The sequence below is a fragment of the Pseudopipra pipra genome, chromosome 14 (assembly GCF_036250125.1).
Source record: "Pseudopipra pipra isolate bDixPip1 chromosome 14, bDixPip1.hap1, whole genome shotgun sequence".
Taxonomy (NCBI): domain Eukaryota; kingdom Metazoa; phylum Chordata; class Aves; order Passeriformes; family Pipridae; genus Pseudopipra; species Pseudopipra pipra.
This window is the reverse complement of record NC_087562.1, coordinates 18290508-18362596: the sequence shown is the minus strand read 5'-3', so window position 1 is coordinate 18362596 and position 72089 is coordinate 18290508. Positions and strand designations below refer to the sequence as shown.

The window sequence follows — 72089 nt, the reverse complement described above, 5'->3', positions numbered from 1 at the left end:
GTGACTACTCACAATGTGGAAAGCAAAGCACATGCAGGGTGAGGATCAGACAAAAGCAAGCAAGAGAGAGGAGATGGAGAATATTAACACCCCTGAAGACTTTATCTGCCTTTGCCTCTATGGAATGTGAAGCTTTATTTACTGCTGAGCCTTTCCACACTCAGAAAACACTGGTGAAGACCCAGAGCAAGCTTAGATTGTCTTAAAACTTCAGTTATTTAAAAATGGCAGCACGGTTTGGCTTCTTCTTTGACATCTGGTTTCTGAGCCTGGCAATGCATTTGGACCACATTTTCAGGCTTTTCCCTGCAACTGGAAGAATTAGAAATTTATTGTATTAAAAAAAAAAAAAAAAAAAAAAAAGTGGGAAAGTCATGTGATTGTGTGCTTCCAGGAGCTGAGACTTGAAGAAAAAGCCCACCCCAGACTCACAATAAAATCATGAGAATTGAAAACACCAGACTTAAGAAGCTCATCCAAGCTTTCTGCTGTGCATATGCAAAACGAGGGTGTTGTCAGGACTAGTTAGCTAATGTCATAAAGCACTCAGAAGAACAACGTTAGTTATTATTTAGGAGGAAACCAGAGTGTAAAGTGTTTTACATATAAATCTGCCCTTTAGAAGAGCAACATTAAAAGCACAAGATTGAGCTCTGGATTACTGAGGGGTAATAAAGAGGTTTTAAACACAGCCATAACTCATTCTGCATGAAAATGACTCAGCAGTGTCTTGACCAAGCTGGAAACAGGACCTCTGGAAGTGATTAGGGGTGGACTGTCTCCCAACATGCCTTTGCCCACTAATCTGTTCGGGACGGTGGATGTGCAGAGCAGCCCAGTGAGAGGAGCCAACCCCCGAGCTGGGCAGGGAGAGGGTGGCTCTGCACCTCCACAACCTCTGTCTCAGGAGCAGAGTGAAGAATGGTGGCAGTGGCTCTGCTGGCATGACAGGCAATGCCTTGCAAAGAAGCAGATTGTGCTGCAAAATACATGGTGTGGCCGTCCTTGTGTTTGCACTGCAGTGACTTTGGTGGTTTCAGACGATCTGGAGCTTGGCTATGTGGACTGAACACCCCCACTGGCAGTTGCAGCCCATTTGGTGCCCTCCTGAAGTGCCTCTGCCCGTTTGCTTTTAGGCAGAGCAATCCAGTTTGCACCACTGAGACCAGGCTGCCGTGCAAGCAGAATTGGGTGAGTGGGGACAACAGGGAGATTTCCTTCAAAAGCCACTCCTCAGCTGAACCAATCCACTGCCACCCATAGCTCAGCATGGCTGGTGTAAGGGACGTCATCTCTGAGGGCAGAACTGAGCCTTCTGCAAAAAGTGTTTTGGGCCAAGTATTTTTCTCCTTTGTCCACTTGTCAGTTCATAAAAATATTGCCAACGGGGGCGAGGACTTGGTGACAGCAAATGCAAGCCTGCTGACAAAAGGTTTGCTTTTCCTTTGCACCTTTTGCAGGCTCCTCAGAAGTCCCTCCTTCCCCAGACACCCCCAGCTAAGAATCATTAGTTTCAGTCCTTGGGACCAGGTCTGTGAGCAGCAGAGCTCTGTTCACTTGGATGGCAGTAGAATAATGCACACATGTTGAAATGTTCATTTCCTGGCTTTAGGAGCTGCCCTAGAGCTGGACATGCTACACAACTGCTTGGAACCCGCTGGTCTGCTCCCCTCTCAGATGCAAGGAGAAGGGAGTGCTGTTACTTTGTTAGGAGAGAGCTCAAAACAAACAAGCCGCCACCAACTGCAGTTCATGTATATGGTTATGATTTTAAATTGCAAACAGGAGGCTACTTGGCTTTGCATAGTAAGCATTGTCTGGCAGTGGATGGGCTCCTCTGATCTCCCTGAGCCTTGGATTGCTGCTGTGAGATTGTGTCACAACTAGTCATTAATTATTTCATCAAAAGCTTATTTTTCTCATTTCCTCATCATTATTTCCACCTAGTTTCTTATAAATTGAATCCAGTTATTGGCAAGGATTGTTTCTCCCCTAAGTGGGGTCTGGGCTTTGCAGAGAAAAACATAGACCTTAGCAAAAAAAAAGGAATGTTAACATATGTGAGTTCATGTGTGTATGTGTGCATACACTGAGCAAGAAATTACTGTGTATGTGTATAAACATTGCCCTGACCCTCTTCTCATTTACTCTGGAAGCAAATTCCCCTTCTTTCAACCTACAGATTCCTCCTGTCTTCCTACCTGAGAGTGACAAAATATTGTGAAAAAAAATATTGTGCCAAGAAAAAAAAAAAAGGTATTGTCGTTCTTACCATGGGAATGAATAAACACAGAAAAGCAGAAAGGAAAAAGGTGAGTGCAGATATCAGGAGATTCTAACTGGACCTTCATGTCCTTGGGAGATACTTATCTTTTTAAAGGGCCATAGTATTCTTGGAAAAATGGAGACCCCTCCTGGTATTGCCAGCCCTGATAGGCAAGACAGGATAGCACTACTCATGGATTATTGCATTACAACCACAAGAGATTGGGACTACCAAGCCAAAAAAGTGGGGGAGGAACAAGGCAGCCAAAACATCCAGAAAAGAGGCTCAGAAAGCTCTCCTGTGCCCAGCTGCTGAGATGACAGCAAAGAGAGAAACAAGGACATCCACCAACACCTTCCCCCCCTCGGGGAACAAAAGCAGCCTCACAAACACATTGCAGGCAACAGCCTGAAGCAGAGGCTGCCAGGCTCAAGTGGGACAGAGGTGAGAGGAATGCCCTGGAGAGGCTCTCCAGGCACTCCCAGGAACCCAACAGCCTGGATGCTAAACCAAGACATGTTCTGTTAGACAGAAAGCTGCTGCTGCCACCTTTCCATAGCCTGAAGCTGGAGCAGCTGGGCTGCAGGGGACAGGAATCAGCAGCAATTCGCTGTACCTACGTACGAGTCGTCTTGGTGAAGAGCCTGGCTGGTTTTGGGAAACACAGAGCCTTTTGGGAAACACAGAGCCTTCTCCTCCCAATCTGTTCAGCATGTTGTGTGCAGAGCAATGAGGATTGTCAGCAAGATCCCTCTGTGTCTGACTCAGCCATGGCGCCGTGATAAGCACGGTTTGTCCTGCAGCGTGTGCTTAAGAACGCAAGACTTACCACAAGGGCTCCAGCTCTTTCACAACACCAGAAGAGCAGCCACACTGAGCCAGGCCAAAGGTCCATCTATCTCCTGTCTCCAACAGTGGGCAAAAGCAAAATGCCTGGGGAAAAGTATGGACACAGGGTAAGCACATACAATATTTCCCCTGAGTGCTCTCCCAGCCACCAGCCATCTCCAGATTAGAAAATTTGGAGCCAAGTATGTTTTTGTGTACTTGGAGCCCTGTAAACTGCCCTGGGTTGCATCCTTCAACAGTCCTTTGTGCTTTCCCTAATTCTTAGGCTCTCTCAAGACTTACTCTTTCTGATCTCTTCTTTATGTGCCCTCCAGATGCTCTTCACTGTCTTCATGCTGGATGTATGCCCCTCTATATAATTCATCCGGGTTTTCCACCCTTAGTCATACATGCTCCTCCTTTCTTCCCCTGTCCTTCAAACTTCACCACAACTCATGAAGAAGATGCCTAAAGCTTGAAAGCACCTCCTGGGACTGTTCCTCACTTGAAAGTTGACTCTTCCATGCTACAAACTCTCAAAAGTTTTTGATTTCGGGGTACACATATTGTCCTGTGTTTCCTCATCCACACTGTTTCTTTCTGACCCTTCATTTTTGCAGTTCTCTGTCCAGGGTTGGTGACCCTCTTTGAAGTTTGTCTGTGTTCCCCCCCCCCCCCCCCCCAAAATCTCTGTGGATTATGAGAATTTAAAAAAAAATGTTTGGCTTATTTGTAGCAGAACTGTTGTTTAGAAGTGATGGACCAATTTTCTGGTGCTGTCACCTTGTTGCAACCAAGGTTGGGCCATGGAGTGTGTGACACTCCTGGATTAGGAGGATGAAACACTCATCAGATTTCTGCAAAGTGGGAAAAAGACAAAAGCCTTAGGTCTTTCCAGAAATCCCTGTGCAATCTTTTCTTGGCTCCTGAGAAAGACCCATTAAACTGTCTGCAAGCCTTATCAACTGAGACCCCATTCTGAGGGGACACTACATGTAGTGGCTTGGCCTTAGTAATTCAGAACTGACAGTGAGGAGACAAGTCCCTGAAATCTGTGGCTCATTCCCAGAAGCAGCAAAGTAATTTTGAGTGCTACTGACAGTCAGGGGAGGAGTCAGGGTAAGAGATCACAGTTGTCCCTTTTGGGAAGGTAGTGTCCATACTTCATCCTGGACTTCCCAGTGATGAATCACCTCTCCAAGAAAGCCATTCCCATGAGTTCAGTGGGTTCAAAGAACTGCTCTTGCAGTTCTTTGCTCATGGTGATGAGTCAAGCTGCTGCTCTCTTTGCTGTCTGTTGGATTGTCATCAACACTGACGTGAAGAGCCCACTGTTGCTCTGCATGGGGAAAAATTTACAGGAGCTTCCTCACTAGGGCTACAAGTTTTGAAATGGCACTTTCTTCCGTCTGGGGAAGATGAACTAATCTGGTGAAACAAAGGAAGGCTGTTATTCCTCTCACCCCTCCTTCCTTGGTGAAGGGAAGGAGGTCATGTAAGGTCATATGATTTCTCTTTCTCTTTCCTCATCAGAGTGAAGGATTGAGCATTATGGGCTCTGGGCAATGTTTTCCCCATCCACATGTTTCACAGATACTCCTTATAAAGAGTTAATTTCTCATCTGGCCTCTAATTTTGAAGGTTAAAGTCCCTTGCTCACAGAAATGGTACACTGTGGGCAGGATTCTTGTAAACATCTCCACATTCCCCTGTGCTGACAGGAAGGTGCAGAGACCATGTCTACATATCTGCAGGGAGCATGTTTGGAAGCCCACCAGCCTCAGGCTTCTCCCAGCCAGGAAGAGTGCATCATTTCAGGCAGTGTTCTTGTGAGCTCCTGAGTGGTGCCCTGCCAAAGGAAAAGCAAATAGCAAGGCAAGCTTCATCTTGCTGCACACACAAAGGAAGGAGAGGATGTGGAAAAGTGTGTAGCTTAACCCTTGGATGCTCATCACAAAGACTTGGCACAGGAGCCATGGAAACACTTCTGGAGTGTCAAACCTCTGCCAAGTATTGCTCACCTCTGCAAATGGCTCGGGGAGAGTCTGTACATACTCTAACCCTACAACACACCACCACTCCAAAAGCTATCTGAGCAGATGATCGGCTGCAAACTGGTCCAAAACTGGAATTAGCTCCTGCCCTAGAAGGAGCACACAAAGCACAGAGAAAAGCTATTATCAACATAAACAGAGTCTTATTTGGCTTTGCCTTTGTTGCCCGTTTGTGTCTGGTGTGAAGTCATTGTCCTGTAACAAACAGCAGGCACATGCATTCATGACACTATCAAAGCAGAAGGAGATGTTGTCATTCTCCACTGGAATTAGAAATCTTGCCAGGAGGAGGAAAGAATATTTTTAAATATGGTGTTGCTACATTCTCATGACTCCACAGAGTAGGAAAATATTTTAAGAATTCTTACTTAACATCTTTATCAGTGTATAGGCAAAATAAGATGCTTTTATAACTAAGATTTATCTGTGTAAAAATATGGGGATAATAAAGGATAAAAACCCCCAGCTACTGTAAATATGTAAATCACCCTTTGGTTGGAAATGTTTCACTCAGTTCAGGGGAAGAATGTTATGTATTACCTCCACCCACATTTTTATTCTACCTATTCTTTTAAATCATTCGTGCATTTAAAATTGTATTAAATATTTTTAATAGTTGCTATATAGAGACTGAATTCTTAGGAGCAGGATTTTTTTCCCTAACATCTAACACACCCACGTTGTGCCCTGGATAGCAGCCAAGACAATCTGCTCCCAAATAAATATTAATGCTACACCTCAGCATGCACCCTCTGATAGTTGTCGGGACTGCCATTCACAACGCACATCTCACCAAGAGATTTTCCTGCACAGCACTCCAAAGCTCTAACAAGCTTTGAGCAGACGACAAAACAGTCTGGCAAGCTGGCAGTGACAGCAAAAATGGACATTTTTGCAGCAAACCCAGAGATTTATACGATGTCTTCCAGGGCAGCAATACATTATGGAAACACCACACATCTGCATAATTGCACTCTACATGATGCCATCTAATCCACACAGCCCACTGCGCTGGAATATGTGCACTGATCCCCTAAGGTACGCTGGGCTCCATTTAAAACATATTAGCACTAATCATAGCATCTTCTCACATTTCCTATGCAAGAATAAACAGCAGAAGGAATTAATTGCTCTCCCCTCCCCCCTACGCACTCTGCAGCACATCGTGTCCCACTCACAGCAGACCTGAGACTCAGCACGACACAGGTTATCTCCTTATGGAGGTAACATCACTATACACAGCCAATGGATTTAATTTTCCACAATCTGGCTGGTTTAATGGTAATTAGTCTCTTTAAGAGCTTTATACTGAAACATGGACACCCCTAGACCAGCCTAGCTCAGGCAAGCTGTTGTTATAGGGCCAATGCCAACAGCCTGTCTCAGAAGCCCCTTTGGTCACAGACCCTTTTTTCTGGTTGCTCACCCTCCTTCTGTTCCATCAAATGTACGTAGGACGCTTCTGGGCTCCAGCTCACAGCTCTCAGCTGCCACCAAAGGACAAATGTAACAGCAGTGGCAGAGCCTCTGCCACGTTTCAGTTCCAAATCTCAACTAGAGCAGGTGTACGAGCTGCAGGAGCCCACGGGTGCCTCCCACCCACAGCACACACCGACCCATGAGGCTGAGCTGGAGCTGCAGCTCTGCAGCTTCTCTCAGTGTTGGCACCAACTCACCAAACTGAGCTCTGAGTTTTTCATACTAAAGAGCAACTGGGTCTCTCCTTCCCTCTTGCCTCCGTGTCTTGTGGACTCCAGCAGCATCTGCACATGGGATGGTGGGGAATGTAAGGGAGATATAAATTAGCAAAAAGTTAGAGCTGAGTTGGGAAAGGCACACAGAAAACAGAAAGCTGAAGGGACCTCATGGTGCCAGTGCTGTTTCTGAGATAACTCATTTGAAAGCAAAAGGGGAATAATATATTTGAACTGAGGCAGAATTACACAATGGGGAGGGGCTGGGACACTACCCAGTTGACAGAGTCAGCAATAGAAGAGAGCCTTAGTCATGCATCAAGAGAGGAACTGGATATATTTTTGGAAGCGGAGCAAACTGAGGCATAGATTCACTGGCCAAGGTTAAACGAGTTGGAAAAGAAAGTGATTTATATGTCCTGGGCTGATAAGGGCAGGTCTTGCTGGGCTTTCAGGGCAGACTTTCCCCATTTCTTTGTGTTCCTACGTTGCTTGGATGCTCCGTTCATACTGATGAGATTAAATATAATGACTTTGGAACTGTGAAGGCATGATTGCCTTGAAACTCTAAGTCAGTGGGATGAATCCAGATCGCCTTCCCCTGAATTCAGTAGGGAAAGGCTGGGCTGAAACCAGTTTGGCAAAATCAGTACTCAGCTTTTAGCATAACATGACATAACACAACATAACATAACATAACATAACACAACACAACATAACATAACATAACATAACATAACATAACATAACATAACGTGTAGCAAAAATAACACAAACACAACATTGTTTAGCTTAAGTGAAGGTAGCAGGTTTGAGCTCTTGAAGCTTTGAGCTTATGTCAGAGAAGGGATATTCTTTCTTTCTCTACCGTGAAATATTTTTGTGATGCAATATTCAGTGGCAATCAAAGCACATTTGGGCTGAAATGCAAGCTGAGGTTTTATGGCTCCCATTGGTTCAGCATCTCTGAAAAGTCAGTGCTGTGCATATGCACAATCTCAATGGGGAAATAAGGATGAAGCATCCTGGAGGGGAGACCAGTTCTTCCCTGGCTCACATTTAAACCTGTCCATTCGAGCACGTGTATCACGTCCAGCACCACCTACTAAGTGGAAATTGAAATCCTTGAACCAAGGGGAGGGAGGAGGCGTATGGGGGTGTCTTCCCTCTAGATTTGGTAAATGAGAACTAAAAGTTACGTCAGGTTTTCTCAGAAGTTAATCTGTGGCCCCCAGGCCAACATGGGTTGTTGCCAATGACAATCTGATTTCTGCATCAACAGGTCACAGAGATCAGGTGGGGGCAAAGGGAGTGCATATATCAGCCCAATGACACAAGGCTGGGCTCTCTGTCCACTGTCTCCTTCCCCTTTGGCTGGTGTCTCCCTGTCCTGAGACTGGGGGTGTGGGATAGAAGTAAACCCTTGAAAAACATAACCCAGCTGGACTCAGAGGCAGCTGCTGGCCACCCCTGGCAGGCAGCTGTGGTGCTTCCTGGACAGTCAGGGGATTCTGTAAAGCCAGGAGGTGAAGTGCTGTGTAACATGCACTATGTTTACTGAAGGCTAGGCAGGTGAGGCAGTGGCTGTGATACCCGTGCTCACCACATCACACTGATCTCCTCGCTGCCTCTGCAGGGCCCAGTAGCTTGGGCATTGCTCTCTTGCCTCCTCTTGCATCCTCGTTATTGTCCTGATGCACAGACAATACACTACAGGTCTGTGTCTCAGGTCTGCCTGTCAGACTCTACAAGAGGTCTAAGCACAGAAGCCACAGTGGTAAAGGCCACTCAGCAGCCTGATGGGGAGGTGGGTGCCACTGCTCTGGAGGGGCCAACCTTGCTTCAGGTGAGTGGTGTGGCCTCACCACACACACTGGCCTGGCTGACAGTCTTCCCTGCTGGGTAGGCTGCTCTGCAAAACCAGGTGAAATGGATGCAGGAGCTATTTTCTGAGAAGACAGCATCAGACAAGAGGCACCTACTGATGCAAAGTGTGATGTAGGGTGTGAAATCTGCATCCTGGTGCTTGGAGTCAAAAAAGAGGAGAGAGGTGAGAGTTGTACAGGATGAATCTCATAGCCTGGGAGTCTGGCTATGCTGTGAACACACTGGGGCAGGAGGTCCAGTTACAGCTGCCAATTAGTTCTGGGCAATCTGAGGACGTTTTGGCCGCCAGATTTAGACAGTTTATCCCAGCCTCTCCCCAAAAGCCTGAGAGAGTTTGGCCCGATTTGTCCTGATGGGATTTTGGATCAAGCCCAGAAGGTATGAGGGTTCCAACAGAAGATAGCTGGGACCAAAGCTACTCAAAGAACTCTAATGACAAGCTGATAAAAAAACTTTTATGACATAGTGCCCATTTTATAAATGAAGCAAGAGATAAGAGGAGATAACAGATTAGAGAAGATAAACCCTCTACCGGTCCTCTACCAGTCTATGATACTGATCATACCAACCTCCAGCTGGCTTTGCCCAAGGCCCTCAGATCCTGTGGGGCTGAGGCCTAAGGTAAAACATCAAAACATCAGGAACTAAATATAGATCTCCTGGTTGTGGCCATGATTCCCGAGTAATAAACACAACTTCGCTCACAATGAAACACTGAGTGGATACAAACAGCCTTAAATAAAACTATTACAATAAAACATTTAAGTTTTATACTGAAACATAGACATCTGGGATTGTGACTGGGCTGAGGAAAGCAAAAACTTGCAGCATCTTGAAGGCACATCGATAGGTCATGGTTGAAGAAATCTCAGAAGCAAAACTTGCTACCACCACCCCAGGTTTAGGCTCTGATGCTAAAGGTGTGGAATTATAACTGCATCAGCCATGACTGTATCATAAAAATAAGTTCAAAAAGCAGTTTGAAATGAATAGTGCATGCTAACAGCAAACTAGTGAATTCCTCTCATCCTCATGATCTTGACTTGTGGACGCCCAGCACTGCAAGTTGTACATTGGCTGCACTCTCAGCTAGGGAGGTCTGTAGCACCTGACTGAAGAAATTCTGCATTTCCTGACTTGTTCTTACTTTTCAAACATCTTGGAAGAAACATCTATACATAATAAGGTACATTTCCTTCTCAATCTTTGAACAAAACCAACCAGAAACAGAGAAAAAGTGGCTTATAGCCAAGGCTTTCTTCAAAACATCTGCTCTTCAGGCTCTGTGCCCTGTGAAACCAGATTTTAATGAAGAGGGAAGGGAAGAGGAAGCAAAATAACCTGTGGCTTTGCGTCTGCAAAACTGGATGGTTACATTAGGCTTGCTTTAGCCTGGCTTTGAGCACAGGTGTTAACTAAAGAAAATGTGTTGCTTTCCTGAACTGCGGTCTGCAGTGATAGGGCAAGGAATGCATGGTCTGATAGGAAAGAGCCTGTTTCAATCAAACCGAGTAAGTTAGTGGAGTACAAAATTCTCTTTCAGTTGCTACATTTTGAATTTATACACTATGTAGCATAAATGGGTTACTGGCTATCACTGCTTCCACAAGTACAGCCGAGCCAGGTTGGATGCACTGTGAATTTGAAAATGTCAAGAATTAGCACATTTATGACATTAACTGCCAAACATTTCAGAAATTACTCTTTCGCTAAATCTTAGCACTAAATCCTCTTATATAACCTAAAGAACAGATCTCTTTTTGTTTTTAAAATGTACTCGGTGTTGTCTGCTTGGCTACCAGCTGCTGCTATCTGCCCGCTGTGGTCGGTAACTGTAAATGTGGGGGGCCATTTTGAAACCAAAACACATCAAGGACAAGAAGAGGAAGTCCAACAACTTGAAGATGCTATCATCAATCCACAGCTGGCCAGGAACAGGAAGCAAGCGAGGTTGGCATACATAACATACAACCTCTACGGCAGATGGACAAACAAAAATTAAAGGCTGTAGAAATCGTAGAGATTATTTCTCTGTGGGCACTGTTATTGCTTCAGGCTGGTCATCTGTGAATGAAGAACAGGCATTAAGAGCATGGACTGTCTCAGTGTGCAGGCGAGGGACAGTTTGTCTTACAGCACAAATGGTTTTATAGCTGGCTTAGAAAGGGAGCAGGGCAAAGCACAGAGTGAAAAATAACGATCTGCAAGGGAACATGAGGACCAGACTTGGTTCTCATGAATGTCAGAACTTTGTATTGACCACAGTGCAAGGGTATTCAGGTCCTGAGTAGTTTCATCACCAGTTTAATTATAGGAGATGAAATGCAAAATAAAACACAGCTTCTCATACACAGCTTTCAGGGGAACATAATGTTATCGTCACCTCGGGAGCCTGTGTGCAATGGAAAATCTGCCATTGGGAGAAAGGCCATTTCAGGCCAAACATGAAAGAACCAGATGTGGTAAGGCACAGCAGTGGCTGAGAACAGGCCTGGAAAGGCAGGAGTGCTGGATAAGCTGAGCCACAAGAGAATCACTTTCCGCTCCCTCCCAGCGCCAGGCCCAAGGTGAGGCCTCTGCTCAGGGCTCTCAGGAGCCCGTTTGCTGGTGTGCTGTGTCCTCTGGGGGTGGCAGATGCTTGTGCTCTGGCTGTGGCCTCCCTTGCAGCTGGATGATGCCACAGGGGCTGTCAGCAGCACACTACAGCGTCCCTGCTGCAGCTGCGTGGAGAAAGGGGACCCCCAAAGGGTCTACAATAGTTTTCAACTCCTTATGATCCCTGAAGGCCAGTGCAAATGAGAAGAACTCTCAAGCCTGAAAGGACCAAAGCATTAAGGCTAGTGCCAGGCACAAGACAGGGAAAGGAAAGCATTACACCCTGACTTGCAGCCAGAGGAGCTCAGCCAGCTCGAAGGAGCTGACCCACAGCTCATTAAACACTTCACAGTGCAGTCCGAATCTCGTCTTACGCTTTGTTAATGCCATGAAGTAAATTGTACCTGTAATACATTTGCATCTGTAGCTTGCATCAGGTTGGATTAAGGTATGAAAAGCTTCTTAAGCACAAAAGTGCCCATTGTAAGAGCACTGTCATTAATGACACTGTGCTCATTTAGAGCAGAGTTCAGGCACAGCCTACCTAGCGTCACTGTAGGGAAATCAAAGTGGGCACATTCAGACCAAGCTCTAATACTCAATATCTGCACCAGTGAGGTAATTACAATAATCCCTTAATTACTGGCACCAGGAGAGTTTGAGGAAAACCTGCCTGGCAAACAAGCTCACCCTATAAAAACAAAAGTTCACAGGCTTGAGAAAAGCTGAAAATAGTCGAGTGGTTATATCAGTACAAATAAAAGATAACCAGAGGTGGAGACACATAAGAAGAAAAAGTAGAATCCACATTATACACATGGCTTTCTTGTCTTTGCTGCTTGTTTCCCTTATTCTGTTCTGGCAGAAACACAGGATCCATTTCATAGACTTCACAGAGGTCCCTCAGTGCCCCAGTTCTTCATCCTTGGCACTGCACCTCCCGGAAGAACAAGAACATGGAAAAGCACAGGCAGGAAGCACCAAAACACTTGCTAGCTGAATCACAGTGCTGTAACCACTAGCTCCTACTGGTTTCTGCTCAGCAAACACACAGTGCAGGCCCTGTGCTGTCCCAAATGGCGTTAGGTGCTAACAGGAAGCCCAGAAAGACTAGATAAAAACTGAAAGGAAATGAACAGCACCAGATGCAATGAATTTCACCAAGGACTAGCCTGTGCTGAGCAGCCTGCCCTGAGTGAGGGGCTGTGCATGGCTCTGCTGCCTCAAAAGCGAAGAATGTGGACTGTTAGTCACCACTTGTTTCCTGTTCTCTGCCCGCTCTGTGATGGAGCAACTCGTGCTGGCAGTGCCAGCAGCTCTTGCTGGGGCACTCGGCGTCTCAGCCTGGCACCCCCACTCTGGGCTGCAGAGGAGAGGGGAGCTCGTGGCACCACCCTGTCACACTGCAGGGAGCTGCTCTGTGAGACTCTCGTCACCCCTGACGGGCTTGGGGAAGTCAAGGGTACCCCGGGTGTCACGTACAGCAAGTGGTGACGCTGGCCTGGGAGCACAGGGGTCACAGCCCAGGCAAATTTCCAGGAACTGGCTTGGTCAGGGGAGAGGAAGAGTCTCGGACCCATCCCCAAGACTGGAATCTCCCTGGAAAGATTCAAAAAGCACGATTCTTCAACAATTTGGCATCTCAGGACACCAAGTTCCTGGTTTACATGGAAGTTTCCCTCTTTGATTCACAGCACAGGTGGCCACAGACTTTAGCTCCAAGAGGACTCGGTTCTGTATTCTCTTCATCAGAGCTCCAAACGTGATGATGGGGAACACACCATGCTGACCTGCATGGAAGGCAAATTCTCAACTTAGGCTCTGCCAATAATGCATTCAGGACTATTTACTACTAGCAAATCACAAATATTGCATAGCACACACTGTGCTTGAACTGCAAACCACTGTAAAATTATTAAAGCAGATTTGTTAAAATAGAATTAAAATAGGTCAGTCAAAGCACTGAACAAACTCTGCCACACCAGTCTTCCCTTTAGGATGGCTCTCATTCTTCATTTTCACAATCTTTGGCTCTAGCATGCACAACTGCTTAATATCAACTCACAAAAATTCACAGGCAGTTTTGCCTTTTTTTTTAATTGCTAGAGGCATAGGCAAGACTGCTTTGGGGTCCAGGCATGTGCTTAATTGATTAGCTGAGAATTACACTACACTACTGCACTGTGTGCAGCAGTACCAGTGGATAAAGCTTTAGGGGAATATGAGTTTTACAAAGCAGATCTAAGTATATACCCCCAATACCGTGGGGTACCTTCACTACAGATTTCCAGCTTCAAATAACCAGACCAGTTACAGTATCCAGAGATCCTATTTCTCAGAGAGAAGGTACTGGGGTAGACAGAATTGAGCACAAGCTTGGTGGAAACTTCTAGTATTGATAAAACCAAAACCCGATTCTGGCGTTCTTTGTGACTTATGCTCTGAGAGCAGTTGAATGCAACACTTTGCTGCAAATTGCCTTGTTCCATGATTCTAAAAAGGAAAATAAAAACTTGAAGCATTGTTCTTATATATTCACTCTTCAACAGCAAATATCAGGCCAAGTTTATCAGCTCCACTGACTTCGGCATAGACACCCCCAGACTAAATCTGGCTTGTTGAACTTTGCGCCTCTTTAAATTTGGAGTAAATGTTATTAGTTGTGAAGACGATGGACTGAGCCAGACAGGGCAGGCACGTGCTGTGCAAACTTCCCCACAAAAGTTCTGCTGATACAACACAATCCTGACCTGGTCAGGATTATTGGTTTTACAGTCTGCCTTTCTTAAAGAGAAACTGTTACTAATGTGACACTAGATACAATTGTTCTGTGACAATGAGCACATCTCTCCTAGGAATTAGACCAAACATACTTCATGGGTGACCCAAAGCAGCCTTGAACTCTGCTGTGGGTCTAAGAGAAAATAAAACCGAATTAAATCAGTGGAGTAAAAAACCTCCCTGTCATTCACACCAGAAGTCTGATGTTCAGGTTTCACCAAAGACCTCTCCAAATCTAGGCAAACCTACCAAAAACAGAGCAAGCCACACCTGGCTAGCAGTTTTCTGGAATGCTCCAGTAAGCTAGTAAAGGAGATAAGATAAAAGTGAAATATTTTTGCAAAGGCTCATTTAAAGTGTGTATATCACAAAGGATGTGTGTACCTTGCAGCACAAAAAGATACTGGCAAAGTTGTTGGAGCAGATTATGCCATTTTTTGTACCCTTGCTGTATTCTTGGTCTCTGACTTGCCCTCAAGCTAAATAAAGAAGTGATTCCATGTAATGGGTGGACTAGAGAGCTGTATGTATGTGCTTTGCTTAATTGCCCATTGCATGCTGTGGTTGATCGTGCAATAACAATGAATCCACTATAATTAAATCTGGGAATTATTAATTGATTCCATTTAAACACACTGTCATCTTCCATAGGAGCTGCAGGAATCTGTTGTCTTTAATGAAATTGTACTAAAAATCTTGGAGTCTGTTTGAAGTCATGTAAGACAGAGATTTACCTGTGGTAGTTATTCCTAGTGAAAACTGGGTAATTAATTTTGTGTATAAATAAAGGCTCGAATGCACATTGTAATCATTAGGTTTGTTTGGCTTTTTAATGTCAAAAATTAAGGGCTTAACTTGTTTACTGCCTAACTATAGATCGGTTTGTGTGGAGATGTTTATAATGAAATTCAGCAGCAAGGGAGTAATATAAAAACCAAGAAACTGGAACCGATCTCAGGAATAGAAGTTCAGTATTGTCCTAATAATTATGCTGGCAGCTGCATTTGCATGAAACCATGCTTTTTCTGTAGTACTCAATTAAGGTTATTCAGCCGCCTTGATGTGTTTAGAAACAAAACCACTGGCATCCAAATAAGGCTAATAACAAAAATGCAATATGATGTTTCCCATTTCCAGCAAAGGGTAAGAGAACAGATGTTCCTTATGTTGCCATGTTTCACCAGCACAGGGGGGAGCTGAGAAAGTTTGCAATTCATAGTGACAGTGCCATTAAACTAATGTAGTGCAGAATGTGCGTGATGGAAGCATGCAGCTCCCAACAATCTGCTTGGGCACAGAGGAAACGATGGGGAGAACTAGAGTTGACCTTTCAGGTTAAAGAAGAAAAACCAAAAACTCCTCCTTCCCGTATTGCATAGAGCCATCAGCTATTAGATGGGAGTGCTGATGGTATTCCATGGTCCTTTCGTTGTCTGGACATCCAACCTGTGCTATGCCCTGTTGCCCTTGGCTCACGCAAAGGAGTGTCGTGCCCGCTGCTGCACAGGCAGGCTCTGCTCCTGCTGCTGTCGTGACAGAGATGCCGCTGGAGGGGACAACCAACAGTGTCCCTCAGTACCGCAGGCCATGGGACGATCTCCTGATCTCTCGTAGGCAGCACGCTGCTGGTCCCCGGCAGGACGTGGCACTCCCGGAGTGCGGGATGGACTGACACAAGGTGGCAGTGCTCTCGGGAAATTGCCGCAGCTTCTCCTCTGGGATCTTCCAGAGCCGGGGTGGCTGCTTGACACCTTGGCACGGGCAGGCCACCGTGTTCGCCTTGGTGCACTGATGTGCCACAAGTTCTGCTGGCAGGGCTGGTGGCTGGCACAACAAAACGCCAAATCTTTCCTGGGATGCGATATTCCCTGGGACTATAGCGGCAGGGAGGCCTGCGGGGACCTGCCCGGTGGGACAGGGGCTGCGCAGGGTGGGGAAGCAGCCTTTGCTTTTCTGAACTGTTCATTCCTCTCCGGAGGCCTCCTGGTGGTGGATATTTGCCCTTCTGTCACACCCGAGGACACAAACAAAAGCTGCAGAGGAAAGCACCCCTGATTTGTATGCAAGGCTGGCCAGGAGGCTCCGGGTGGGCTCCACTGGCATCATCGTGAACAAGACAGGGTGACAGCTAGTGGGACACCTAACCCCGAGCCCCAGGACTGCCTGTGTTCCCCAGGGAACACCTAAGTCCTTTTGGAGCCCAGCCCTCCTTGGGCAGCCCCCTGGTGACAGCTGAGCAGGGGGAGCCTTTCGTGCCGGAAAGCCCCATACGAGATGAACAAACCATTGAGCAAACATATTCACCCCGGGAGATCTCCCCTCCTGAACCCGAGTCATCCTAACATCCCAGAGACATAAACCCATGAGCAAAACACTGTGTGACACGTTGGCACATTTTGGGGAGAGGGGGACAGGGAAGCACAGACTGCATCCGCTGCCTTCAAAGTCTGGTTAATAGTTCAGGCGTCGCCACTGGGGCACTTGGGTGCCGGGGTGGGAAGGCTGCTGGAAAACATGCAGTATGAAGCAAAGGGTAGATCTCCAGTGAGGCAGATGAGATCAGGGCCACCAGCAGAGCAAGAGACACACAGAAACCGGTGGCTGCCAAACCAAAGTCAAACTGACCCAATATTGATTTTAGTTTCCGTGCAAATTCCTGAGGCAGGCTGAGTGCCCACGCTGCTGGAGCAGGCAGGTTGTGCTCCAGCTGCTCCTGGGAGAGCACCACTGCTCTGAGGGGTGCTGAGCACCTCCTCAATGGCAGCAGCTTTGCAGGATCAGACCCTTAGATAGTGCTGGAGTGTTTTCACTGACCTTCCTCCAAATGTGTCTTGCCTTGGCTCACAAAGCCAAAGTAAATAAATAAATAGACTAACAAGCAGAAATGCCTTTACCGGACATTATTCTGGGTTGATTGGTTGTGAAACTTGACTCAAAACCCCAAAACCACAAAAACTGCCAGTTTTCCAAGCCCTGTGTTTTTCATAGCTCTCATAGCATTCTGAATAGTTTGCATTATTTCAAATATAGAATAAATATACATTTAAACTGGTTGGATTATTGACATAGAATAAAAGAAAAAAAGAAAAAAGAAAAAAAGGCACTTAACTTCTTGCCCTGTTTCTTTTTCCCATGAAGTGAAATAAGAATTCACACCACTGAATTATGCCTTGAACATTTACATTTACAGACGTAAATGCTGACAACAGCCAGAGTGTCTGCAATGCATTTGTGCAAAATTCATCGAATAGGTGTACTTTAAATTAAAGCCAAATCAAAATTCACCACTTATGTCTTTGTGTCATTTAATCAGAGAAAGTCTATGGTAATGACTCCAGGCACTTGCACTGTTTTCTTTCTTGCATTATACACCATGTTGTGCTTCATGTGGTCATAATGCCATAAACTCAACACACAGCTGGACAATCACAAAGGGAACTGAAGGACAGGAGGACAGACATCTGGGAAGGGAAACCAGTCAGTTATGTTTGGAGATCCTACCCTAATGAGTTAACCTTACACAGTTATTCAAATACAAACGTCTGGGCAGCTAAATTGTCATCTATGATTAAATCTCTGCAACAAATTATGTTAATATTGTTACTTCAAGAACACAAATTAATTTAAAAGTTACAAAAGGTAGGCGTGGAAATTATGTTGTCTAGAACCTGTATAGACAGTTTCCCTTTTCCTACGATAGCTGGATTAATTACTGAAGTTGCAAGAAAATGAGAACCCTCATCAAGGAAGGTACTAGAGACCTCAAGAGCCTTCACTGAAGTCTCCACTTTTCTAGAGCCTTCACTATCAGTATTCTTTATGCACACAAGTGTGATATGAAGAGATACTAAAAAACGAACAGGAACAGTATTGTGTCCCTGCATTTTATACTACTCATAATACCTCTGAGATTATTTAAATTCAGCAGTTTTGCTGGGGAAAAAATAAGTCAGGTAAAGTTTGAGAACTTGATCTCTTCCTCAGCATTTGTGCTGTTCTTTGGTTGTAGGTAATGTATATTGATTGGGTTGTGTTTTTTTTTTTAATTTCATATTTCTTTCTGATCTGTTTCATTCACTTGCCTAAACAACTCTCTCAGGAGATGGAGAGTCAGCAGCATTTGGGCAGTTGCTTAAAATCAGGAATTTACTTTAGTGCTATCTAGATAAGGAAATGCTTTCCTGAAATGGGCTCTTGGTCGGAGTTTCACTTCTATTGAAAAAATGCTTTCTTTAAAGCAGTAATAATTGACCTGTGGAAAGAAAGTAAATGCCACCAACTTCAGGTAAGTCTGAGTTGCAGCTTTTTAAACAACCATATAAAAAAAAATCCCTTTCAAGTTCAGTTAAACCCCTGCTCTAGAACAGTCCAAGTGTTCACACAAACACTAGTCTTTCTCTGAACAAGAAGAGTGGATGCAAAGTGTTAGACACCACCTTGGTACACTGGCACTTCTGTGGGGAACAGGACCCAGAGATCCCAGGCAGACTCACTGGAACTAACTGCATTCTGTGCAGGTGCCTAACTGGGCAGGACAAGGGCCTGAAATAGTCTCCTAAATCAAGTGAAACTGCAGCAGACGGAGGAGCCTCGGCTGCTTTCCACTGAAGAGCCAAATGCCTTCAGGACTGCCTGGGTTTAATACAGAGCATGCAACCAAAAGTCTTTTATTTATTTCTTTGTTCTTCTGCGCTGAGGGAGGGATGCCATTTTTCTTTTCATGCTGCTGCAACATAGTCACCTATTAAAGTTATGGTTGCGCTCATTCCTGGAATTTGTAATGGACAGTAATTGTGCCTGTAATAGTAAAATTGCTCTCAGCTAGGCTTTAGCTTTGCTGTGATGCATTCTCTACTGTCACCCAAATCCTGGGATAATAATGAGGCTGAGCTGCTTTTATCACAGACAATAAAAACTGAATACACAGTATTGCCGAGAAACAAAGCCGAACACTTCCCGTCCGACTATCAAAGTGTGGTGCACAAAGCACTTGGTGATTAATTCAGCATTAATTAAACCCTGTATTAAGATATGCCTATATAGTGCTGGAAATTAATGTTAGGTCCGGCATCTCTCCGATTTAATTGAGAAATTACAGCAGTTCAACAGCTCTGGAAAACATCACATGCCTTAGAAGAGATCTGCATTGCATTAGTAAGTGTCATGCTTTAAGTAAATCAACTGTTCCAGAACCACCCCTGATTAACAGTCTGGTAGCCCAGTGTTCACCAAATATGTAGAAGGCATACAGAGGCATTGTTCCTAAATATGTTTCAGTCCTTATTTCTAGAGAGGAGATTATTCACTTCTGCATCTTTACAGCAACTTTACTGACACTAATCTCCATCTTAGGTGCAAAGCTTTTGGACCCAGGATTTGGGGTGACCACAAAATGGAAGTCAGGCTAAGTCTAGGCTGCAAATTTGAGCTTTCATATCTTTCCTGGGCTAATGGCTAATGGTATTTTAATTGGTCTCTTGAATGAAGTGCAATAAAAGTGAGGTGAGCTAGAAGTTAACTGTATTTTTTGAAACAGTTTGATATTTTCATGAAAGGTTGGTGGCAACCATCAACACATGATACTACAGCCCACAAACAGTAGGACATAGTAATTCCTGAGTTCTAATACATGCAAGCAGAATGTGCTGCTCAAAAGGTGAAATGTTGCCTACCTCAGTGGTATACTAACTTTAGCAATTATCCTCCCAGAAAAAAAAAAGTCTAAAAATGAGATTTGACACTGCTTCTACCAGTGTTGGGCTTAGGGATTGCAAGAGGAATCCACGCTGCCCTCCAACTCACCTAGAGTTCATAGCACTCTTTATATTCTCACTTTAATGTGTCAGTGCTCTTCTTTCCCCAGGTCATTTTAAGAATGAATATGCCATGCATAATTCTCCTCTAAACCCATTTCAATGGGCTATAATAGAAACAATGGTGAAATGGCTTTGAAATAATGATGAATTGGGCATGTGGCACACGAATGTGCGCTTCGTCTGCGAGTGCCTTGTGGACACACTGTGTGTCTCTGAACCAAGTCTTACTCATATTCCATTATTATCCTTTTCAGCAAGGAAAATCTCTTCTGCTGAGCCGTGGTCCCTCTCACCCTGGGCCCTTGTTCTTCTGCATCTCATGGCAATTCTGTTTCCCAGTTCTGTTCCCAGCCATTTTTACCCCACGTTCAAAACGGGGCAGGACCCTGGTACGGGTGTGCTGCTGTTACTTGGTGGCTATGTCAGAGCTTCCTACCATGGCATGTCCCAACAGCAGAAAATGCACATTGCAACAGAACAGAGCTGTGGCTTAGGGCCAATCAACTGTTACGATTACACTACTGCACTGAGCTGCTTTGGGGTTCCATGGTGAGGAAACCTTTCAGAGGCCCTAAACTACATTTCATAACCTTTTCTGGTTTTACATGTCAGACTCATCTTACTCACTTGCATTTTCCCCTGCACAAATTCTCCTTGGGAGTCTCTGGGAGATTCTGGGCCCTTCACTGATATGTACTGTTCATTGAGGGCATGTTAAGGGGGCACTGTAAGTTGTTTTTAACAGGGAATCAGTTCAAAGCCCCGTGTGAATGCCTACCCAGCCTCCCAGATTTCTTTATAGGCATTGTACAGCCAGAACACAAAACCATTCTGGGTTGCATCAGCCGGAGTCTCCTTTCAAAAGCTAGTGGATGAGTGACAAAGTCCTGCTCCTCAGGAATCCTAAAATAGGATAATCTGCGTAAAGTACTAACTAATAAATTTTAAAAGTGTGTGTGAAATTGTTCATAAGAAATTGAATCCTAATAGAATTATCTTTAAATACACTAGTACTCTATCAGCAGAAAGCCATTAGTAGCATACCTGTAAAAGGGAAAAAGGTGAGAAAAGGAGTCAGCCTTGCTAAATTGGAAGAAATTGAAAAGCCATCTTTCACACAGGCCATGTCTATTCCCATCTGGATATATTAAAAATCCCTCATCTTCTTTATTCACTCTTGCTATTATCAGTGGGAAATTTGGTGACAGGATCTGAAGGACGATGTCACATAATGGATAGCACATTACTAAGGTACATAGTGATGTAATGCGAGCAGGTCTGGTTTATAGCTGAAAAAACTGGGAGACAAACGTGGCACTCACTTCTTCCTGAGCTCAGCACAGTGCTCGTCCTCACCAGCCCCACCAACCAGGCACTGGGCAGGTATTCAAAAGTCCTCATTGCAGTGCATGCTGCAGTCTATAATCATAGTAATCCTGTAAGGCAGTGCTCCATGGCTGCCAAAGACCGATTAAAAAACTGGAAATATTACCTTTTTTTCCCTTCCTAAATCAAGCCCAAGGCAAAATGTGTTTCTTTGCCAAATACTTTCAGCTCTCTGTGAATTAGCTTCCCAGACAGGGGTAACCAGACGCACGTTTCTGAACTGGCATTAAAGGTGTGGCCTCTGGTTTTCAGTTTTTCAACCTGTCAAATATCTTCCAAATTTTGGAGACTACGCACTGTTGACCATGGCTGAGCAGCAAAGGAAGAGTCTGTCAAATACTCTCCAGGTCTCTCTTAATTTGGGTCACTTGTAGCTCTGCTTGACTTGTAGCACAGCTTGACACACAGCACCAGGGCAAGGACTGGGCCATGCTTGGGTGCTCCTGCCACAGTGCTGGTGAAAACAGCCCTTGAGCTGAACTGATCTGATTTCTGAAACACAGACAAATCCAACACCTCAGTGCAAAGGCTGTTGTCACAGTCATCTTCAAACAGTGCCACACTACTCTGAAACGCAATTCACAACAAAACAGCAGGGAAATTCAGTGCCCTGTAAATGCTTCCTCTCTGCATCATACCACAACAATTAAATGTTGGAAATACGTAGGAGCCACTGAGCATATGGAAAGGAATGCCCTCAGCAACACTGGGAGTTTCCTGCAATCCGGGGACAAGGTGGAAAATGGAAGAAGTTCAAGTGTTATGAAAGAAAGCTCAAGGAGATAAAATCTCTTCATTATGGGTAGGAAGTGGGGGCACAAGGTGTGGTGGGGCAGCTGGCTCTGAGCCGTGGTCTGATCCTGATTTGAGCCCCTGTTGCTGAGCAGGGCCCTCACAGCAGCTTCACTGTGCCCCACTGTGCCCCACGACAGTCCTGCAGACACGTCTGGCCTTTTGGACTGGCAGCCAGGGCTCTGCTGCTCCACTGGGACTTTACCACTCACTCCATTAGGATCTGGAAGGAATCCATCCTACAGCTTTAGACTCCAGTTGCTTATTTGTTATTTATTATTGTTTTTATTATGGTAGCCTTAAATGGCCCAAACATACAAGGGTACCACAGGGTTCAGCCTTGATGAAAAGCAGATGAGGAGCCAGACCCTGCCTACAGTAATAAAATGCAGAAAGCTGATGTAGCAATGCAACAAGGCTTTTGTGTGGTTTCCTTCTCACTACCCCTGTCTCTTGCTTCCTAGGGATGTAGGAGACAGAGTCCTGGTACTACTTTGCAGTATTACTATTAAGAGGACATGCTTAAAGGCAGCAGAAACTGAAGGTGGCTTCTGCCTCCCTCGCCTTTCTGAACTCCCAACAGTCCTTTTAAATTCAGAGGCACCTTGTAATACCAACACCTCCTGTGATGTCCACGGGGTTGCTGCCCATGCAAGTATAAAATGAGAGGCACAAAGAGCTGGCTCTAATCATCGTTTATCCACAGCTGTCTTGTTTGTGCCAGGTTTTAAACTTCACACTTCAGCCATTCTGGGGGGAGGAAGATTTTTACCAGAGCTCTATTCACAACAATTCAAATTCGTGGTTCAATTTATGCTGGGGAATGTGTAAAAAGTTCCCCTCCCACATGCAGAAGTGGCTGAAGAGATCTTGCTCAACCATAGCACAGAGCAGTACCCCACTGCACAACAGAAGCTGGACTCAAGAAGTTTCAGCAATCAGAATTACACAGTTCAGGAAATTAGAAGCCTACTAAAAGCAAGGATTGTAATGGAAAATATTTTGCAACCCTAACTCTTGCTGTTTCTAGAGAGATAAGCAGAGGATGGCCAAATTGAAATCCAGCTAAAACATCTGGACTAATTCTTCTCCAAAATGTCCCATAGTTTTTATAAAAAATACAGGTAGTACCCTTAACAGCCCAACGCAATGTAAAAGCAGTGTGGGGCTATTGACTCAAGTCACCTACAGAACTAGTAATACCAATTCTCCCAGCATTACACCAACAGGTTACTCATTCAAATTCAGATCAGAGCCAGCCTTATTTTGCTGGTTAGCTCTGGTGAAATTATATCAGAAAAGATCTGACTAAATGCTGATTTAATTAACATATAAAACTATCTTTCAGTTTTTTTCCTCTTTTTTTTTTTTTTTCAGATGGAGGCAGAGACTGCCCCAAGTAATACACTTTTAAAAACTACCAGTGTTAATAACATAAATACAGCCATGACAGACACATTTGTAACAGCACAGCTACTCTGTGGTATTGGCATAGTAGAAAATGTTTCAAACCTACAATATTATCACTAAGAATTACTTTAGGTGACAACTTGTGATCAGTCACTTCCTCTAAAATTGGAAATTGCTGAAATGACTCCAATTACCAGAGCTCTCTGGGAACAGTATATACACATACCACCTGCCCTTTGTGCTCTTTGGGAATATTTTAACTAATGGCAAATTAGTTGGTCAGTTAGGTAATAGACATTTATGGACTATCCCTAACTGTCTATTATTATTTCAGAGACAGCTTTTCATCTAAATCTGATTAAAAGACCATTTCTGTTTCCCATGTTTAGAGAATGCAGCAGATGTGGATTTGAATGATGTTATGTTTTCTAATAGATGCAGGACACATGGTAGTGTGGTATTAATAAAGGTTTGGGCCAAGATTTTCAAAAATAGGAGCCTAATTTTAAGATTCCACCATCCATATTTAGTGTTGGAAATGAAGAACCTTTTTTTCACAGAGTTCCAGCAGCTCCTATTGAAATCAGTGGGTGTTAGAGCTTTTGGAAGTTGAACCACTAATTCAAGAATCCCAGGGGAGAGCTAAGAGCCAAATTTTCATCTCCTCTTGTTTGAAAATCTGGGGATAAGACTCTGTGTGTAGCAAAATTCTCATTCACTTAAACAGAGCCAGGATTTTTCTCGGATATGGAACTGGTTATGAGAAAACCAGGTTACCCTGAGAGGCACAACCAGAAGTGAGTGATGTAGGCTCTTGCAGCACACAAAAGCATGAGGTCATTCCAGAGATGCCAGGAATTTTATGGAATAACTATTCTGCTATTTTGGATTTCTTTTCACAGTTCTAACAGGCTCGTTAGAATATTTATTGGGTTTTTTTTTTATTTTCCTATATTCTGAGCATTCTTACTTACATGGAAGTAAAGGACAATTTTTGCCTGTGGGAGGACATGCTCCAAATCAATACAGCACATGTGTGATGCAATGGGAAGATGCAGAGACTTCTCATAGCTCATCAGCTTCAAGGACAGTCCTGTCACAGGCGTGTTCAGGGACTGGCAATGCAGTTCATGTGTTCCTGGGGCATAATTAATTTTTCTCTAATTACTATTCCTGAATGTCCCCCCAAAAACCTTTCTAGAAAGCGTTTCTGCAATGACCACAGGCAGGAAGAGGGGCTTCCTGACAGCAGAGAAGCGAGGCAGGGAGTGAGGTGCCAGAGCCAGAGCTGGTCTGTGCCCCTCGCTCAGCCCCTCCTCATTGTGCCTGTGGGACACCCCCGGGGCTCAGCTCTGCTTCCAGGGCTGCTGCTGGCAGCTGAGACACATTTCTGCATGTTATATCCTCATGGATGTGAAACTCTGGAAGACAGGGGCAGATTCACTCCCTGCCTATGTCATCAAAAACGGAGTTACACCCAGTCAGGCCAGCAGCAAGCCCTTTGGCTCCATCTGGGGTGAATCATGCCAGCGTGGAACCTGATTCTTCAGGGAAGATAACATTGTAGCTCAAATTTTTAATAAACAAGGCTGGGCTTGAGCTTCCTCTGGGTGAAACCACACAGGGCCCCTTTCAGTTTCAGGAGGTGAGAACCAAAATGATACTCTGCCTCCAAACAAAAGCTGCTTTTATCAATTTCCAGGATTTTCCTAATGCCAATGTTGTGGTTCTCATTTTTCCACAAAAACATTGCTAGTAATGGAGCCATCTCTTGAAAAGTTCCAGGATTTATAGCAACTGGCAGCATGTTCAATACATAATTGTTTTTTGGAACAATCATAATCTTATTAGTTGCCAGTCTCCCCTACCAAGATAAATTTGAAGGAAATCAATCTGCTGACACTTCCCTGATAATTCTTGGAATTCTAACCTTTAAATTTAACAGTTGCACTGAGCATATACCTTGAGGGTTTGATACCCTGAGGCTTCCAGTTAAGAATTAAATAGTTAATTACTAGCAGTGAACAAAGACCATTGACTAGCATAAGCCCTGACTTTGTCCGATCAGCATTACAGGAAGACATTGAAGCAACTTTGTCAACAAGTTCAAGCAAAGATTTAATGGAATTATCTGGATGGGTAACAAACATCAGAACGTCATTAGAGGAGAGAGTCATTTTATACTGCTTCTAACAAGAAATATGATGTATCCCTTGAACTTCTTCCCTGGGTCCTGTGGTGATAGCATGAGGTTTCAAATCATAAATTATCTGCTCTTTGGGACTGGTAAGGATTTTGAGTTATCTGGATACGTTTTAAAAGTATCCCTGCTTAGTGTTAGCTGGATTTATTTCTTTAGTGAAAATTCAACTGGTCTGGCTGAATACAAAATGCTGAATAACCAGTCCTGTTCTTGAAATTCTGATCTTTGGGAGAATAAAAATCTTGTAATAAAAAATCCTGTTTCCCCAGTAATGTTGGATCAGTAACGATGCTGCCAGCAATGGCTACTGGTGACAAGCCATTATTTTGGCTGCCCAGTCACACCCACCCAAACGGGAGATCTGACACAAGAGCTGCGACCATTCGTCCGTTCGCAAACTTTGTCCCGCTGACCCTACACGTGAACGCACGAACCGAAAACACGGAGGTTAGATGTGACCAGAACACTAGGAGGGATCTGTTCTGCAGAACCAGCCATGCCCAAAGCTCATACCTTTACTGTGCCACGTAAGGTGTGCCCCGGGCACTGCGGGTGCTCACGTGCCGCCCGGGCGCTGCTCCAGCCGTGGCCAGCTGGGCAAACAGGAGTGGGGCCTGTGTGGCTCAGCGGGGGAGTCAAGTCCCGTCTCGTAGGGGCATACTCTACAGATCACTCCACGGGTGAGTCAGAACGGGGGTTAACCTCTCCCAGGTGTCTAAATCCATGGCTCTGAGTGGCCGCATCCAGCGCGATCCGCAGAGCTTTGACGGATGATGTTTTCCCGTGGCTGCTGCTCGGTGCTGTCCGGCCACTTTTTAACCTCTTTTCAGCTGTGTGGTTATACAAGGAACACACAACATCTGCTTTTTGTTAAGTTTGAAACACAGCTCGTCAGTGTTTGAACAGGAGGATGTGCTGGTGAAGGGCTCTGGAAGGGTGGCTGATGCAGCAGCAAACGCTGCCCTTCCTCTGAGAGCTCTGGCAGCACGAGCAGTGCTCCAGCAGGAGCAAATGCAGCCACAGTGGGATGGAGTTGGCATTTACTGCTTGGGATTTATTGATACAAGTCGTTTAAGATGAGACTATTTGAGAGTGCCCCCTCCTTGCACTGGAATTTTTCACAAGCAGGAATTATCACCTCCTCAGCAAACCTGGACTCCCGTTACTGCTAGAGAGTTGGAGATGGTGTGGCCAGCAGAGCTGATGGCACTTTTTGAATGACTGAAACTTGGTGGTGAGGAGGAGAAAATGGCCTGGGTTTTAATTATATTCTTTCCCCAGCACAGTTTTCTTTTTTCTCCCCCCCCTCCCCCAGCTAAATTACAGCTACTGCTCCTTGTTGGAACTCTGATGGGGAGATACTACAAGAGTTGTCAAAACTAAAAGAGAGCTAAATAAATGCAGGTATAAAGTATCCATTAATACATTTAGGGTAGAAAGCGAAGGAAAATTCTTCTCATGAGAGGATGAGAGCTGGAACAGGATTCTAGCAAGAAAAGAGGGAAGAAAAAGAATCATCTCACTTGTGAGTAGGATTAGAAGACACAGTTGACTGCAGAAGCTGGAAAATAGACTTGAAGGTTTTACCCACCAACATTTTTCCATCTCCTCCAGGAGATGGAAAACTGGGGCATTGTCCAGACCTGGTTCAAAAGGATGGCTCTGGCTCTCTGGCTGCCTGATTACAACTGCAGCTCTGAAACCCAAATCCATGAGTTTAGGGTGATGATCTGAATCCCGAACTGGGCATTTATACACATTCTTCACAGCCCAGGGATCAGAAGCCTTTATTAAGGCATTTGGCTCCAGAAATCTCAGCCCCTACATTGGTGTGATACAACCTCATGTATCATCTCTTGCTCATGGTGGTGCTACTAAACTGTCCCCTTCCCAGAACTGCTCAGTCTTCATCTCATATCCATTAGCACATCCTTTAGTCCAAGTTCATATTATGGGTAGTAAGATTAAAAATTATTTTTATCATCCTTCAGGTAAAATAACTACTTTCAATTTATAGATTTTTTTCTTCCCTCCCTTCCCCCCAATAAAAATATGTTTTCTACAAAGACAGAAATTTTCCCATAACAATTTAACTGAACAGCAGATTTCTACTCAAAAACCATAGGCAGGCAATTTCTGAAGAACTATTCTTGACTGACAAAGGAAATCCAGTGTAGTTTCCTCACCTTGTTAAAGAATCAGGAACCCATCTTTTGTGATCTCTTATGTACACAATTCAGCATTAGAACCTGGATTTTGAACACTTGAATTCTTAATTGAATTTCCTCAGCAGAGATGAAATCACTGAAACACTGCTCATTGTATAAATAATGATGGAGAAAATCAATCCTGAACTAAGCACCAGTAACTATTGTTACAACTTAGGTAGATCTTTAACAAAGTGTCACACTTCAGGAATTAGTAGTTAAAAAAACTGTTTATATTTCAAGACAAAATGCAGAGCAGGAGTTAATCTCTATCCATATTCTTATCCATTTAAGTGAGTGATGACAGGTACTATATAAACATCAACACATGTGATAAACCGAACTGGTTTGAATTCAGTGATCTGACTGAAGCAGGAATTGTGCTGAAAGGTATTTTGAGAATCAGGCAAATGCAGTCAATTGCCTGACTGGAGTAAGTCTTGCCTGGCATTTGGTGCCTTCAGTTTGCTCCTGCCCCACCACGTATGCCATGCAGCAATGAGCACAAGCAGCTGTTTGAGCCCTGTCACTGAGCCAAGGTCCAGGTGTCTGCTGCCCTAAGATACTGTAAACTATGGCTCGTTACTCACAGGAGTTCTTGTTTCAGCAGCTTGCTCTGCCACGGCAGCCAAATCCCACTTGTGAATGAAAACGTGCACCGAGTTCCTCTTGTGTCAGGTATTTTTCCCTCCGTTGCATGTCTCATGTTAATTATAGAATTATCTGAAGGGCTTTCTAAGTGAAAATGACTTTAAAACACAGTTTAGTTTTGCAATTACATTTCCTCTTTCTGTCCTGTGAAGCTAAAGATAACTGATTTCGTCCTAACATGCCAGTTTTTGATAACTTCACAATGTTTCCTAATCTCTGACTAACTTCCAACTGATAAGTTAGCTACCGTAAAACAGGTACCAAAATTATTGTGGTGAACAGCTTTTCAACAAAAACAGTGAGGGAGGAAGACAGAGAAACAGCACACAGTTTTACTGTGATTCATATGGATACCAGATTAAGTTCTGGACTAGTTTTGATTATAAGAATACATTACATAACTTTTCATGACTTCTAACATATTTCAATGTCTTAATATTTCAAAACTCTCATGCTAACATTTGGGGAATTAAATGATTTATTTTTATTTGAAAACATTTTACCAAAGGGGGATGGGAGGGAAAGTTATATAAGAAATATTTTAAAACATAAAGAATCAATATCTCAATGAAACTCAAATGCATTTTGCTTTGATAATTTGTGAAACATAACCACTTTTCAGTTGTCTCAGATTTGGGATTCTTGCTTTCAGCATTCTGACAGTTTCAGAATGAGAATATTGATTTCTGGGCAGGAAGTTGTCACCCTGATTTTGGGAGCCAGTGATTCACACAAGCCAACTATAGGATGCTCTGCACTCTCATTTCATCCCTAAATTCTGACTTTCAGACTGTTCCAGTACCAGTATCCTATAAAGAGCATTTTCTTTTATTTTCCCCTCCTTGGAACTCTTGAGGATCCCAAGGATGACAACAACACTGCTGCCTTCCCTGGGTGCTGCAGGACCATTCCTGGAGGAGCTCGGAGGCAGCTCCCAGTGCGGGGCTGCTCTGCGTGTCTGCTGCTCTCCCAAAGAATCAGTGACCACAAGCAGCAGCCGCTCCCGCCGGCGGATCAGACAGCCCCCTGTGCCCGCGCTGATTGCCCCATTGTTCTGCACAGCGGCAGCCAGTCTGATGCCCCAGGAAATGTCAGAAATGTGGTTCAAGTCCTGTAAGCTCTTCAGAGCATGAAAAGTAAATCTGACCTGTCCCAAAGGAATTGGAACCAGTAGCTGGTGCATGTGCATATGTTTCTGTCCTCAGATTATTTGGTCTGTCCTACGCTGTGTGAAATGTGGAGCAGGGGTGCAGACCCAGTGCAAGGACAGGGAAACTCTGAGGGATGCAGCTGAAATGGTGTGTGGGTTCCATGAATGATTTCAGGTGACTATGGATGGCAGTGGCCAATTAAGTGAAAGGGAGGGCAGAAAACACCATCAAAAGCCCTGTACTGAGAAGGAACAAATATTCTCAGTAGACTAATAACAGCATTGCCTTGCGCTGCAGCACCCTTGTTAATTCTGTCAGCCTGGTAAAATGGGACCCAGCACCCCAGCGTTACTTGTGCCTGTGTTTTGCAGTATTGACTAAGCCAGCTTTGACAAACATTCATTAATCCCATAACTGCCTTCCATGACAGATCAGAGCATGCCCTGATTTGACTTACATTTGCTGTTGAAGATCACACACTGAGTCAGACTCAAGCAGAATCCAGGAAGCCTGCCTCTGTCTCCTGTGTTACCCACCCAGAACTCTGGCTGGCAACTGATTTCATCAATCATTTCAGTACTTAGGGGGTGCCAGTCACCAGACCTCAGGATCCAGGAGGAATAGTTACCTCAGTGCCTAAGAAAACGGGAAGAACTGCATTCCCAGCACATGGCTGTGGGTGCACACACACAGACTTTTTCAAGAAACTCCTCCTCGTCAGGCACCTACCTCAGTCCTAAACAAAGGAGAAAGCCAGCTCTCTGCTGCACTGAGCATGGTTTGTGTCCTTGGAAAACTCTGCAGAGGTGTTTCAGTAAGTCCATTTAGAGAGCACTCTGCATTTTCCAAGCTTGTCAAACACTGCTTAGCCCAGGCTGGAACCATCACAGAAAAATTGCATAGGGTGCAATTAAACACTGTAATTCTACTCAGATACACCAGGCACTTGAAACAAAGTCATGCAGGTAATCTTAATTATGGCATTTGCTATCTGCTCAGTGTTTGACCTTGTAACCTAGCTAATTTTCTCTTAATATAACTTCGTGTGGGTGTGGTAGCACTGCGTGCACACCTGAAAGACCGTGGAGCTTCTTCATCTGCCGCAGACTTTCTCTAAGTAACTGGCAAATATTTGTGTGCAGCTAAATGAAGTCCCTCCAGCAGTCTGGGTGAGGAATGTGTGTACTCTCGGGCCTGAGAATGTTCTCAGTGTTAGTCAATGCACTAACCTTTGGCCAGGGATGACACAACCTCTGCCAGTGGGGTGCTGGCATTTGTGTCTGTCTGCGTGCGATGATGGAAGGCCCCAAGCCTGCCTGGCTGGCTTGCTTTCCTGCTCTGTTTTTATAAACTGCCTACCGTAGAGTCCCCAGGCTCCTTCCAGGACAATGGAAATGCAGAGAAATTAGGGTAGCACAGTACCTGAACGTGCAAAATTCCCAAGTTCAGTAGTGATGATAATCCAGTGCCAGAGCTGCAAGGTTTGGTCGTACGTGTTCATTATTAACAAGGGCCTTAATTTCTAAGTTGTCACATTGACTTTCTAAACCCCGAGATTTAGCCATTTTCCACAATCAAACCTCCTGCAAGCAGAGATTTTATCTGCTGTCTACCCTCCACGTTTGCAAAGTCTCGAGGATAAATTCCATCTTGCAAAATACGTAAAACTGCTTTCTGTCACCTTAAAATAGACAGTGGTTCTGCCAGAGAGATGTGAAAAACAGATTATCAGTTGGACATTCTGGGGTTATTACCAATGCATCATTCTTTTAAATTGATTAATCAGGAAAGGAAGGTTGGGGTAGTTTTATAACAAATGGTAATTTTCTTCCTCTCTCATAAGAGCATGCTATAGGAAGCAATAGACCACAGCAAATGGCTACCCCCTTTGATTTTACTGCAGATCTGGCCACAGGAAATGTTGCACATTTGGATCAAGCAGGATAAACAGCAAGAACTTCCTCTTTTGTGAAATCATCTTTAAGCAGCACCCCTCCCCAGGAAAATAGGTTTTCCACTTTACATAATGTTGCAGCAGCAGTGGCTTGTTCCTAAGTTTTTTCTGGGTAGGTTATGAACTTTACAGCTCTGACCACAGATCAGTTATTTATCATAACAGGAAAGATGAGACCAAAGATATTTCCTAACCTTCTCTTTGCAGATCGGAGAGAAGCAAGGCAACAAACATTAACGCTTCATAATCAACTGACAAAGACTATACAGGAATACTCACTGCTCTCCTCTAATCATATTTGATTAAATTAACCTGTCATTTTAAACAGCAAGAAGCAAATCAATATACAGTTTCATTTAAATCTCTTCTCCAGTGCAGTATGATCAGTCTCTTGAAAGTAGATATGCAGAAAAAAAAATAATAATTTTATTTAGAGACGCTGGAAAAGGCAGTAGAGAAAAATCCTATATCTGGAGAAAGCTCTTGCATTCCATATATATAACAGGTGTTCCCATGTATCCTGGCAGTAAATTAAATACATGAAAAATGTCTTTGAAGTACTGTTGGAGGCAAAAACCTTTTTCTCATGTAATACATTTATGCCTCAAGAATTGCCCCTCAGCATCAGCGAGCCTGAGGACACTGAATTCTGGTGGCAGATCTAGCACATTTTGCATGATGGAGGAGAAAATTCGTAACTGTACTGCACAGTGCCGTGTGACAAGTCACACACAGCTGGGATTGCTCAAGTCACTGCACCGCAAACCTCCGGAGCAGAGTGTTTCATGCAGGACCAGAGTGCAGAACTCAGCCCCAGGGCTGCAGTGCAGAGCTCCACTGTTGGAGGGGAAGGTGGGACAGACACCAACCTCTCCCAAGATAACTAGTTCAGAGCATTCACCAACAGGCATGCTTAAAAGTAAAAGGCTTAAGAAATGAGGATTAGTCCCAAGTACCTAAACTTTTACACCATCCCCCTCGGAGGAGCTGCATTGACCCCCTTTTCAAATACTCCTCCACATTGTCATACACCACAATTGCTCCAATTCTTGATGGAAAACTGGAGCCAGCACCTTCACTCCACACTTGTTAGAGAAGGTGTCTGTTCCTGTGATGTTTGCACTGTGTCTAGGTAGCATTTTGCTACCAGTTCTGGAGACTTTAGGGTCTTGCTCTCAACTTGCTCTTCCAGGTAGCATCGTGTTCAGGTGCCTTCAGCCTGTTTTAACAGGTTGTTTCTGGCATGTTCCTCTAGGATGCTGGTCACCACAAAATCAAGAGAAAAGGGTAAATCCACTACATTCCTTCTCAGCTCAGGAGGCTGCCCTGGGAAGAGCTTTCCTACTCATCTTAGGTGAGGGAAATGCATTCAGGCACGCAGGGGAGGTTTTGCTACAGAAGACATACCTGACCAAAAGGTTGTTTGAAGTCATGAGGCTCTAGGCTTGGCTTCAGTAGACTTTGGATCAGATTCCAAATGATTTTTTTTTTTTCTTTTTGTTTTGACATCAGTTCGACACTTCCTAGTTCACATGAGCCTGAACACCCAAACAGGACTCAGCAGGTTGGAACTGCAAACCCTACAAAGAAATCCTGCAAGCCTGAATTTGCTGGGGCTTGTCTCAAACAGAAACATGGGTGATCTACAGCTTTTGGGGTGTGAACCACGGGCTGCTGGCTGTAAAGCACACACTGCCATTTCTCCATCCCTGTGCATCAGCCAACACAGAGATAGTGAAACGCTGGCTTGACTTTAACTCAATTCAACACAATGCTCGACTCAACAAAAGGTTTCCAACTGTTTCCTTGCTGGAAACTACATCAAGAGAATATGTACAATTAGCACTGAAAAAAACCTTTGAGTAGCTCCCAGCTGACTCACCAGTGTATCTCAAGTAAGATTAACACTTCCAGATTGAGGAGCATGTTCTTTAAGAGCCTGCCACTAAACTCTGTACCTTGTTCCTGCAGTCAAAGCTAGTCTTAAAGGCTGTGGCCATTCTGCTGTGGTTAGAAAATCCTTTGCAATTTAGAAAAATAATAGATAAATAGATAGATAGATACATAGATAGATAGATAGACAGATAGATGGATAGATTGATTGATTGATTTAAACTTCTTTGTTCCTAAAATTACTGAATTCCCTCTGAATGCAAGCAATGCAAATCTGTCTGTTGCGCAAACATTCAAAATTTAGTCAGTTTAATTCTTTGAAAGAAATTCTACTCTGTCTGCTGTCCTGGTTCTGGCCAGGACAGGGTTAATTTTTTACGGTAGCCAGGACAGAGGGTTCTATACCACCTCACATCATCGCTGAGGGCAAGGGAAGGGGGTCTCTTTGGGGGGGAAGGGGTTCCTTCCAGCAGAACAAGCCAGGCAGCGGAGCAGAGGGAGGGTCTGGGTGGATACTGTCTATTTTTAGGGTTTTCCACAGTGAGCAACAACGTTTCTTTTCTTGTACCCTTTGTCGTTAATATTGTTGCTGTTACTGTTAGTTTTCATATATCTCATTGCTGTTTCCAGTAAATCGCTCTTATCTCAACCCATGATCTTGTTGTGAGGTGAGGAAGGGGAAGTGAGAGAGTGTCACATGGTTTGGAGAATCTCAGAGGGAGCAATAAATTGGGGAGTACCATTCCTAAACCACGACATCTGGTAAAGAAAACTTGACTGCTGCCCTTTTTGAATCAAGACCCTTCTGTTTAAGCAGAAATGTCACTTATAATAAATACAGTATTGGTGGAAGAAAGACAAATCTATTGTCTGAGAAGAACAAGTTATTTAAATTCCACAATGATGGAAAAATTGAAGGGAAAGAGGTGGCTGAGGGGCTTTGTGAGTCGCACAATGCCTCGAGCACTGCAATGGGTCTAGAAAATAATAGTGATCAGCTTAGGGGTTGTGTCTGTTTCGAACACACATCATTTCAAACAATGATGACAACTCTTCCCTCTCATTTTTAGTACTGTTTCTGCTATGGAAACTTTCCCTGCCCTCATCAGCTCGATTATGTGTCTCTACGACACTAATGAATCACAGCTGACACTTCCGGGCTCAGCCTCTTTGAAGGCATTTGCTTCCTTCATAAGCTCTTTGGTCAAGTTTAAAATCTTATTTTCAGAGGCTGAGTGAATAGTATGAAGAGGTTTTGAGGATTCATTGAGAAACGTGTGAAAACAGCAATGACTGTTAACTGGTACTTCTAACACTGGTACTTCTAACAGTGGTACTTCTAACACTGATACTTCTAAAACCTTTCTAAATGACACCCTTAAATTTTTAAGAGGCAATCAGAAGTAGACAAAAAGAAAATAAGTACAAATAAATAAAATAAATTCAAATTTCCTTGTCTAGTATCTTGAGTGCCTGTTGCCTCTTTTGCTGGGACTAAGCTCTAGAGAATACTCCTACCTTTCCTGATGAAAATTTGCTACAGGGACTCATGAGGTCTCAGGGCAAGAAATATTTCTTCTGGTAGTTTGGGGTACTCCTAGGCACTTGATCATTTAAATTGCTTTTGCAAACAAGACTCACACTTCCAAAGGTTAGATCCACAGATGGGATGGGTGGGATGGGATGGGATGGGATGGGATGGGATGGGATGGGATGGGATGGGTGGGATGGGATGGGATGGGATGGGATGGGATGGGATGGCAAGGCAAGCAGTATGCACAGCAGAGGGGCAGTTCTGTGCAGTTCAAGCACATGTAGTTTGACTGTAGCCCACTAATACACAACCCATTTCTGACTCATAACGAGGGCAAAAATTGTCTTTCAGCATTTTTACAATTATTAGACCTCCAGGAATTTTTCCTGGAAATCACTGACAAGCTCCTGTCATAAGTATAGATAACTTGGTGTTCAATGGCAGAGTTTGGCTGACAGTTTTATTACACTCCTGAGCCAAACAATCGACTGCATTTAAGGCCAGATGACTCTCTTGTTGTACATCCATATATGCTTTACAGTACAGCTGTAAACAATAGTGAAAAATTCTACAGGAAATTAGATTTGCAGATTTCATTTTTTAGAGGTTGGGCAAATTAATTTGATTGTTTAGTGCTCATCTGTCACTGATACATTTTGCATTACACATTCCCAAGGACCTATCCAAAGTCCTTGTTGTGCCTCTTGGTCATTAGCTTGCATGGGCATGTAAAGGGACAAAGCAATATATAAGAGGATTAAAAGTAAAAATCAGATATGCTTTTCAAAACTATTCTCCTGCAATCCAAACTACCACTGATGGTATGCATAGAGCAGTAGTAGACATCCTGTCTTGTACTTTTATTTTGTAGTCCTCTACACACAAAGCTGTACCAGGTCAATTAAAACTTCAGTTTAAAAGGGGAATTTGTGCCTCAGCTAAGGCACAACCTGATTAGGCCCTTTAAAAGCTGGTTTAGGCTAGCCCCAGAAGGCTCAACTTCAAAAGATACCACAGGCAGCACTTTATACAAAATGACTATAAAGTTACACTTAATTTCTAAACGAGTTTCAACTGTGAATTCTCATCCTAAAGTCAGAGCCAGTCCACAGATCAGATTAAGAAACAGTAAAGAAAACAAAGTCATCCAACAAGGGGCCTAATAACCCACAGCACATAGGAAGAGGTGTCATGTAGTGCTTATGCATTTACAAAACAGTTTTCTAGCTTAAATAGTGAATTACAGAACTTTAACAAGTGTGTTCAGACCACAAAAAAACCCCCAAAAAACCAAAATAGTGCAAAACACTACTGGTGAACTGCTTTCCTAGTCAAAGTGACTACAATTCACTTTCCCATATAACCACTGCCTTAAGTTTTTGAGGAGCAGCTTCAGAGCAAGAATTTCCATTTTAAAAAATAAAGTCAGTTTGTCTGAAAATGCACTGTCCATGGATCTTGAAAGGTCTGTGGCATTTTGGATGCAGCCTTAGGAGACCTGTGTTGAATTGTCCCCTATCTAGGGGGGGGGAAGAACACAAGGGCACAGGGAAGAACGTGGCAAAGAGAGGGGAAAAGCAAACTTGGTAAACTTTGAAACTCTCTACAGGTGTAACTACTTGCTAGAAAGGCTGTGGTGCAGGACAGGTGTTAACTGCACACTTGTTTGGAGGCAAAGCAAAGGTTTTAAAATGAGAGAGCTGGATGCTTGAGTCACTTCTCAGGTAGCAATGCAACAGTGCTGATTTGGTGCTCCTCACCCTGCTCATTCAGCCAGTCCTGGCAGCTGGTCCCCCCTCAGCTGCTGCTGCCACCAACACACAGCATTATTTTAGTGCAGCAGGCAGAGAGAACGCAGGCTTGCATCCTGCAGAAGAGGATTTAAGTTTTAAAGTGAAGCAGTATTGCTGTTTTAAAAGCTGAAAGGAAGAACAGGGATGATTTAAGAATGGTGGGAAAATGAGAGAAAGAAAATTACTGCCCTTCTGTTGGTGTTCTTGGGAATATTTCACTTGTTCTGTGTAACTAATGCGCAACCCAAGGCATGGACTGAAGGAAAAGTTATTCTCACTCCATCAGTGAAGATTGCATCATTACCTTGAAAACAGACCAGAATTCCTTCCCAGGAAATATGCACTGGGATTTATTAATTCTCTCCAAAACTCAGATTATGATGAGTTAAACTGGGGTTAAACTGGCAAGAACATAATTTCTCATCTTTGAGAGCACAGGAGAGTTGTAAAGAGGGGATTTGTATGGAAAATTCAGCTGTGGTGGAACATGTGAAATTGTGCATATCCACTATCCCTGTAAGGACTGAAAACAGACAAAGACTGGCAAGCAGTGAAGACAAATCAGAGCAAATTCATACCTTGTGTCACCCCGAGACTCCAGCATCACAGAGAGCTGCCTGTGGGAACGACCATATGGGAAGTTTGGCTTCAACAAGGTAATGCCCGTATGAAAGAAGTGACACTCACATCCCTGGGGCTGTGTCGGGCTGTGGGGGCACCCCTGGACTCATCCTGCCTCTCTTCCCCTCTCGGGCCAGAGACAGTCCCAGTGCCTGCCCTCCTGGCTTTGGACCGACCCCTGCAGCCCTCACAGGGATCTGCAGAATGAGGTGGAAGCCTCTGTTACTGATGGGATGGAAAATCCTCCAGGTTTTGTAGCGTTGCAGGTACACAGAGCATTTAAGACAGGAGCAGAGACACTTTGCTGCTCTGCAGTGTCATAGACAGAGGTTTTATTTCCTCCTCTGTAGCTCACTTGAACCAGGGTCAGCCAAAGTACAGCCTGCAGCTGCTCCCTTCTTTGATTCTTGATGAGGATTAGGATTTATTTTTTATATACATCTCTGTAGGTGTGCAAGACATTTCACACAAATAAACAAGGCCAGTGGTCTGGAGAGTTTATACAGCCCAAACAAGTCACAGCTCAGCTAGTGGAGACACACATAAGATTAAAGGATTATTGATGTAAGCTCCGTGTGTATCTTACTAGGTGGACAAAATGTAGGTTTGCTTTGTGTGGCCTTTTTCTGAAGGCAAAGGGTCATTTTTTATGAGTAATGCTTTAACCTTTTGTTATAGCAATGTGCTGTTTCAAAGCCTAGTTCACAGGACTCCTGTATCCAATCTTGGTGAGGTGACTGGCTTCAAAAATAGCTTGTGAAAAGGTTTAATGCAGATTACCACTCAGTAAATACACATTATTGGGTAAAGGGCAGAAAATGGCCCTTTGCTCTCACTTCAGAACAAAGACTGTTCCTCCAGCTTTGCCTGTAGGAGTTGGTAACTAGCTGAAAGGCTGTGGGCCTGTTTTCCCAAGCTTTCTCATCCCTTTGTTTTCCCAGGAGAAGTCCCAAACATTGGGCAAAGGGAACAATAGGATTTGCCCTTGTACATAAAAAAAAAGGCTGTAGTATGCTTTCTTCTGTTGAGTTACCTCACTTGGGGTTACAGTGCCTTTCTGTGGCTCACAGCAGGTATCCACAGCCACTCCATATCTCACTGCTGAGATGATTCAGGTCACTCCACTCTGAGTGATTCAGGTCTAGAGCCAGAGGCAGCCTCCCACTGGGCACCCTCAGACCATTCTCCATGCACCTGAACGTGGGGAGACCTGTAAACTTCTAAATATGTTTTTTGCTGAGCTGGTTTCCTGGCATTCACGTGTGTGTTACTGCCTGTTCCTCACAATGACCCAGCATCTGAACCAAAACCTGCGTGAAGGAGTCTCTCTCTTCATGCTTTAGCAACGTGAATGAGTTTTAAATGGCAACGTTTTGTCTACTTATGCAAGCAAATTGCAATATTGTCTGGGTAGGTGTGTGTTGAAATGGATAAGATCGGCACATTATACAGCTATTCAAACACATACTCTGAAGAGGGACATCTGAGACATCACAGCTCTGATTTCAGCTGCACCACGTAGGTAAATGTGGTTCATATTTAGGATGAACATGGCAAGAAACTGAGGCTCATATTTATGATTCTCCCTCAGCTTAGGGGTCTCAAGCTAAGAGATACAAAGATTTCAGAGTTGGTAGGCAATGCCAGCTGGGAACAAATCTCTGGAGAACAAGCTTAACATGTCCTATCTGTCCTCACGGACACAGACATCAAGAAGGAGTTGTCACTTTTTAAAGCTCTACCCTGAACTATCCCCAGTATGTACCAGTACAGTCCCCAGTACATTAAAGGAGGAAAATAAGTTAAAGCCTTTAATATGTGTTTCAAAGGGGACTTCAAGGGCTTTGGGGCTGAGCACGTTGTCAAAGCAAAATTTATGCTGAAGATGAAAAACACATGTAAGGTTCAATAATGAACCTTCTGCTGATCAGTGGAGCATGATTGCAGCTGACTACAAGAAGATGGAGACAAATACAAATCCTTATCAAGGACTTGAGTGATTCCTAATCCTCAGGATTCCGAGTGAGATGTGCAAAGGCCAGAGGCTAACAATAAGCAGAAGAATCAACACAGGAATATTGAGAACTCACTTGGCACACCTGAGACCCGCAGAACAAACAATGCTCATCATCAAAGACCTCTAACATAGCAGAAGAAAACCATTTTGAACCAGTTATCCAAGGGATCCTAGATTTTACAATATAGCATAACACTATTTTAAGCCACCATGAAGCCAGAGCTGTCCAAGAGGACAGATGTATCTAAAGAATACAACTGGCACAATGGAATTAGAGCCTTCCACAGAGCTATCACTGCAAGGGACACAGTGCTGTCCATGATGTCTCAACAAAACACTTCCTGACTCCTGCAGCCTTTAAGTCAGCAATATCTACAGGAGAGGATGCAAAAATGGATACCTTGTGTAAATGTGCAAACCAGCCTTTCTGCCAGTGAAAAAGGTCACTGATTAATGAGCTGGCACACACAGGCAAACTTTTTATTCCATCAACTCTACAGGTTGGCTTAAAGCCCCCAGAATTTTGGAAATCATGATTGCTCCTAGGGGACTATCTCTGTCTGGTTAGTTTATTTGTTTGCATGTACATTCGGTAACTAAGGTCAAAAGTTTTATAGCAGCAACTGTCCCTGAACTGTTACTTGGCTTCGATTTTTTAGCTGTGGCACTGAGATTTTATGCAATATTGTTAATAATAGAAATGCACTTTGTTTTAGTTTTAACTAATTATAGATTTGCCTGATGCAGTATTTCATGTGGGTAAAAGGTAATTGTTGCAGCCTTATAAAATCTAAAGATTAAATTCTGCCTTTAATTACATAGATATCACTGATGATGCAGAGGATTCAGTGATGTCAGAATTCATTACAATTATGGTTTAAGCCATGATGAGATTAGGCAAAATACTTGATGTCAAATCATAGTGGCACAAACATACCCTACAACTGCAGAAATGACTGCCTGGACCTGAGCTGCACAAGTGTCCCAGCAGCACCGTGGAGTTCACACAGGGACGGCTGATTCCACGCTACAAAACTCAGTGTGAGCATTGTGCAGCCCAGCATCCAGGCCTGTACTTACAAATTCAACATCACTCTTATTCTACCTAATTTCAAGACCCTTACAGAGCATTTGAGACAAAGCACAAAAGAGTTCTGTTCATATAAATTTTAAAGAAACGTCCGACCGTGACATTTCAGCCTCCTTCGATTTTCTAAAGTTTGTAAGTCAATACTTATTTAATATTATCATTCACTTTAGTCTTACTATGCATACATAGGGCAAATACTGTCTATGAAATCTTGGAACATGGTTGATGCCATCTATTTAGTTGATCCTTTACAAATGCTAAATAGCAGCAGCAAAAGTGACTTGATAAATAAATCAAGTAAACAAATAGAAGCAGCAAAGTCCACTTGATCTTTGATGGCAAATGTTCACAAACAACTCTAAGAAATAACATCTGCATAAAGGGGGAGTCTCATGAATAGAAACACAACTAAACACACTGTGCAAAGGATTTGCACTAAATATTGTAGACTAACTGATGTGTAGCTTTATTTAAAAGTTCCGTCCATAAGAGGAGAGGGAGAAAAGTACTCTTAAACACTGAAGAAAACAGACATTTTCACCTTTAATATAAACTGTGAAAAGAAACAACCCCACAACCATCTAACCAACAGGACCTCTCTGGGCATGATGCCATCACCACCATTGCTTTCCATTATCAGTGAACATTTGCAAGAATTATGATGTTCAGGTTCCATTTTGAACACCCGTTCATCAGACTGTATAAACTTGTCCTTTTTCATTTTCTTCAAACTGCAATTTGGCAGAGGAGTGCTGGTGGGTGGGGAACTTTTGGAAAGATTATTATTTTTAAAATTCGGTCTTTTCAAACTGTTCTAAATACAGCAGTGGGGAATATGCCCTGAGGAGCAATGCTGTTGCATGTCTCTCAGGGGAGGGGTATTGACAATTAGATATTGTCAGTGTCTTATTCAGTGCATGAGGAAAACAAGCATTCGTGTTTCAGGCTAATTCGTGGAAGGCCTCTGGCCCAGCAGCAATGCTGAGTTCAGGGTGATGCTGTGGGGCCAGGAGGCTGGGAAGCTGTCCATCAAGGGCTCCCAAGGGTGGCCTGTAGTCCTCTTGCAACACACAGAGTTTTGTGTGCAGCCTGAGCAGGACCTGGGGGTTGTGGCTGTCCTCTGCAGAACCAGCTGATTGTCAGGACCGTAGTTACTGTGGGGTCTCCTCCAGCACTCTGGGATGGGGTGAATGTCTGGGCACTTGGGATCTCGGGTCAGCTGTTGGACACCCGGACCAGCCTGCCCCTCCACAGCAGTCAGGCATTTCGGCAAGTCTCATGGCTGTGCCTTTCAGGCCCTACTTCTCCAACCCTTCCCATTACTCCACATGACAGCAAGAATCCTCTGCGAGGCCCACGAGTGCAATATTTCCAGAACCAAGAGGAACTTCTGCTTTCAAAAGCAGCAGAAGTAGTACATGTCCCAACTTGTGGTGTTAGAGTCGAGCACAGATGGGGTAACAAATTCCTTCTCCAACCAGGGGCCAAAGTAATGGACAGACTGAATCTTGGAGATGAATTCCAGAGGCAATATTAGCAGTTAAATCTAAGAAAGAGAGTCATAAGGAGTGATAACCAACAATAGAGTTGAAGCAGCCTAAACACCAATTTGCAATGCAAATGTTAGGATCTTTCTGAAAGCCCAGTTACCTGTCCTCATACACCAGCACATCACCTGCCTTCTTCACCACAGAATCCCAGAAACCCCAAACACAGTCTGCCTAGAAGGAGCTCGTGAGTGTGGTCTAGAAGCAGTGACCTTCCCTTCACTTTCAGATCTCAACTCATTTACAAGTCCCATTTCTTCTTTTTAATCCTTTTACACCTGCCTGCACCAACGGTGCCCAGGAGGATGCTACAGATAACGAAAAAGGTAGTGAAAGTGTTTGCTGGGGGGCTGAGGGGGCTAACACAGGGCAAGAGTTGCTGTTGTGAAGAGCTGAATGCACATACTTTGAGATCTCAGTGTTGCCTGAACAGCGAAGGGTGGTACAGTGGCCCTAATTACTTTGGCCTGAAGGAAATGTTCCAGGCTAACTGGAAGAAATGGCCTTTGGATCAGGCCCTTATCCCTTAGTTTCCACTCTTGCCTGCTTGTAAAGCCCCAGTGCTCATTCAGCCCCAGCCTGGAAGGATGCCAGAGATCAAGAGCTGACAGCAAAACAGGAGCTTGAAATTCAGGGCAGAAATTTTATGAAACCTTATTTCCAATTATTTTTAAGAATAATGTATAAATGGGTGTTGCTGTAAACCTGTGCTGATTTGGGTTGGATTATGGGGAGCTCCTAATGGATGCTATACACGATAAGGTCCCTTCCTCCATCCACCTAAAAAAGAGATTCAAAGGATGCACAAATTGAAATGTTGGAAGCCCATCTTTTCAGCCCTGGGAAAAAGTGACCACCTTCACACCTGCTAGTGTGTTACTGGATTCAGCACATTTGCTCATTTGCATTTGCAGGACTGATTTATTTGGGTACCATTTCATAGCACATTTAATTTACCATCTACACAGCAAATATGACACAATTACCTAAAAAGAATATGTAAAAAAAATATAGGATATAACATGCAGCTGTATCTATATTTCCTCCTGCGCTTCTTAGAAACTAATGCAACTACAAAGCCATTTTGATGAAGACATTCTTGCCAACTCCTTTGCACAAAGAGAAGTTACTGGCAGGCTCTTATCTCCTCCATCAGAAGAGTGTTCCTGGAAACAGGACAGTCCGTGGCCAGAGATAACACATCGTGGAATCTCCTGCACCTGCTGGGCTGCAGCATCCGCCCTCCTGGTCACGTGTGAGTTGTGGTGACAGGAGATAGTAATTGTTGTCCCTGCGCAGAGCGACGCGCTCCGTCCCGCAGAGCAGAAGAGGTGGCTGTGGCAGTTTCCATCTGCTCCAACAGCATGAAACCCTTTAAGAACCTGGTTTGGAACGGGATGGTTTTCAATCACTTGCCTTGGAAAGGTGTTCACCTCCCTGCAAGGAGGAGGTGACTTCTGATACGCAAAACAAACAGTAGCTACAGCTCATAGCTGTTATTCTGAGGAGACAGGTTTTATGATGATTAGTGACAATCATTCCTAATTCAAATTACTGACAATCTTCTGCTTTATTATATTTTTATTGGGAACCAGCACTAGACGTGATTTAGTTTAGAATACTCAGAGTAGCTGTTTCAGTCGTGGGGAAAATGTATCTTTTATGTCCCTTCCCACTGCCCATCTCTCCTTCCCTATTTCTAAAACACAGATGGCATAGGTCTTTCTCAGCAGCTGCTTGGATCACCAAATTTTAGCTGAAGAAATCAGTGCTCTTAGTAAATCATTGTCTTAGTATGTCATGGTTACTGCCACATAAAATGTGCCGTAATACACATGGCTCACCATCAGTTGCCCTTAACCACTTCACTTGAATTACAATGAACTCAGCACCCCTGCCTTGGAGATCTTGCAGATCAAGCCCAATTATATGACTCCCACTGTAAGCTCAGCTTTCAACCTGACCAAAAGTTAGGTGGTAAACAGGAGAAATAAGCCAAGTAGATATAGTTTTGTATTGCTGTTCCTAGTCACTGCCAGCACCCAGAGAAGAGGTGACCAGAACAGGGCTGATTTAAAAACCAATTTGCAAAAGGTTTTGTGATGATTTCTGTAAATTCGGGTAAAAAATAAATCAACTCCTGGATTACACTTCTGTTCAGCTCTGAGGGCTTCCACCCTGCTGTTCCAGCTATGTGGAAAGTCAGGGCGCTCCTTCTGTTCTAACATTTATTTTCTGCATCCTTGTTTTATTTTTAACAGCTTACAACAGAAAAAAATGTGTTATCGCATGACTGTCTAAAGCAAATAGTACATTGTGGTTTTGGGCTTGGACACTTGAACGTGTAACTTCCCAGCAACAAACACTGTTCTCTCCGTAGGGCACTTCTGGTAACTCATCTCTCCTAGTGAGAAGTAAGGAAAACTGTCACCTAGCGAGCAAAACAGCAAGTTCTTACAGCCCTCCCAGCTGAGAAAAAGCAGAGAAATGACAGCAGACTGCAATTATTATACAAGACATAATGCTGCACAGAAAGCAGCAGGCCTCGCTGATTAACACCAGCACTGGACAAGTGGGATATGGTCTGACCTGCTAGAGGCTACTCTGCTTCCCCAGCCAAGTCATTTCACTTTTCTGCACTTCGATTTCCCACCCTCTGAAAACGAGTGTGTTGTGGTTTATTTTTAAGCATTTCAGCAACTGACATACTGTACCTCAAACTCCTTAAATGGTTACATCATTTTCACTGCTGTGAAAAGTTGACTGAAACAGCGTTTCAAAATCCCTCTCCATGTATTGTACTCACTGTTCGCAAGTCTGACTGTGGTTTGACTTCTGGCGTCCAAAAGTTTGGTCTGCTGGGGTTGTTTGACTTCAGTCAGCAATTGTTAATGAATGTAGGTCTTCTATAGATCTGAAAGGATTGCATAATCAATGGAAATATAACCAGTGCAGCTTTAAACACTGGCCTATACTTCATTTGCGTAGGTCCTGCTAATCAGTGGCTACTCCTTTGAGAATATTGAGAACCTGTGAAAGGTAACAAGTGCCTTTTTGAGGTGTCTCATTCATTTGGATCCCTTAAGAGAAAATTTTGAATCCAGATTGATGACGAATATCCATGTAAAATGTCAAAAATCCAAATAAAATATTTTTAAGAAAAACTGTGCTTTCTGTCCTTGTGACAGACACCATATAGCTGTGCTCAGCCCTTGGGTTATTTGTTCATTATTGCCAGTTTAGTCAGAAGCTGACAGGCCCACTTTTGTTACCAAAAAAATGACCAGAACCCAGCACATTGTTTTGGCAACAAAAGTATCTCCTGCATGATTTGTCCTGCCAATAACTTGGGTTTTCTTAATTATATTTGACCTGAACTACCTTAAAGTTAGAAACTCATCAAATAAACCTGGTTTCTCTCTTCCCAGCTTGGCCATGTTTCCTCAGCCTGCTGCTGCACCCAGCCAGCCATTGAGCTCTGGAGCAGCTGAGGCCAGCGGTCACAGCGGAGTCTGTGAGGAGAGATGACAGGGGGGAGGAGGAAGAGATTATTACACCACATACAGAGAGAAAAATGGCCAGGACTTAATTTAGCTCAGCTCTAGTGAAGTGAGCCCAGACTTACCAGAAGCTGAGAACCGTCACAACACTACCCTGAACACACTTTAACAAGCAAAAGTCAGCGGGATGTTCAGTAGTCCCAACACCGAGACAGCCCCCGTGCGCGGGAAGAACGGTTCACGTAATTCTGAGTGCTGATAAAGACATTATAAAACCACTGTGCCATGATAATAAGGAACCTTTATACCACTGGAGCAAAGCAATCTAATTCTTCAGCATCATTGATTATTCATGCAGTCTCCTGAAGAAAGGTCAGATGGTTTATTCACCCGGTTTGGATCCCTGATTTTGAGATTAAAAAAGTCTGTCCCCCTAGTAAATGACCCAAAGGATCTGTGCTATTAGCAATACAGTAATGCTACTAGGAGGTGAGCAAGACAATAACCTCATCCTGTGCAAGTGGATGATGCTGGAAAGTCCAACACAGTACAAAGATGGTACACACTTTCCCTCAAAGCAAGCATTATGCTAATGCAGCTGAATTCACTGGAACTCAAGTCAAACATCAGTCATTCTTCATCACCTCCCATTCCCTTCTCCTGCCTGGGACCTTTGACTTTAAACGAAGGGTTATTGGCCTGTATCCTAAAAGCAGGTTGCTCTTCAATATCAGCAGTGTAGGATAAACACCTGTCATGTGGATCTCACTAAAATGGGGCACAGCCTGCCCTGTGCAAAGGCATTCCCCATAGGGGGGTCTGTTACTGCAGCTCTAAACCACACAAGCAGTGAAGAGGCTTCAATCGCTGGAGACGTCTTTACTAATCATTATTTCCTACCATTCTGTAATTGAGCAGTTTTCTTGCTGCACCAGCTGTAGTGAGCTTATCTTTCAGCACTATTTCCTGCTGTACCCTTCACCACCACATCTAGAGTCATGATTTTTTTCTCTACTGTAATTGATGTAATCCTACCATTGTCTAAGACGCTGATTTCAAATGTAATACCAGAGCTATAGCAAAAAAATTTTGCAGTAAAATGTAAAAAATTAAGGAAATGCAAAGAGTTCCTTGGAAGTATTATATGAAAGTAATTAAAAAAAAAATGGATCCTGCTGTTAAACTAAAAAGCTAACATTTAAAATCTGTATTATTTACATTATTTGCATACTTCTGTTACTGAAATCAGAACAGTGTCTTCCAGTAAAATCTGGTCGACTAAATGACTCATATGATTTCTGCAGTGACCATGGATTGCCTCTGAGCTGCATGCACTCACAGGATTTCTCGTGTCCAGGGGCAGACAAGAAAAAAAGGGGAACTGAAAATGGCTGACTGTAAAGATGGCTGCGCACCCCACTTCCTTATTCATACCAAAATAAAAGAGAAAACATCATTAGCCATTTTAAAATTTAACCCCTGGGCCTGGGAGCACCAGCAGACGTGCACAGGAGTGCATGCTCTCCATTCATGCCTGCCCTGCGTGCTGGACACACGTCGCACTCACACACAACAGCACTTCTGCATTCCAGCCCTCCCCTGCACACATCCCCCCCAGCAGGCACAGACACTGGGTGTCCTCTGCTCAGCCAGTCTGAGGTTTCCCACCATTCTGTTCACATGCAGTTACTATCTGCCATTTTGCCAAGCCTAGGAAAAATGGAAGCTAATAACAAAACATACCTGCACCCTGAAAAATCCAAGAAAATGTCTTCAGGTGATATCTGGCCTGGCTATAGTGCTCAGCCCTGAACACCTGACCAAAGCCTGCTTTTTGGGCATAGGACAGCTCGCTCATTGCAAGGTCTGGCAAGGAGAGCAAACAGAAGAGGAGTCACCCCAATCTCTCTCCATTTCCAAGGGCCTTGGAGCTCACTGCTTCTTAGTGAGGGTCACTACTCAGAGCCATCTTAGAGGTCCAAAGTTCCAGCTCCAAAAATAAAAGAATGTAAGAATAGCACTGATTGAGCAATGCCTAAGTGAAACTGTTTTTAAACACAGAGAGTGAGTGACCGAGAGAAACAGTGAACTTAGAAATTATAAAGTTTTCACAGAGGAAATCCTACAGAAACTGCAGTGGAGAGGGAACACCTAGAACCACTGGAAACCCTTGCCTTCAAGAGGTAGAAAAACATTTGTTTTAGGAGAGTAGGGATTTGAAGGGTGATGTGCATTGCTCCCAGCTGTGATGAGGAGAGAGACCACGGTGGTCCCTAAAGCAAACACTACAGAGTACTGAATTCTGTGCAAATCCTGTCCTCCATGTGTTTTTTCCTTTAGGGTAAAACCTACTGACTTCATTGGAACTGCTTCATTATGAATGACATTAGATCTAAATCCAGAGATGGAAAATGCTGTGTTCAGAATTTTATTCTCCTCATTTTCAATCATGGCTAGACTTCACAAACGAAGATTTGAGGAGGGCTCTACCCTTGTTTGTCACAAGCACACTGGTGGCTAAAAAGGCCAATATGAGATAGACATGTCCAGTTGCAAAAGGCACAGCAGAAAGACTCCTTAGGTGGTACATTCTGCAAGACACGATTCTTTCTGCGTTATCTTTTCTCCTCCAGGGTGATCCTGCTGCGTTCTCAAAGGAGACAGCAGTGTTATAGATGGTGTGTCTGCAGACCTCCCCATTGGAGGCCAGAGTAGACCAGTTATGGTGATCAATATGGCCAAGGTTGAGATGTTGTTTCAGGCAGTCCTTGTACCTCCTCTTTGGGGCTCCTCTCTTGGGGCAGCCAGTGGCAAGTTCACCATAAAGCAAGATCTTAAGGAGGGGGTGGTTGGTCCTTCATCCTGGAGACGTGCCCTGCCCAGCACAGCTGTGTTCTCAGCAACATGGCCTCAATGCTTGTGACTGCTGCTTGTTCTAGAACAGATGGATTGGTCACATCATCTGACCAGTGGATGTTTAGGATTGTTCGGAGGCAGCGTTGATGGAGCGTTCTGGGAGTCACAGGTGGTGGCAGTAGATGACCCATGATTCAGATCCATATAAGAGAGTAGACAGCACTATGGCTCTGTAAACACTGATCTTTGTGCTTTTCTTCAAGTGTTTATTTCGCCAAACTCTTTTGTGGCATTTTCCAAAAGCTCTCTATGCCTTTGCTAGCCTGTTGTCTATCTCCCCATCAATCTCACCATCTGAGGAGATGAGGCTGCCTAGGGAATTAAACTGCTGGACTGATTTGAGCTCTGAGTGGCCAATGGTGATATGGGGATGATGGAAGACTTCCTGAGGTGCAGGTTGATGGAGAACTTCTGTCTTCTTTAAGCTGACTTCCAGCCCAAAGAGCTCAGCAGCCTCAGCAAAGCAGGATGTTAAACGCTGCAGAGCTGCTTCTGTGTGGGCAACAAGGGCGGCGTCATCAGCATAAAGCAGCTCCTGGACAAGGTGGTTTAAGGTCTTGGTGTGGGCCTTCAGTCACCTTAGATTGAATAGGCTTCTACATTCTCACTCTTTTGAATGCCAGTGGATATAATAATGCTTGAAAGAGCATGAGTTTGCTTGTTCATCCTACATAGCCAAAGTTTCCTTCCTGTAGAGTTTGAGCAATTAATACAATCAGCCAAATCCTCTGTGGGAGGTAAGGGTCAACAGGAAATATCTAATTTCATGACAAACAATGTTTTCCCTTTATAAAATTCTAGAAGAAAAGTTATGGAAAAACAAATTTAGGCCATGCCACAAATCCTGCGTGGGAAGAACGGCCCAAAGACTAGTTTGCCTTCTTCCCAAGCCATACCCTGGAATAGGACTTCTCACACAGGCACCCCAGGGAACTGAGCAGTCAGAGGACAGTACCACCATGAACAGAGCTAGAGACACAGCTGTCACTTTTACTACATCTCTCAGTCCTGTCCTGCAGCTGAAGATCTTTCCATGCCATTGTACATTTGCGAGAGAGAGCAACAGGCAGGCAAAAGTAATGCATGTACTGAGGCACAGAACAGGAGAAAATATAGAACCATAATAATGGGAGTTTTAAGCCGTGAGAAAATCGAAATTGAATTACTTGTGTCTTCCAGAGAAGGAAAAAGGTGCTTAAAATCCACCTGTTAAGGACACTTAAGGCCACCCAGACTTTCTTTTCCTGACCTTACTTAACCTCAACGCTTTCATCATCTTGCTCAACCCTGCAATCCTCTATTGTAATAAGGGGCAAAACAAACTCCTCTTCATAGCTAAAGTCATGCAGAGGAAAATTATAGCTTCATTCCTTTGGAAAAACACTAGCAGATTGTTATCTTGACACTGATCATGAACAACACCGTGAGCATGAAGGATAGGACTGAACTGTCTCCTCTGCCACCTCACCGTGCTGCACTACACAGCCCTACATGTGAAGGAGTCTTTAAAAGGGGCAAACAAGCACAGCTAGAGCAAGGTCAGAGCTGAAGCACAGAATCACATCACAGCTGGGACCAAAAAGCATCAACCACTCACAAAGACACACTGACCTCATTAAAATGAGTTTAAAGCTGATTCGGTGACAGCATTTAAAGCTACTAAAAAATTCACCTCATGTGATTTACTGTGGCACACAACTGGATCCAGATTCATTGATATGGGCGGTTCTGAGTGAAGGGTATCTGTGCTGGGAAAGAGAAAAGAGAAGGGTGTTACATCTGTGCAACAAATTGGACTTTTGAGTTTGACTTGAACAAGGGTCTTACACACTCGAAGAGGTTTTGTTTCCCTTCTCAGCCTTCTTCCTCTCCTCACCTACCACAGTATCTCTGTGCACAACTCAGGGTGGGCAAAGGGGGGCTCTGATTTGGGAGCACAATATCTCCTCTCATACAGGTGCAGATACTCATACACTCCTTTGGAGAAGGTGGGCAAAGGAAATACACCCAGTACTCTGAGTTAGCCTCAGACTGAACTTCCATTCAAATTTCTTAAGCTGCCTGGAAAGACCATCAAGGGCTGCACTGCATTTGGACAGTGCCAAAAGTGGCAGATGGGGCAGAGTGTGGGGGGAGGATGGGGGCTGCTGGCAGGGGGCCTGGAAATAGTGAAACAGGTTGCAAGTGTCTCAGACATAGAAAGGGATGTCTTGCCTGAGCTTGCCCATGTCCTGAAGGTGCAGGATGAGGGAGATGGGCTCTGTATGGGGGGCACTGTGCGTCCTGAGCACTCAGTGGGTACCAGAAGGTTTATAGGGGGTCAGGGCATGAGCTACTCAGCTGCTGAGTGGTCTGGGCAGCAGCATCTAGTCAAAAGCCAGAGGTCAAGAAAACATCACAGTTGAGAGATGTGAAATCTTGGACCTGTATCCAAGAGGTGGTGTACTCTTGGGAGCTGGAAGGAAAGCAGCCCCAGTCTAGCTTGCCACCAGCTTCTGGGCTCTGTGGTTTAACCTGATGCATAAAGCAGAGCAGTGGCAGCCCTGACATGGCTGGACAACTCAGCCTCAAGCTGAACAGTGCTGCACAATGCACAGCAGCATGTGCTTAGGGCAGCTCTGTGTGGGAGGGAAACAGTGAGATCCCAACATTTTTGATTGTCCTCTTTCCTCTCTGCCCTCAGAAACTGAGCCACTTTTGGCATGTTGGATTTATCAGGAGGGTAGCTAGCAGTTCTGTCCCCAGACTTGTCCACTGCCACAGGGAATCTGCTTCTAAGAGCAGTGAGAAGTCCTTTGGGGTGCTCAGAGCATCCAGAGCCTCTGCAGCATCATCAAACCATGTACTACAGAGCAGCTGAGTCAAGCTCCTGCTCTCCTCCCCTCCCACCACTGTCAGACCCAGCTACCCCATCAGCAAAGCAGCAGTGCTGTGCAGAACTAAACTTGCTTGTCAACAGATTAAGGCTATCACTGTCCACAGTAAAGAAAGCAAGCAGCAGTAAGCCCTGCTTTGTCAAGAAATCAGCTGAAGTCAACAGAAACATCATAAAAGCATCCATAGCTGGCCTGTACTACCCTTCTCCAGGAGCTCTGGCCTCCTCCAAAAGGTGTCTGTAGAAGGCTACTAGCAGAGCTGAGTGAATCACCCCTCTCTGGCTCCCATAAGGGCTTTGGGAACCTATTCCTTTTATTCCACACCTCCCTGCAAATCTCCTCTTAAGGATTAAGCTCTTTCCCAACTATTGGAAAATCCAGTTCCAGATGCCTGACCTAAATGCACAGGCCCAGTCCAAAGGGAGTGGAGAGGGACATCATGTTTGTTTCTCAACTGATTGAGAGACCAAATGAAACTGAGTCAGACAAATCCCTTGGTTTCCTCACACTCCACTCCCTTTGCTCTGGGGAGCTCCAACATGCCAGGAGGGGAGATAACATTTGGCAACAGCAAAGAGGAGTGTGCAGGAGAATAGGGAATAGGGAAGTCCAACCCCCCCCCCCCCCCCAAAATTGCTGTAAAATCTGACTCTCAGAGATGGGCTGGTGAGGTTGGGAGGTTGGGAGGAAGTGGAAAATCATCATGCCAGGAAGGCTCCATTTGCTGGTGGGGGAGCAGAAAAGCTGGTTACTGCTGGCGGATGTCCCCGGCTGTGTTATCTCTTCCTGCCCAATGGGAGGAGGAGGATTTAGTCAGCCCATGGCCTCCTCACTTCCACGTGCTGCCCACTTTGAAAGAACTCACTTGTTTTCAGCCTGGGTGTTTTCTCCTGTCAGAAAGTTGGTGCAACTGGTTCCTGCAGCCTCCTGCAAGACCACAGCAAGGGCACAGAGGGGTTTAGTGCAACACAAGCCATGCCCAGTGGCCACTGGCAACTGATTCTGACAGAGCAGCCCCCAAGATGCTGCAATCTCTTCTCTAATATTGCTCTAATCAGTGCTGGGGCCAGCTCGTTACCTGTCCTCAGATTAGGGAGCTATAATTGATTGGCTGCAGCCCCCCTTAGGATCCAGGCACAGCTCAGATCCTGGCCTTTGCAGTTTAACTTAAGGCTAACATTAATCTAACATTGCTGTAATTAGTTTTTCCCTAGTGTAAATCCAGACTCTTAGTGGTGCATGTTAAATAGAAAAGATATGAGGACAAAAGTATGTGGTTTTCTCTAAGTTTTGGCTACTGTTGGGGCAAGTTTCTGTTGCCTGTTTACTTTGCTGTGGTATGAAGGCCCTGCCTCAGTGAGGAACCTATAGAACTGGAGCCATACATAAATCAAATTCAAGCAATGCAGAAAAAGTACAGTATGCATTTCTTCCATAAAAGTAACAGTAGATAATCTACCAAGTTAATGGTTCACTGATGCAACTCAGCTCAAGAGGTGGAAAAAAAACCTAGGGAGGTTTTATCTATGACCCTTGGCTTGGGTCTGAGATAACAGTTTTAACTGAAGAGCAAAGGTTAACTGTAATAGAGAATGTCTCTATTACTACAGCTTACAAGTCACATTCTGATTTTTTTTTTCCAAAATGAAGGCAAGTTCTTTAATTATGGCAATACAGCCATAAAAAGTCGATTGCAGAGAACTATTTTCACTGTTTCTCCAGATACCATGGAAGAAGAAACTTCATATTCACTTGAAAACGTGAAGAGAAGCAATAGTCAGGAGAGCTGTCATTGATGGGAGTAACATCCTTTTAGATTGAGCTAGACATGGTAAAATTCACGTCTTAAAAGTTGTAACAAGGCACTATGAGCTAGGTATTATCCTACCAGTCAGGGCATAAGCAAAGAAACAAGATGCAAAAAATTAGGCAAATAGGAGAAACTCTTCAAATAAATGTTGCTCTGAGGAAACACAAAAATGTAAAGGAGAGCAGGGCATGGTGCCTCAGCCCAGGGACCAGCCCTCCAAAATGCAGCTGGGGGGAAATACCTACCTTTCCCAGCAGAAAACAATGCAACATAACAAATGCAACGTGAGAGTGGAAGGAACTGCAGTGGCTTTGTTGGACTGACAGCTGCTGCTACCTTGGGACACGCTGAGGGGAGGGAAGTGGACTCCTGGCAGCTACAAACAGCAAGTCCCTGCTCTTGCCTGGTGTTAGAATCCACCAGTGCTGAACTGGTCAGCTTGCACAGAAACAGCATGAAAGTAAAATGACAGTGAGGGCAGCAAGAGACACTGACAAGAACCAAAAAATAAAAAATAAATTGAATGCAGTCTGTCTCCACTGAGAGGAATTTTCATGTGGTTTTTCTGGCATTGTCTTTTGAAAAACACTGGGGGTTTGCTACCCTTTCAGCTTCTGGAGTTCTCACAAAACCTCCAAACCAGGTCTTTATTTATAATAGGAATTTTGAAACTATTTTTTGCATTCTTTTAGACTCATTCAATTCTTGACCCCAATTACATTGAATAATGTGGTTACGACTAACATAAATATAGTTCTGTCATAAATCAGGACATGTTTGCCTGGAGACAGCCCTTTTTCTTCTCCTTGCTCATGTTTCTCAGCTGTCCAAATACATCCCCACCCTGCCTGGAACCTGCAGCACAGTCACTGTGCCACAGCTGGTGGGGGCAGAGGTAATGGGCTGCAGGCTTCTCTCCCTATGTGCCCAGCCAGAAAGCCAGTGGGTGCTTCACTTTACACTGTGATGCTTAAGAGGCTGAAAGAAGATCATGTTCCTGTGAGAGGTATTTGATCTTCCTACCAGGGATGAGGGTTGTCTGTGTCAGTTTGATAAAGATTCAGTAGCTGGCTGGCTGATTCCTTGGGGCACAATTCAGTCTTGGCTTAACTGGAGCAAACATCTTATTGCATCCCTGTGCAAAGAATAAATTATTCCAGGAATGCAACTATAAGTGAATATTCAAGGCTTTACACAGAGGGGATTGTTAAAAAGACTACAATTGTCATCAGATATGAGCGATACCACATTTGATTAGGACAGGAAATAAAATCTTCACTCATACTGTCTGCTGGTGAATGCTGATCTCAGCTGTCATGCTGCTCGGGGACATCAGGTGTCATATCAACACCAGGACAGCTAGGGGAATTAGGAGCCCAGAAAAGCACTTCCACAATTTCGTCCTCCCCACCAAACAGAAGACTTGTCAGAAAGATTTTGCAATAAGTTATACAAATAGCAAGGGCAGCAAACTGATGGAGAAAAAAGGACTCAGCCACCTTTACAGAACTGATTTCTCACCACATCCCTTGTAATTCTTTTTTCATCTTCACCTCCTACTACCAGCTTATCAGAACAACCCCCTGAGTCATTCCAGATTAAGAGGATCAGCTAAGCTTCTAATATTTTCAGATTCCACTGGAATCCAAGAGCACAGAAGTGATTCCAAGAAAACCCACCCTCAGGAGGTTCCCACCCCCAGTTCCCAGTTCACTGGAACAGTGGATAAGCATTGGCAAGCTTAATGAAACACCTACCTGCACTTACCATGCCAGTTCAGGATCTGCTCCTTCAAAAGTGTATTCATGTTTAAACTCCTGCTCAAGTCAGCAAGACAACAGAATGTCCCTAGAAAAGAATCTTTGGCACCTCATAGAGGAGTTTAAAAAATACGTATGATTTTTCAAATGATACTGAAACACCACTAAGCCCCAAACTGTCATTAGCAAACATCAATCAGGTCAAAAAGAAGAGAGCTTACCCTTTTGCCTATAATGAGATCTAGAACTGGAATTCCACCATTTGTACCAATTTCTCAGGTGCCCACACAGTTTATCTGAGATATACATTTGCGTAGCAAGCTGGTGGTGAATCTATTTGATTAGGAGCTGGATCAGGACTGAATTTGATGTTTTTATTACTTTCATTTTATTAGGACCAGGAAATTCTGTTTGATCCAGCAAAACTTTCTCTAACAATGTGTTTGACAGAACTCACTGCCTGGAGATACAAAAGACAATAAGCACCGGAGTCCCAGCTGCTTTTGGTCTGAATGCCCCATGCCAGTGTGCCTGGCAAGGCCCAGCCCTGTGCAGCAGGAACTGTCTCCGCCTTCCTACACCACTCAAGCAAGTAAACAACCTCAGTGCTTCCTGCAAACAGAATGGTCTCCTCACAGAACGTGGTCACCTTTCTCTGCCACGACTGTTGCCTTCAGCCCCTGCCTTCACCAATAGCTCGGGGGCCAGAGCATTCACCCAGAATGGCAGCGTGGAAGGGAAAGAGCTTCCACTTCCTCCTGTAATTGAGGGACATACCTGCTGCCCCACTGACACTGGAGGAAGGGCTTTCTCAGCTTTGTTGGGAGACACTGTTCAACTCTGCTTTGAATCATTAAACAGTGACTGAGCCAGAAAAGGGGGATGGTACAGGGAAAGAGACTATTTCTCAACCTGAAGCTAAAAAAGTGAGGTGACCTACAAGATATATGAACTCCTGCCTTGGTTGCATCCACAAGCTTAGGATTTTAGCTACGGTTCAATACTTGTGAAGTGCACTACCACAAAATGTCCACTTCCCTTGATCCCTGACTGTGTAGTAATTATGGCTCTTCCCTGTTCATGGATGTTGAACTTAGAGACTATTTACTCAGGGGCAGATTCTGATTCATTAACACAGAAGAGGAGCTATTTTGTGAATAGTACCACTGAGACTAACTGGACTTTCAGCTTTACTGCCTAACTCTATACTTTCTCTCATCAAATGGTTAACTGGGAGTAAAATACTAAAGGATTATTTTTATCCACTGGGGGTTTATTTCAAAATACCTCCATGCTTTCAGAACATTGAGTTTAGAAAGTTCACCCATTAGAGTGCAGTACATTGGCATGAAGTGAAAGTTTGCAGCTCCACGTGATCCCGGAAGCTCTGCAATACATGCTGAAGTGCTGTATCATAGTTTTGCAATTAGATTCACACTCTAAAAAAGAACTGAGATAAACAAAGAAGTAGTCCTCTCACAGTACGGCAAAGAACTATGAGAATTTATATGAAATTCAGGGACAGTTGCTTCCTAGCCTTTGGTCATTACCCTGGGCTTAGCAACACGGAAAAGAGGGTGGAGTGACGAAGCCATCTTTGGACATGTTGTAGTAAGTGACACTGATGAATGTCTTGCCACTGGAGTGAAATCCACCTCTTGGTACCTCGGGAAGCCTGCATGCATTCACAGTGCTAGAATCAGGTTCTTCACACTGTACTGAGCCAACATCACCCCTGAGATGAGCTCAGTTGGTTAGAGCATTGTGTCAATAATGCCAAGGTTGTGGGTCCCCTGTATGGGCCATTCACTTAAGAGCTGGACTTGATTCTTGTGGGTCCTTCCAACTCAGAATATTCAGTGATTCAGTGAAAAGAAAAAAAATACCACACCAACATGGAGCTTCAAGTTGCACTAAGTGAGGGCTGCTGCTGCAAGGGGTAGGTCTGACCACGTTATCTCCTGCCTTGTGCAAGCACTAATCCCTGTGTGACTGCACAGGCAGCCAGATCTGGGAACAGATCCACATCAACATCAACCCGATATATAAGTTACCCCGTGTTCTCCACGCCACCCCATCAGCACAGGTGCTGAACACAGCTGGGGCAGCACAACCAGTGAGACACCTTTCTCAGGAGGAGCCCATACCTGAATTAGCACAAGGCAGTCATGGTGCTGCAGGCTAAGAAACTCTGCTGTCACGCTAACCTCGTGACACAGCAGTCAGTGGGAATGACAGGACAGGTGCTGAGTGGATATCCACACAGCACATATCTGATGTACAAGGGTTCAAATGGAAAATTAGGTTGCTCTTATATGCCATTGTGAAATTTTCCTGTTTCATAAACAAACATTTGCATCTTGGACACCTTCTAACATTTCTTCAGACACCATGTTGAGCAAACTGGATACATATGTTTTCTTTGTAAAGTTTCCAAACACAGTTGCCTCAACTCTTAGTTCAGTGTCAGTGGGAATCTAAGCTAGGTAAAAGATCTCAAGATGGGGCCCTTTGGGTAAAAGAATATTGCAAGTTATTCATCCAAAGGATCTGGTGCGACGCAATGCCATGTTTTGCAATGGCAGGCATGGCACAGGTATCGATACTCCTGTATGGGCTGTGCAAGCCCATCCCAGTGTGTGCAGGGGAAGAGCACAGCCTGTGCAACCTGCCACTGCCAAACTCAGGATTGTGCCCTGCCACTGCCCAGTAATATGTGCACACCCATGCTCAGTGAGGTGAGGCAGCAGCATCTGCTGGCTGCCCCCCACAGCACCCCAGAGCTTCACTCGTGCACAAACCCACCCAAAGAGGAGCTTGCAAAGGGCCTCCCTTCTCCCCAGTACCTGCCATGCGAGCCTCACCGGAACCACCAGACTTTTTGGTTAGCAGAGATGAGTTCAGCTCTTTGCAGGACTGCATTCCAGACAGGGATTCTGTGATGCCCTTTGCTGGAAAGGGGTGGGACCCTGTGCAGTCCGTGTGTCACAGGCCACAGAATTGTCTCGTTCCCAGCTCATATATTTAGTTCCTCATTTTTTGACCCAAGGAGCCTTTGAGGAGAGACCAGAGAAGCAGTTGTATGATTCTAGGTCATTGCTATCCATATATATATATATATATACACACACTGTGATTCAGGTTACCAGACCAATGTGCATCTGATACCACTGGCTCAAGTAATGGCAAAGTGGTGCATAAACCCATGGTGGAAAACAATGAGGAGGCTGCTCAGGGCTTGGCAGTTGGAACACAAGCCTTGGGTCAACTACAGAGCAGTAAATCGGGCTTCAGTGGGCTTAAAGAGAGTTGCATGGGAAAATTTAACCCCAAGATTGTCTCTTGCAGGTTATGCCTTGCAAGGGCAGGTTAAATATGCAAGCAGAAACAGTACATTGTGGGGGTTTTTTCCCACCTCCCTGGAATAATTTTATAGATATAGCACCAGATCCTCCTTTCTGGATGCATTTTCCGCCTCAGGATGATTCTGTATCAACTCATTTAAAACCAGCAGTGAGCCATGGCCTCACACCCACCTAACAGAGCAGGATTTGCTCTGTTGTCTTGTTGTTGCAACTGTGACTACCCTTCCTTCATACTCTTCCTTTGCCTGTGCAGATGCTGACCACAAGGAAAACCACAATGATAAAGCTGTTTTCTCTTATTAGTCCATTTTTGTAAACAGCTGAATGTGTGAGCACAGCTCTGTGGAGTGTGTTAAGGAATGGAAATCACCACTCTGAGTTGAAGTCCTAATTAATAAACTTCTGTTTCTACAGCTGGAAAGGAGAATGTTACCTAGGTAAAGCTTTGTCTAGAAAAATCTTTGGGAATTTAGGGGCAAAAATAATGCAGAATCAGCTCCTTAATGTTCCTATACTTACACTATTCTTATTTTTTTCGTTTTGCTGGAGCTTTTTTTTGTTTTCATACTCCTTTTCTTTGCTTTATTGAGTTATTGACACTCAGATAAAATATTACAATATACCCAACACATCTAGAAAATAGGCCTGACTCATTAGACTGAGTCAATCTAGCATATTTTCCAAATTATACTCATATAGTCTAATTTTAAACCATTTTAATGTATTTTTAAAATGTTTCATATTTTGGTAGAAAAAAAGGGCAGCTAGCAATGACAGAATAAAGATCCAGCTGGCAAGGAGATAGAAAGGAGAAAACAATTTTGAGAAATACATTGTAAATGACAAGGAACTAAATATCTACTATAATGAAAGCAAATGGATTTTAAATAACTCTGCTCAATTGTTTATGTATTTTTTAAATAAAAATAATTTACCATCTTACAAAACCAAAACCTTCCTAAATACAATGTACTTACAGAGGCTCTTGAGTGGAAAAGCTTTCTACTGCTCTGGCTTGTAAAACAGCACACACACAAAAAATCCTTCTCTCTAAAACCACATACTAAAAAATGTAATTTGTTTTCATATTGCTCTGCAAAAATTACTAGCTAGTAACTTTCTGCTTATTATTTATTAGCTCTCCTAAATAGAGATATGCAAAAAAAGAAAACCAAGAACCCAGCAATCCTTTACCTCTCACTGTCAGAGATATGTGTTGGACTGATTATCAGATAAGTTGTCCTTACTGAAAGGAAAAATATGGATGTTTCCAGAGATGCCTGTAACAGAAGCAAGAAGAAACAATCATCATAAAATGGCTTTTTAATTTTATTTGGTTTTTTTGGTCCTCAAAAGTGTATATCAAGAACAAGTGTGATCCCTCTGTTTGGTCTTTCCACAGAAAAGTACAGCGACAGAGACAAGAAAAGAGGTTGAAAAGCAAGATACGTTCAACTGAAAATGAGAAACTTAATCTGGAAACTGCTTAAACATGTCTCCAATGCAGGCAAATGTCCTGGGTAGGCTACACCTCCCATCATGTGCCTCTGTCCTCTCTGCATGGACGAAAATGTCACTGGAAACCCTCCCAGCAGTGTATCAGATGTGAAACAGCCCAGCTGGGACATCATCCTTGAGGCAGATGTGCTCACAAGAGCCTGCTTCTCAATTCCTGCTCTTAAAACACTTGATCTGGGGCTTTAGCAGTTTTGGGGGTTTAGGAGGCAAAAACCCCACTTGCTTTCCAGATGGCTGTGGAGTGGGGCAGCTTTGGAGAAAGAAAAAGGCTTTCTGGATATTAGAGCATCAATCTGGCTACAGCCAGAGGAAACCCCTCGAAAGACAACTGACACATACAAAGAAAACAAACCCTAAGTACAGTGGCCTTGCAGCCCAGGAGCTCAGGTCTGTGGCTTGCAGAGCAGCCCGTGTGCTGCACCCCGCACGTGGACCCAGAACACCGCAGGGACTGGGAGACAGGCCCAGTGCAGGATGGGCAGGTGCTACCCCCAACAGTGCAGATGATAAACAGCTCCTGGCACAAGCACAGGCTCAATTTCAGCAGCACAAAACCGAAGTGGTACCAGGAGATGGTTTTCGTAGTTCAAATCTTCTCCAATCCCGACACGTCGCTCCAAAATTACTGTGGTGTGCACACAATAAAAAACCAGGAAAAAACAAATCAGAGGGTTAAAGAGATACAGCATTACAATTGACAAGATATTAATATTGTTTGGTGTGGGTTTTTTTCTTCGTGATTCTGCCAAAACCAACCTATAACCACAGTATTCAATTTTTCAAGTGTATGTGCCCGAGGCAAGGCAAATTTTTGCACCTACACACGTGGGCTTTTTCCAGGCATGTATGTGGCTGTTGTGAGTGCTATTATCCTTCATTAAAAGTGATAGATCTTCAAGATAAATAGGCATGAATTACTGTTCCCCAGCTGAGTCTAGATCTATTACGTAAGTAGTCACTCAGTTTCTGTAGTTCAGCTTTATAAACATAAAGTTATATGTTCTTTCTCAATGTCTCTCATCACATTATAATTTCTCTTTACCTGGAATCCCTTATAATTTTTCAGAAACCAAAACAGTTCCTCTTACTAAATACTAGCCAAGTAATGAGAATACATGCATTAAACTGTGGAGTGTTAGCTCAACAAAACCTAACTTGGTTCCAAAACAGAAAGTTTTTCCTTAGAAAATACTCCAGGTGTACTTACAGGCTCATGCAAGTTCGTTTTTCAGTAAGAATAATGTAGAATTTTCCTTCACTGAGCAAAAAAATCAGTAGTCACTTGTAAGAAGGCTTGTCTGAGGTGATGACAGGTCACCTAGATGCACCAAAATGCCTGGATGCACACCACAATGAATCAGAATTACATGGTTTAATCAGACATTAAGCAGATTCAGTCAAATTTTCACAGAAGTGGTAGTATTTGTTCAATAATCTCCCTCTTACTTTCCATGCACAGCTAACCTCTCAACCAGCTCCTTCCTTTATTTGTTGGCTGGCCTGAAAGCTTCAAGCAAAGGTACTTTAGTGGGCATTTTAGTGTGGCTCCATGTGCTGCAGATAATCCCAGTCCCCAGGGATGAAACCAGAGCAGCGAAAGATGACAGGCAGGAAACACACAAGAAATAGGATCTTAAGAGCATTTGCAGTGTGGAAAAGCTGCCCTAGTTCTTCTGTATTTATCCACAGGTGAAGTGCTCTGGTGGCAACCTCTGGTCCATAAAGGTTTGGGGTTTGGTGGGAGGGATGTCCGAGTGCAGCAGGCAAGCAGCTGGGTGCTGACACCCCTCCACACAGTGCAGAGGACATTCTGCTGACATACAATGGCTCAACTGCAGTTGGACTCCATGATCCTTGTGGGTCCCTTCCAGCTCGGCATATTGTGTGATTCTGTGAGTTATGGCTCTGCCTCCAGATGTTCATTTCCAAAGCCATGGCAAAATCTGCTTTCTCAGACCCCTGGCTGAGTTTGCCATGCAGGGAGTTAGGGCTGGCTGGAAAAGAGACGTTCCATTTCAAGCAAAAATAATTTCAATGTTTGAAATTTGTCTTCAACACAATACAAAAGAAAAACAAACCCTCTCAAATATCCTGGGAGACCAAGCCCTGCATCCCCAACTCAATAGTCAGCAGGTTCAAGTCCCTGCTCTGAACCAGGAAAACACTGGCTTGAATCAGGATCTCCCACATCTCAGATGAGTGTCCTAACCACTAAGCTTGGGTGGAGCTCTTCCTCTTGCTTTACCCCACCCTGGATCTGATGACACTTTTACGGGCACAGATATATTTGTGTGAAGAAGAAAAAAACAAAAAGCCAACAACTCTGATATGAAAAATCACTTCTGGATATTTAGAATTTGCCAGAATCTGCGTTTATTCACCCACTTTGAAAATGGGTAAGAACATGCTTATCCTTTTTGAAGGACCCCACTAGCAGATACAAGATAGGACTATTCTGCAGTAGGGGAGCAGGATTTATCCAGTGGAAGAGGGAAATACACCCACTGCACATTTCCAAGTGCTCTGCGGGGCTCACTAAGCAGCAGCCAGGGCAAGAGGACAAAGAGATGATGCCAAAGGCTTAAACAGAATATACACCATCCCAACACTCTTCCAGTCATGGAAAAGGCACTGTAGGACCAAGGAGATACATATGGAGGCTCCTTTGAGCATCCCTGAGCTGTGGAGAGCAGGGCAAAGGGTAAACTGCATCTCCTCCTTTCAGGCCAGCTCCATGAGGGCAGTACCCACTGGGCACTGAGGGCTTTTCAGATGAGGATGCCAAGCATTTCAGCTGGTGAATTAACCTAGAATTAACCCAGAGCCCTCATGCCCCACAACAACTAGATCCTATTACTTTTAGGGCAGAGGTGGAGTGTGCTGAGTGTGGTCCCACTCCTATTTTTTGCACCATGAAAGCTCAGTGAGAAGGCTGCTGTGAAAACAGCATCAGTTCCAACAATGCTGCTTGCTTTTCTCTTCAGCAAGTGTGAAACATAACTGAGTTATACCAGTTTTGGGGAGGAGGGAATTACAATATTGTCTGACAAACTGCCACAGATTTCACCAGGGACCAGCCCAGCCCTCTCTTGGGTGACAGAATGGCTTTGCTTAGGGCTCAGCCACACAGAATACTCTGTGGCCTTATTCTGTTCATGATTTCCTTTTCCTGATGGATCTCTTAGCTGTTCCATAGATTTTATTTTTTTTTCTTCCTCCATTTCTCTCCACTAACTTTGAGTATTTATTTACCTTTTTAACTGCTCTGAGTCCTGAAGCTGACACTGTTACAGAATTAGTTAGCAAAACCTCCACATCTCTACCTGACTGCTGGTAACCAGCTCAGAACCAGTGAAGCTGATGTCTTTTTCCTTTGTAGATCACAGCACACTGAGGCCAAAAAGGCTTTGCTAGTACACTGGAGTACAGAATGTATCACAGGAATATCTGCAATCAGATATTTTAAGTATTTCAAGGTCTCTGTGTGATCCAGTTTGGTTTGCTAATCTCAAACGTCAATTCAAGTCTTCTCTCAGCTTCTAGGGTTCCTCCCTGAGGGCTGTTCAATCCTTGCACTAGATTGTCCTATGTACTTTATAAAAGGCTGGGGAGTCTAGATTAGTATTCAAGCTGTTGGAACAAGCAACAGGTCTCTTCTTAGCTCTTTAAGCAAAGCATCCATCCATCTCCCAGGAGATGTTTAACTGCTAACACATCTGCATTTCACAGTGGTCTTGAGAGAACTCAGCACAATACAAATTTGACACACATTTGTATATCTAATACTGAGATAAGGCTGTTTCAAAATAGCTGCTTTTTCTTACTGTAACACTAACCCTTTTCCATACTTTCCCATTCAGTCACTTCATGTAGGTTTAATTTTTAAAAATTTGTTGCAGATAGCAACACCAGGAATCTTGCAATGTGTAACCTTCAACTTTACCTGCCTCTGACCAAAACACCGAAAAGTGAGGGTGTAATTACATTCACTGTGTCAAAACCTTCTCTCTCAGCTATATTCCCAAAACAGAGCATTGTCCTTTACCCTGCATTTAACACAGGTGATGGAAAAGGATTCTAGGCAGTTCTACTCCCTAAACCACAGAAGCTGTCCTTCCACAATAATCTCTTCATCAAACCACCAGATTGTTTTCTTGCTTAATATGACAGACACAATAGAACACTGGGGGCTTTGAGTTTCTTTCCAGAGTTCACAAGGTATGTTGGCTTGCACATACATGCTTTAATGACAAGAGCTAAAACACACTGAAAAAATATGCAGCAGCATTGAAAGTGATCCAGGATGAGCAACATGATATTCAGTTTTACTAATTAGTGCAGAACATAGTTACTAAATTACCGATATCATTAACACATTGCATCCAACTTTGCATAATAGACTGTAAACTAACCACATTGTAATTCCTGAGAACAGATAAGCACACTTGGTAGATGAGGCTCCCAAAGAAAATTTCCTTATTCATAACAGGATCCAAGTCTTCTACTTTCCCTCCCCTATCACGTAATTTCTTTAAGCAGATGACATAGATGGACACAGATTTTTAATATTTTGCTGGGATTTTTTTCCCCAGACAATTAGAGAATCTCATATGACTGTGCAAAGCTGAGTGAATTTTCTGGATAAAGCATTAAAATCCAGGTCAGACTTGGTCACTAATCATCTTGTATATGCAAAACTCCACATCACACAGATAAGAGAAGATAAAAGCCTCACAGACTCCCATTTACTTACCTTTTGTATCACATTATTTATTTCAACTACATTTGACAAGAAAGGGTATATAACCAAAACAAAGAGAAGGCTTTAAATAAGAGAAAGCTTCATATATTTTAAAAATTCAGTTCTTTGGCTAACAGCAAAACAAAGCCTCTGCCTGGGTTAGCCTCCTCTGTGGTGGCTGCACTGCCAAACTTTGCAGAGTCACAGAACCATTAGGGTTGAGAGGGACCTCTGGAGATCATATAGTCCAACCCCCAAATTTGATACAATAATTCTTAACCTGTAAGTGGCCAAGAGCTTCCCACAAGCTTCCATGCTCCATCACACTCCTTAGCAGAGATGTGAGCCCCTCCTCTCTAAAACCACTCATGCTACCCTTTGGATTTCACAGTTTCCTGTGTCTGAGATCATATCTTACAGCAATGTTGGGCTGAAAGGCTTTAGGACCCTTTTCCAGACTGGCCCAGCTGCTGGAGAACTTGCCTGTCTTCCAAGAACAGCACGGCAAAGACATTGCAGGACTAACAGTCCCGGAATGATTCGGTGTCACTGCAAGGTGCACAAGTTCCACTGCACAGTACAGGCAACACGGGGCTAACACAGGCACACACTTCAGCAAAATTTGTATTTAAACCACTCTGACACCTAAATCAAGAAACTCTTACAGAGATACCAAAGTCATGAATCCAGCTGAGATCCACGCTGGCAGCACAGTTTTGATGTACTCTGGCCAAAATGCACCTTGTGGGAAGTGCCCCCTCCTTGAGTTTGGCCAACATGCTGTATCTAAAGACCTTTCACACCAGCATATACAACCTGAGGCAAAAGCTGGGAGTCACCCACTTCTTCAGTTCTAATCAGATGCCAGAAAGCACTGACTGAAAGCATTTCTGGTCTCTTCCCATCTCCTCTCTCTCTCATCCCACACACTTTGCTCAGCACAGCACTTTGTGATTTGCCTGCAGCGAGGTATATCCCTGACCAGTCTAAGGCATGGAGACTCTTTAGTGTGGTGCCCTTTTCCAAATCCTCTTGCCCATAATTAGCTGGTGTTTAAATACAGTCATTTGGAGCTGAGTATGTTGTCTGTAAACAATGAGAAGGGAGTGAAAGAGAGAGACAGTCAAGCCAAACAACTTGAAGTCCTGCCAGCCCAGCAAGCATCTGAAAGGAGTTTTCAATTTCACATAACACTTTTCTTCCAAGAAAAAAAGAGAACTTGCACTTTATTTAAAAGCTCTTACCATTCTATACACTGCCTGCAAAGGAGTGTACTTCACCTAAACTCCTCACGTTTTATGCAAGAAGCAATGTATGGACACATATCAGGAGTTGTGATGCTCTTCCATCTCTACCCATCAGGTCTTCCTGTCGAAAGGCTTTATATATCCAAGTGTACTGGAAGAGATTCAAGCCTGCCCTTTAACCTGGTGTGAAATATGTTTCTAAGTTAGTATGGAAGTTTCAGCATTTAATGTCATGCCACGCTCTCCTTGCTTTTTATCCTGGACCACGTGCTTTCATTTCTCTAAATGATGCCTGCAGAAGTTTGATTCTCTTGCCAAATTTAAGAGCTATCCAAGGGGGATTTTAGTCTATACTAATAAATTAAAAATATACATGTTGGTTAAAAGCAATCATATTTCAAATTTATTTCCACCACTGCAAGTTTTCAAGCCTGTGCCAAGGTAAGTAAAACTACTGGGTTCTGGAGGATATTTCTTTAAGACAATTATACAGATACTTTAAAAATTCAGAATTTATAAGCATCTGGCGAAACTTTTCTAACTGTCTTCCCTTTTAATCTCTTGTTGCAGTCCAGTTGATTAAATACCCTAAAACATGTTCTGATATTTTCAATAAAATAATTAGAGTTTAAACAAAAAAAGCCTCCCAAATATGGTCTCAATAGCATGACTAGGGTCTCCTAACATGTTGTATCCACAGGAGATGTCTTTATAGATTAACAGGCCTGAGAATTTTCTGCTGGTTCTCCTTTCTGGCCAGACATTCCCTGAACTTTAAAAGCCATATAGACTTCACCACAGTCATGGCTCTGAGCTGATAAACCTCGCTAATGAGGCAGGTGTATTAGCACGGACTTAGGACTGTGCTAATGTGTTTGTACTCACATCCAGCCAGAGGAGTGTGTGAGCCTTTTTTTCCCTGGCAGACATATCCATTGCATTCTATAAAAACAGTGCCTGTAACCTGCAGGCAACTATGCAATGAGATAGAAGCAATACCTGACAAAACACAGATTGAACATCCAGCATCCACAAATACTCCTATTGAAATAAGAAGGGCTATGGGCAGGTAAGGTTGGCTCATCCCCAAGAGTACAGTTAATCCAGGTACACACACTATGTACAATGCTATTTCACAGGCCCTGCAGAGATCACTTACAGCTGTCCCTTAGATGGGTTTTATGGACTTTGAAAGAGCTCCAGGTACTCCTCTCAGCTTAGCAGCTTAGAAGTGTTATGATCTCAGCGTGGCACACACCACATAGAAAGCAGCTGGGGTTTCAAACAGGCTCTCCTAATCTTTCACATTCTCCCTCTTTAAGCCTTCTTTCCCAGGAACTCTCAAGTACTTCTTCAGAACTGAGTCTCCCCCATCTCAGGTGGCCACATCTCACACCTTTAAAATAAAGAGACTTCACATGGTCTACAGATCATTGCCTTTGCATTGACCTATGCAAGATCATTGCCTATGCCAAGTCTTCTAAAGCAAAACCACAATTTCTCAGGAACTCTGAAATAAGGTGAATTACTTGGTGTTCAAGTGCATCACAGGATGCCAGAGAATCTAGAGTCTGCGTGCTTCATCCTTTAAGGTTTTTGCTACAGTCCTACACTACACAAATATGATCTACAAGTATTTGATGGTCTCAAGAATGAGTCTACAAATGCCATCCTAGCACAGATCAGATATTTTCCTTAAAAACAAAAAAGTAATTGGGAAAAAACACACCTGCTTTAAAAAACTGCTCACAAGAGGAAAAATGAGCAGCAGCAATGTAATGCTGCCATTTGTTAATGCCAATATGAAGAGTGCCATCCTGGCCACCAGGTCACAGCAATCAGATGAACTGTGGCTGCTGGTGTAACAACATATTGTTACTGAGCTGCTGTGAGAGGACGAGGCTCAGATGTTCTTCATAAAAGGTAACAGGCTGCCCAGTGAGGCTGTGGAGTCTCCATCCTTGGAGATATTCAAAAAATGCCTGGACATGTACCTGGGAAACCTACTCTAGGTGACCCTGCTTGAGCAGAGTGTTTGTATAAGGGGACCTTCACAAGTCCCTTCCTGCTGCAACCATCCTGTGGTTCTGGAATGACAGGGCTCCTTTCCAGATACATGAAGATAATGTCCACTGCTCCACACTGACACTGCTTCAAATATAAGCTGACAACTGATGAGGATGAACACGCAGTGCAGATTTTATCACATTTTGGAAGTGGCACTCAGGCAGTCAGCATGCCAGTCCCTCATCAGTGCTTTATCAGTTCCCTGTAGCCATCAGTCAGTGCTGATCCCTGTTGAGTCAAGTTGTCTATCTGGCACTTTCTTGTGCTGCCACTAACACAGGTGACACTCTGCCTAACAAGACTCAGTGGAGAGCAGAGTCTCATGGCACACTAACTCATCTTCCTTCTCCCCTGGCAGGGCAGCACGAGAGCAGAACAGATACAGAGATGAACCTGTGCAACCCAGGACCCACCTTGTACCAGGGAACCCAAGGCTGGTAGTTTCCAGCCACGTTATTCTAAACTGCAATAATTGAATCTCACAAGGGAGCCACAGACAAAGTAAGACTAAAATCTGTTGGGTTTTTTTGATTGTTTGTTTCTGATTTGTTTTTGTGTTTTTAAAAACAGACAAAACTGACAGTTTTGAGGAAAGGATTTGGGAAGAAACAGAGCGGAGAGCCAGACCTTCCTAGACATAGCCCAAGGTGTAACTCTCTGGGCAGATGTTCTGTACAGGTTTTCCCCTCTGTTCTTCCACTTGTCAAAAAGCCAAAGACCTGAAGAACATCCTGTGCATCATTCTCCAGATCAGGGACTACAACATTATCAGTACAGCAACATGTGGTCAGCCCTGCTGCATCCACCTCAGATGTCCCACATTTTGCAGGATGTCAGTCATACTGATGCCAGAATACACTTTGTGCAAATATGAAGCTCTGTCCTTTTATTAAATTATTTACTCAAAATAAAGAATCATTGGCCTGAGACTACAGAGGTATTTCTATGGATGATGTCTATGATGTTTTAAGATTTTGTCTCTCTGACTGGAGCTTGTCTTCACAGAAATGCTTTCCCAGCTACATGGTACAATTACACTGGTGTAGTTAAACCTCTGTGGTTATATTAGAATTACTCCTTCCTCCCTGTAATCACTTTTATTCCAGAATAAGCATGGGGGTTTACGTTTTGTTTTAACTACTTCCAACTACTACACGGGGTAAATAAACAGACAAAAACCAAACAAAAAGTCATTCTTACATCAGAGTAACAGTGCCCAGACACAAAGCAAAAGCCACATTGCTCCCTTAGTTTCTTTTCACACTATGAGATGTTCATCTTCAGGCCCCTGAGTTAGGCTGCCTTGGCCTCTCGTGGTAACAGGACTGTAATGCAGAGGTAATTGCATGGATGCAAAAGTTTATGGACCACATCCTCGAGTGTACTGCTCCATTATTGTGACTCTCCACATCAAGGGAAGCTGCAGCCCACTTTCAGTCAGGTACTACATGACAGCCCTGACTCAGCTTCGCTCCCTTCCTCCAAAGTCACTTTATAAACTGTTTCCCAAAGCCACTCCTGCTGCCACCACTGTGGAAGGTGTTGGGGTCACAGCCACTGTAGGAAAGCAGGAGCAGCTGCAACCAAACCTGAGATGAAACAGCTGAGCCACAGCTTCCCCTCGAATTACCACGGGGAAGCTGGAGGTCCAAAAGGTGGCTCGGGTGCCTTTCCATAACCTGGGAGGGGCTGGGATAGTTGCAGAGGTGGTGTGCTCAACTCCCTGGAGGGAAGGTGTGCCTGCAATCACTCATCAAGAGGTTCCAAACCAATTAAGGAGAGACGCTCACAGGATACATTGTATTTTCCTCTTTTTTTTAAAATTTTTCTCCAAGGAAATTGCTGGGCCAGGGTATCAATGTACTCGTACCTCTTTTCCTGCATTGTGTGCAGAAGATAATACCAAAAAGTAAATAAATAAATAAATTAATTCCCCCACATATTTCCTGTGAACCTTTATTACTGGCAAGACCCCATTCCACAGTTTTTGTTCACAAAAGACTCCAAAATTATCAGATCTAAGTAAAAATTCTCAGGCAAAAACATTTTCCCAGTACAAAACATTGTTTCACCAAAACCAAACCTTTTCTCTAGCAGTATACTTTATTTGTTAACATTTTGCAGTAGGAACTCTCAAAGCAAATTTTTCTGCATTAATTTTAAAATTCCACTCCAAACAAAATTTCTTATGCAGAAATTTCCTGGGTTTTTTTTGTTTTGACTTTTGTTTGTTTGTTTGTTTGGGTTTTTTTAAAACATGAAGAACAAAAAAAAACCCCTCGACTTTCTAATAGTTATTAAAAGTATTGGTTACTCGTTTGAACTTGTTATAGGAACAACACTAGGAAAAAGACAACATTGTGACTGTGTCTGGTTTATGTTACTGGTTAATATGTTATTAAAATGTTTAGGTCTTATTATGCACTTTAAAAATGTTAGCACTTAATATGCTCCGATTAGGGCTTAACAAGCCCTTTAAAATGTTACGATGTTAAACCACCAAATCACATTGTCTCTAAGGAGTAAGAGGCTTAAAAAAATCTTCTGTTCTTCACAACCTAACCCTTACATTAATAAAAACAAAATCCAGTCATAATAAGTTTATATCATATATCAGAATGTTTTGACATCCTTAATGACTGGGAGTTAAATAGTTGGCTTAGCTCTGTGTGCTAGTGTGTGCTTGTTTGAGTGTAGGAGTGAGGGTTAGTGGTTTTCTGAAAGCCTTAAATAACAGAGATAATGGAGATGAACATCGTGCGTTTTTGCCATAACTGGTGTCTGGAATCCCATTGCCTAATTAAAAGGGCCAGTTATATGACTGAATAGCTGAGAAAATACCCATTTAGCCTCTTAGCTGTGATACAGTGAACAGAGAACCGGGGCAGGGACACTCACCAACCCGGGCCACCTCTCACACCAGTCAGTGTGACATGCAGTGGCACTGGGGGTCATGGGTTTCCAGTATCAGACAGTTCTGACAGTCTATAATAAACAGGTTTTGTTACTATTCATCACTTGGAAAAAAGCTCCATAGCTAAGGATGTCTATCACAAACTGCCAACACAACATGACAATTAACAGGGTAACAATGTTGGCTTCATGAAACAGATACAAGTGATAAAACACTTGCCAAATACAACATTCTAACTGGGGGAGGAGTTGTTGTGGGCTGCGCCACAGGGGACACCTTCACTGGTGGTCAGCAAACGTCCCCTGTCTATAGCTGCACATGAAAGGTCACGGCAGGAAACAGGAGAGGTTGGTTTCTTTGTTCTGCTCTTCTAATTTAAATGTGTTACTCTGAAATTTGCATCATCACCCAGGCAAAATGTATTCACTTCGGTATATGTCCAGCTTCCCTGAAAACTATAAATCTAGCAGACACCCAATCACAGGAAAACAAACCCACATGACTTATTTAGCTCATTACAGAGTGTGAACAGTGAATTCTACAGCATTAGTCATGGCAGATAGTTCTCAGGGTTGAAATACGCTTGCATACCCTATTCATCAAATAATTACAAATAAATAATTCCGGAAAAAGCTCAGTCTTCGTGGATAATAGAAAGTGGTTTAATTAGCTCAATAAACTATTGGCTGCAATTAAACTCCACTAGGCTTAAAAGGGCCATTCTTCGTGACTACACTTTTCAAGAGGACTCTTGAAAATTACTGAGTATTTTCCAGTGACATGGGACGTGTTTTTGAGCTGATTAATGTCACAAGTTGAATCATTTCAAGACGTCGAGAGCACTGATGGCTCTCTCCTTTTTATTTTCTCAATATAAGGTCACTCCAGTTTATGTTACCAATTTAACTTATGCACATGTCTGTGTTAATACACCACACTGTTATATTCAAGTCCACAGTGTTTACTTATTCCTCATTGAATGGGACCAAATTTGTTGCTAGATAACATGACCTGGAGAATTTCTCTTGTCCTTGGTTTTAGTTGTTTACTAACATCAGCCTATTGTGAAACAAACATGCAAAATGTTCAAAGGCATAAAAAAGTTCTTTCCCTTTCTCTGGCACTTTAATGTTCTGTTCGATTTAAATATGTGGTAAGTTGATTTTTTTTTTAATTTTCCATATTAATTTCTCCATGTCCCTTTG

The 72089-nt window shown here is 43.7% G+C and overlaps 2 long non-coding RNA genes across 6 annotated transcripts in view; both read right to left on the bottom strand.

Annotated features, from left to right (window-relative positions):
* LOC135421809 (uncharacterized) overlaps window positions 1-7030 on the bottom strand; it is a 7406-nt gene extending 376 nt beyond the window's left edge. The window contains exons 1-3 of the long non-coding RNA XR_010434209.1: window positions 6825-7030; window positions 3096-3199; window positions 1-312 (exon numbers count right to left, since the gene is read on the bottom strand). The exon at window positions 1-312 is cut by the window's left edge and continues 376 nt beyond it. This is a non-coding gene — a long non-coding RNA (uncharacterized LOC135421809). The remainder of the gene's footprint in view (window positions 313-3095; window positions 3200-6824) is intronic.
* Window positions 7031-40692: 33662 nt separating this feature from the next.
* Window positions 40693-48431, bottom strand: LOC135422222 (uncharacterized). 5 transcript variants are annotated; one of them, XR_010434380.1, is made up of 4 exons: window positions 47414-48431; window positions 45552-45682; window positions 44885-45076; window positions 40693-43552 (listed from the first exon to the last, which is right to left on the bottom strand). It is a non-coding gene; the product is annotated as an uncharacterized LOC135422222 (long non-coding RNA). The 5 variants fall into 5 exon arrangements; XR_010434379.1 differs by having other exon boundaries at window positions 44977-45076; XR_010434381.1 differs by having other exon boundaries at window positions 45580-45682.
* Between the last annotated feature and the right edge of the window lie 23658 nt (window positions 48432-72089).